Source organism: Bidens hawaiensis, unplaced genomic scaffold (assembly GCF_021521415.1).
Source record: "Bidens hawaiensis isolate Kalapana, Puna unplaced genomic scaffold, B.hawaiensis_p1.1 tig00016259_1, whole genome shotgun sequence".
NCBI lineage: Eukaryota > Viridiplantae > Streptophyta > Magnoliopsida > Asterales > Asteraceae > Bidens > Bidens hawaiensis.
In genome coordinates, this window is record NW_027492482.1 from 21,737 (window position 1) to 93,825 (window position 72,089).

The 72,089-nt window shown below is 35.8% G+C and overlaps 3 protein-coding genes and 3 pseudogenes across 4 annotated transcripts in view; 1 reads left to right on the plus strand and 5 right to left on the minus strand.

Moving 5' to 3' along the window:
* LOC143551046 (putative carboxylesterase 2) overlaps positions 1-1,045 on the minus strand; it is a 1,338-nt gene extending 293 nt beyond the window's left edge. Inside the window, exon 1 of the mRNA XM_077041574.1 lies at positions 1-1,045. This exon is cut by the window's left edge and continues 293 nt beyond it. Coding sequence (XP_076897689.1) covers positions 1-789 — 789 coding nt within the window. The 5' untranslated portion in view covers positions 790-1,045.
* Positions 1,046-3,090: 2,045 nt separating this feature from the next.
* On the minus strand, positions 3,091-4,441 carry LOC143551047 (putative carboxylesterase 2 pseudogene; annotated as a pseudogene).
* A 3,598-nt stretch (positions 4,442-8,039) lies between these two features.
* LOC143551057 (putative carboxylesterase 1 pseudogene) lies at positions 8,040-9,046 on the minus strand (annotated as a pseudogene).
* A 9,129-nt stretch (positions 9,047-18,175) lies between these two features.
* LOC143551066 (polyadenylate-binding protein RBP47-like) lies at positions 18,176-22,531 on the plus strand (annotated as a pseudogene). The gene is made up of 6 exons (XR_013138435.1): positions 18,176-18,589; positions 19,576-20,084; positions 21,084-21,166; positions 21,253-21,383; positions 21,466-21,562; positions 22,216-22,531. The product of XR_013138435.1 is annotated as a polyadenylate-binding protein RBP47-like (transcript).
* Positions 22,532-25,229: 2,698 nt separating this feature from the next.
* Positions 25,230-32,626, minus strand: LOC143551065 (glutamine--tRNA ligase-like). The gene is made up of 21 exons (XM_077041584.1): positions 32,274-32,626; positions 30,588-30,710; positions 30,404-30,503; positions 30,214-30,309; positions 30,064-30,125; positions 29,080-29,259; positions 28,849-29,001; positions 28,704-28,759; positions 28,048-28,138; positions 27,894-27,980; positions 27,611-27,808; positions 27,140-27,238; positions 26,932-27,063; positions 26,705-26,841; positions 26,523-26,622; positions 26,344-26,439; positions 26,162-26,262; positions 25,971-26,076; positions 25,795-25,884; positions 25,574-25,703; positions 25,230-25,478 (listed from the first exon to the last, which is right to left on the minus strand). Exons 1-21 carry the CDS (start codon positions 32,382-32,384, stop codon positions 25,384-25,386), a joined length of 2,343 nt encoding a protein of 780 aa, XP_076897699.1. The 5' UTR covers positions 32,385-32,626; the 3' UTR covers positions 25,230-25,383.
* A 15,074-nt stretch (positions 32,627-47,700) lies between these two features.
* Positions 47,701-48,314, minus strand: LOC143551058 (uncharacterized). The gene is made up of 2 exons (XM_077041580.1): positions 48,050-48,314; positions 47,701-47,957 (listed from the first exon to the last, which is right to left on the minus strand). The coding sequence occupies exons 1-2, from the start codon at positions 48,312-48,314 to the stop codon at positions 47,701-47,703; spliced, it is 522 nt and encodes a 173-aa protein (XP_076897695.1).
* Between the last annotated feature and the right edge of the window lie 23,775 nt (positions 48,315-72,089).

Consider the following 72,089-nt stretch of genomic DNA (forward strand, 5'->3'; position numbering starts at 1 on the left):
AACCGCTAAAAAGATTCTAGAGCAGCCCATACTCGAAAGATTCGGGTCCTTTTCAGGGTTAAACAATGGGTCATCCAGCCCGCTCCTTGACGGGTTTGCCAAATTCCAGAACTGATCAGTAAACACTTTTACTTTCTTATGTACCCCAAGTTCGGACCCAATTGGGTCCTTCCCTCCGAAATATGGGGCGAGTAGGATAATACCCGCTAGGGTTATTCCAACAATCGGGTTAATCCCGAACCAGAGTCCCATATTGTGGGCGATATTCGCTCCAGAACTATCTCCAGCGAAAAACACCTTGTTAAAATCAGCTATTTCATTTAACCAAGGGTCAGGACCAGTTCCTGTACTATGAGAAGCGACCCACTGGATCCCTTCCCATGAGTCATTGTACGCGGCTGGGACAGGGTGTTCTGGTCCCAGCCGGTACTCAATAGAAACAATGATTACATTTAACTCCTTTGTAAAAAGGTTAAGCATAGAGTGGTAGTGAACACTTGTGGTGGATTCAAACACGAATCCACCGCCATGAATGTAAATCAGAACAGGCAGTTTCTGACCCTGGGTGGCGGTTTTGGGAATGTAAAGCCTTGCGAACACGTTGGTTTCGGGTGAGATCATGACGTCTTTTGATTGGACTCCGGTTGAAGAATCGAGTCCCGCGGGTAACCTATCATTTCCTAGGAATCTTTCACACTTACCATCTTTGTGAACTCTTATGAAACCAATGATTTCATGAAGATATTCATCGGATTTTGATATATCTGCCGGCCCATAAAAAGTAGCCATTATTAAGTGATTGTATGAGATGATTAATAATTGGAAGAGTATTTAATGAAGATTAAAAGCATTATAAAAATTGACACGTTATGATAATGCAATATTTATATGTGACACATTGAAGGTTTGCATCCAGTATTTGACTTCATTAGGAATCTATTTGTATAAATAATTGGTTATGGGCGGATCACATGTAGTTTTAAGTAAATAAATTCGGAGTCCAACGAGTATACCTAAAACATGAAGCATTCGGGACGTGTATACCCAAAGCTCGACGGGTGTTGGGTTGAGTATAGGATTAACTTTAAATTTTTTTTCAGGTATGAAACGGGTATGAGATTATGTGATACCCTGTGTTTTACCCGAAACAACGTACCCGTTAACCCAAATCATATATATACCAAGATTTTTTTTATATTTATTTTTCTTTAATCCTTGTTTATTAATGCTTTATTTAGCAGGATCATATATGGAAAAAAAGTGAGATATTTATTTAGTAATATTATTATATTTTATATGTTACGAAGTATATACATCAAATTATACTTTAATTGAAAAAAATATTATTTATTTATTTATGACAACAATTATATATACGTAAAATATCATATTTTAATTTGTAATAATTGATATATAAATAAAAAGTATACAATAATCATAATAATACAAAAAAGACGTGTACCAAGAAATCGTAACACAGACTAACAAGTATACTTGATACATGCGGGCATGCCCAATACCCAGAGGGTAATTCACCGATAATTACATGACAGGTCTAGGACACTATTTTATGATAGGGTACCCCCCTCCCTCTTTGTCTCTTCTATCCTCTCAAATATGTTTTAACACTCTCTTATATACACATACTTATGCAAGACTTCAAACTTGAGATCTCTTCTAATACTTGATTCATGAGTTGACAACTCAAGACCGTGTTCAAGAAGACGTCGAACTACTCAAAACAGTCACCAAGAGCATCACATACACATGTTGCTCCTAATCTCACACTATTACTAAGTATAAAGCCTAATTAGGCGAATTTTGAAAGAAACAAGGAGCTCATCATATGATGAAGGTCTAAGATCTTATGTTGTGTACTGGATGTTGACAACGATGCTGGTCAAATAATCATCACAATAACAAAGACATTTAATATAGTGTTCGGAGTTGTCAGCCAGAGACAGAGCTATATAGAGTCGATCGAGGTCAAGTGAGACCGTTGATTTTTGAAATTTATATAGAACCCGCCTAATGACATTAATTTTGCACGACTCTAATCTTTTCCGAACGATGACTGACAAATTTTATTTATGTGATTGGACAAACAAACATCTTCCTGTCTTTTCTCTTTTTGAAGAGTGTTGTTGTTTCATAATCGTTTATCTCATTGTACTTTGTTTTAAAGATACTTGTTTGATAGTTTCACATAACCCGTTAAGTTTTTATACATCTTTTCATAAAAATAAATTTCATATTGAGTACAACAAACTACCATACAAGTGATATACTTTCCTAACATACGTATTTTCTCTCTACCGAATATTCGGATGTTACACATCCAACCTCCACAAAAGGGTTTCTCAAAACCGAATTATTATTAAGACATGACTCATGAGTTATTACTCAATTAGGGTCGAGAAACTATACAATAATGCCTTAACGTACGATAGGTCAACTCATGAGTTATTACTCAAAGGCAAAAATACTAAAATGCTCAGCCAAAAACCTAAAACGCTCAAAAACGGTTTTCGTGAATAAAAGTAAAAAATTGATTGATTAACGATCCAAAACTGTTTATTTCGGTGAACCAATGATTAATTGGATATATATATATTGACGATTTCGAGATGTTGTGATGTGATTTCATGGATCGATTTCATGAATTATAAGTATTCTTGTACGTTAAGCAATTATTGTATTGCATCTTTTCTCTACTCAATTATTAAGTGCATAAGATGTATGAGGATTTTACAAGTACGTCATTTACCAATTTCACCGGCTAGTTTTACTATGGACAATTCACCCATAAGAATGATTAAAATTTTGGTTTTCTTATACCCTCGGGTATACCTTAATGCACAAGGCATTATAGTTGATTTGGACAATTCACGAACCACCACCATCGCTAGTGCCACCTAACCACCACCTTCGTCGTCACCACCACCGCCATTGTCGCCACCACCACCGCCACTGAAACCCCCGATCCCCGTCACTACGACCATAGCCATTATTTATTTATTTTTTTGAAGCAAGATACGTTTGTTATTTGTATTTCATTTTTTCGTCTTATCATGTCTACCAACCATCACCATGTCATAATTCAAACATTTTCATAGTTTAAACAAACAAGATAATGAAAGTCTATGATTCATTTCATTTCAAACAATTTTAATGCACACGATTTGAAAAAGGTAATTTATTAATTTAGATTTTCTTATTCAAATAAAATTTAATGTCTTTCAATGGCCATACATGAAGAATTAATTGAACCGTAATCTTATTTCAATCAAACACAAGAATGTTTATCACTTGTGGTTGATGAAGGCACCAATTCTATTGTACAAAGTACAAGCTTCACTAGAATTAGGATCAAATAGAAAGAACACATGATCCATATCTTTGGCCTCCATAAACTCCAATTTTCCGGGCCATCCATTTTTCTCCATCAATTCTTTGTAATAGAAACCTCTATCTCGAAGCGGATCATTCTCCGCAACAGCTAAAAAGATCTTGGAGCAGCCCAAACCCGAAAGATTCGGGTCCTTTTCAGGGTTAATCAAAGGGTCATCTAGTCCACTCTCAGACACATTCACCAAATTCCAGAACTGATCAATAAACACTTTCAATTGCTTATGTTTCCCGAGTTCTGATCCAATTGAATCTTTCCCTCCAAAATACGGGTGGAGCAAAATAACACCCTTTAGGTTTATTCCAGCAATCCGGTCCAAACCAAACCGGATTGCCATGTTGTGGGCGATATTCGCCCCAGCACTGTCTCCTGCAAAAAACACATTACCAAAATCGGCAAATTCATTTAACCATGGGTCAAGACCATGTCCTGTACCATGGGAAGCGACCCACTGGATTGCTTCCCATGAGTCATCGTACGGGGCTGGAATCAGATACTCTGGTCCCAGCCTGTAGTCAACAGAGACGGAGATTACATTAGACTCCATTGTGAAACAGTTAAGTGCTGAGTGGTAGGTAGGACTGGTGGCGGATTCAATCAGGAAACCACCACCATGAAAGTAAATCAGAACAGGCAGTTTCTGACCCTGGGTGGCGGTTTTGGGAATGTAAACCCTTGCTGACACGTTGGTTTTCAATGAGATGTCAACGTCTTTTGATTGAACTCCGGTTGTAGAATCAATTCCAGCTGGTACCTTGTCATTTCCAAGTAATCTTTCACAATGGCCATCTTTGTGCACTCGTATGAAACCAATGATTTCGTGAAGAAACTCATCGGATGTCGAAATCTCTCCCGTCCCAAAAACCACAGACATTTTTCGATTTCGATTATTGTTGGGAGATCGAAGGCTATGGTCATGCTGTATTTAAGGACGAAATATAAGTACGTGACGTCTTGTATTTTACACATGCAATTAATTTTTTTTCATGAATGTTACATAAAGGTCTTTTTTGTTATGCACTTTGTTTGGTAAACCCCAAAACCTAATTATAGAAAAATATTAAATACACTTTTTTTAGACTTTATTTTTGACGTAATAGTATTTTTGTATTTGGACTACATGCTTGTGTATATGCTAAGGCATTAATTGTAATTATCATATTATTGAAAGTTTAATGCATCATACAAATGTAGTTTGTATATTATGAGGAAATATAATTAATATATGATAAGGCATTATTGGACGGAAAAAGGAAAAAACTTCAACATATGATAGGGCCTAAATGTTAAAGGGGTGAGGTTTTAAAGTGGTAAAGAGACTTTAAACCATAACAAAATATTAAAGGGATAAGGCTTTAACGTGACATGGCGTTTTACCTTAGCTTTAAAGTCTCTTTACGACAACCAACCTAAATAAAAAACACATGTTTATAATGAAAATATATATTAGAAAAAAACAAACAAAAGTTACGTGTTCTAATTACTTAATGAGTATATGATGTGACCAGACCTATCTGAATCGAACCAAATATGAAATGGTGTGATAAACATTCAGACGCCAAAAATTGCCGAAACTCATTAAATTTCTAGGTTGGGTACAATGTACATACATCAAAGAACTTCAAGTCGATAAATTTTAAAGCAACTTAGGTACTGTTTGTTTTTCCTCAGAAGGACTTCTTCACCTCTTTTGTCTGAACTGAGAAGAGGGCGCGCAGACGTTGGGCTCTGCAGTGTGTTTGTTTTTTCGAAAACGTTTCATTAAAAAACGTCTGCTCGCCCTCTTCTCCCAGAAGTGTTGGTATTATTACTTCTTTAACCTCTTCTACACATTTTATCGAGACCGATCATCATCCTCCTCCTAACCCTAACTCCACTCCTCCTCCTCTCCACTGCCGCCGGCCGCTCCACTCACCAAGCCGGCTACCTCCACACCGCCGGCCGCAACCCGCCGGCTACCTCCACACCGCCGACGCTCCACTCACACGCCGCCGCCGCTCCATTCACCACGCTGCCGCCGCTGCTCCGGCATCTTCTTGAAGGTAATGATTCATTTTAGGGTTATGCTTTCTTTCTATTCTTTTCATTTTAGGGTTTCTATATACGTGTTGTGAATTTGGTTGTTGAGTTGATATTGGATTGATTGTTGGTTGTTGAGTTGATTTTAGGGTTTCTTAGGTAAAATTTGGTTATTGAATTTGGTTGTTGAGTTGATATTGGATTGATATTGGATTGATTGTTGGTTATTGAATTTGGTTGTTGAGTTTCTATATACCTCTTCTGTCACAAACAATTCAACATGAATGAGATACTATAAACACAATTAAACAGTTTATTGATTAATTAAAGTAAATGAAATACTATAAACAGAGTGGAGGATGAAGGATTGATTAATTAAACAGAGAGGATGAAGGATTGGTTAAATACAATTCAACTGCATTTTCTCAAAAATGTTTAAAAAATGTTTGTGGTATTATGAATATTATTTCAGTGTTGTTGACTATTATTTAAATTTTGATGTTGAAGACCTTTTTTATTTATATTTCAGTTTATTTAAATTTCAGCTTATTTTAGCAGTCTACAGATGTTAAAAAACAAACAGTCTTCTTGTTGCAGACTGCAGAGTTTTGGTCCACCTCTTCTGCTACAGATGTTGGCAGATGTGGTTTCGCAGTCTTCTGACATTTTACCTCTGAAAAACAAACAGCACCTTATACATAACAATCATCGTCAAGTAAAGCATTCATTGAAATGTAAAAATCCTCAACTACCATAGCGGAATTTTAACTTTCCAATGAAATGTTAATCAATTACCAAAAATATCTATATTACCTTCTTCATCCTCTAATTCATCTATTTCCAATTATAAATTACCAACCAAACACAATCCTATTTTTTTAATTCAAATTAAATTCAATTCCATCAAATTCCAATTTCTTTCAAAATTTCATTTCTTTCCAATGCAATTTTACGAACCAAAGTACCAAACGGCCCCTAAGGTAAGCGGGTAATGCATCTACAAAGAACATGCATTTAGTATAATAAGTTTTGTTAAAAAACTAAACTAATTACACATATGTGTAAACTACAAACATGAGAAATAATAATGTTACCTTTGGTTAAATCACTTTTGATTGAAAACCTTATAAATACAATTTTAGTATGTGAACAACCCACCTTTTGGCATGATGCATATATCTCCACACAATTTGTGTTGTCCATAAGTATATCAAATATTGTCAGAGATTATATATACACAAAAAAAAAGTTTATTATATCAAAATCAACTACTCAATGCCTACAAATAAGAACAAAGTTGACAAATAAAAGATGACCACAATCTATTTTAGTACATTCATGTCTTGCAAAATTGTGGTTTGTTACGTAATCATGTAGATACATGCAACTAGTTATTGTTTAAATCTTTAATTCTAATATTGAATTAAGGATAAGAGTTTGGATGACATCTCGTTTTGATCTATCCATATGTTGTTTTGCCGGGTGATGAAAAATTAGCGATAGGTGATAGGTCGTTGATCCATCACAAATTTTGTCGATAATACTTCAAATAAGATTTTCCTTAAAATATTTACCCGTACTAGTTTTTCCTACTAACTTTTACTAACACATAGTTTCTGTTGATTGGAATTGAGTGCACAGAATGTTTGTTTGTTTGGAATAGAATGCACAGAGTGTTTATTGTTCATATATTGTTGTGAATACGAATGCATAGTTTCTGTGCATTCTATTCCAAACAAACACAAACATTATGTGCACTCAATTCTAGTACATCTGTGCATAGTTTTTGTTAACACATACAAACTCACCCAGAAAAGCAACATCTAAAAACAAAATATGATTAGAAAAGAGAAACGCACGAAGTATACAAAAGAAAAGGTCGAAAGGTAACGAGACAAGATCGAATTCCCATGGACTGATCCTAAAACCCGTTGCACTTTACCACAGACGCAAAGCGACCTAACTGTCATCCTGCAACTTCAAACTCTCGCATGATCCGTCGATACTAAAACCATTTACGTCACCCGTAAATGTAGCCCGCCCCTGTAAAGCATCGTTTAAAAGTATACTATTTTTTTTTCCTTTTCAGTTATTCTCCATATCTTTAAATCCATATGGAAGAATTCAATCCATTTACACAACATAGTTAGGGGACAAGGGCCTTGAATTTTCCCTCTAGGATCTTTGTATAATTGTATAGCCAATTATTCTCTAATTCCAAAACATTAAATTTCGATGAACCAACATAGTCTAGCCATGAAAAACTCGAGTCAGAATCAAGTGTACTACCTTTAGGAATCGTACCCGAGATAAAAATCTACTATAGTTCTTTAGTCCTATTGATTCGTGAATTTTTGGATCAACTTCGCATCACAGTTCACACCTAGCACAAACTATATGTGTACATGATCTTGGTTTCATAAGTTCTAGCATCTTGTTGGCCTTAGAGTTATCTCAAGTATCTTAATCTTATCACTCATATTTCTTTGAGTACACATAGTATTTCAAAAGCTCATTAGCACATTATTATAGACAAAAAAGAAAGTATAATTCTCTAAATGAGAATCACCTAATAAGACATACCATGAAATTACTCACATGATACATAATTAATTATTGTATTAAGTGGCACCAAACCCGAATCGAGATACATGTTCAAACTTTGCTACGAATCGAGTTGATAAACATACGAATCCTGTGACGTAACACTCGTGCATTTTCGCTTTCAGTATTCGACAAAAAGAACACATGACCCTCCCCTTCGCTCTCCATCACCTCCACTTTTCCTTTCCATCCGCTACTCTCCATCACCTTTTTATAATAAAGCCCACAGACCTTAAACCTATCCATCTCACCCACACAAACAAGTATCTTGGAACAACCCAAACACGACACACGCGGGTCCATGCCTGGATCAAGTGACGGGTCATCCAACCCAACTCCAGGCTTATTAGCCAACTTCCACAATCGCTCAAGCAATATTACCAATTCTTTTGGCACGGGTTCAATTAGGGTTTTTTCCACGAAAAATGGGTGGAGTAGAATGAGACCATTGAGGTTAATATCGCTAATTGGGTTTAACTCGAACCGGATAGCCATATGGTGTGCTATGTTGGCTCCCGAACTATCTCCGATAAAGAACATGTTATGAAGGTCAGCATGGTCATTTAACCATGACTCAGGACCATCTTTTTTTGCATGGGTAGCCACTCACTGGATTGCTTCCCATGCATCCTCGTATGCCGTTGGTAAAAGATATTCAGGTGCCAACCTGTAGTTAACTGACACGATAACTACATTGGATTCTTTTGTGATTAAGTTAAGTGTCGGGTGGTAGGTGGGAGAGGCGGGAGATTCTGTTAAGAATCCGCCACCGTGATAATAAATAAGAGTTGGGAGTTTGTGATTGGTGGATAGGATTTCAGGGATGTAGATTCTTATAAAAACTTTGGATTTGTGTGAGACGACGACGTCTTTATATATAACGTTGGTGACGGGGTCAGTTCCAGCAGGGACGGTGTTAGTTCCGACGAGTCTTTCACACCGGCCGTCTTTGTGCATTCGAACTACTAGCAACCAACCTACTTCATGGGAAATAACTTGTTGGAATTTTGACATTTTTGTGAGCCCAAAATGCTATGAGAATTCCTATTTACTCACTGGTTGGCTATATAACATGGCTACATGAGTTATGAGTAGTTGAAATTTTTGACTTTGTAATTTCGTATATAGTTATAAGGTTTGGGTTATAAATTGGTTGTCTTCACTTTAGCATGTTTAGTAAAGTGGTTCATGTGTGGGTTGACTTGTTCATCTATTTAAATAAAATAATTCAACGTGTACGTGAATATGTTTAATTAACATATGTAGGTCTGTTAACCCGTTTAACTCATGTTTTACAATCCATCAACTCGGATAAATTGTTATCAAGTCACAATATATATTGCTCATATTAACATAAAATAGATAGATAGATAGATAGATAGATAGATCCGAACACGACACAGTTTTAAATGAGTCTAACACAACACAAGTATGTATATGAGTTGCGATAGGATTGAATAATTCAGCATGCCAACTCAAATCTATCAACCCGTCAATCCAACCCGATTTACCTATTACAATTATAATGTTTTGTGTTAGTATCAATTGAAATTTATGATTTAGAAAAGCAAAACTAAAGTTGATATTTATGATGTGAATTAATATGCTAGCTTTCCTACCTCTCTACTTTATCTAGAGCTAGCTAGGGTGGTGATAAAATTATCGACTAATATTCAATTGAACAATTAAGGAAAAAATATAAGCTTAATTTCTAAAGAAAAAAAAATGGTACATGCTATTTAGAAAATTTTGTAATGTTACATTTCTAGTTTAACCAGTCATGAAAAATCGTTCATCGTATGTTTAGAGTTAAATTTCCGCGTTTAGGTGCGACGGCGCTGCTACTAGACGATAGAGGTGCATAAAATACATGGTTCCTAGTTCCTACCTGTACCGGACCACGGGTACGATCTGGTATTGGGTTTCCTCCCCATACTTGTACCTGGTCCCAACTATTGGGTCCGTTTCCAACTTTACCCGGTAAAAACCCGACCCAACCCTACCCGAAAAAACTCTGACAACTTGGTCAAAACCAGGTAAATACCTGACTATACCGAAGCCGGTTCCTACCTGCCTCGGTTTTAACTTTTGTTGGCCATGCATATTCAGGTTCTTACAAAATACTCGGTTTGTGCACCTCTACTTGACGAGCTTAGAGTTTGGGCTTGAATTTTTTTTCTAAACGGGCTTAGTGTATGGGCTTGGTCCAAACATTATTCTTTTTTCTCTTTTGTCAACAAATGGGCCATGTCCTCATTAATCCATTATGTTATGATGTTATATTGTGGGCTTCGTGTATGAGGTCCATGAGGATGTAACTCATGGAAGTTCCCACAAAATACCATTTTGTATTAAGAAAAATAAATAACTATACTATATGGCTTTTTCATTAAGTGGCTTTAATAAAACACACATAAAACTGTGGCGAAAAAAAAAAACCCAAGCCCAACGGGTATACCCGAAACCCGACGGGTATGTGATTAGATGATACCGGCTCAATTACCTGAAGCCACATACCCATTTACCCAAAACATACACCATAAAATTTTTAATTTTAATCTAAACCCATGTCTATGAATGCTTATTTTAGCAGGTTCATATATAAAAAAATAACATTTTTTTTCATATGGGATATGTAGTTATATTGATGTTCTATCTATTACAGTTAGAATAGAATTATATTTTTTCTAGACAAAGTCCAAACACACAGATGTAAAATTTAACACTATTGTATGTTTAATTTAAATAATAATAAATAGGTAAATTGGTTTTAAATATTCCCAACTATGTTTTATTGGCAAATAACAGTCCCAACTTAACATTTAGTTGGTGACGGTCCCAACTAATGGTGTATTTGTTTCTAATGGTCCACGACTAACGAATGATTAACTCCGTTAATCCGATGCTTACGTGGCATGCTTTGTTGTCACAACGTTGATTACGTGGCATATTACATGGCAACCAGGAATAATAATAATAATAATAATAATATAACATATATAATTAGGTTGCATATCCACATCGTCCACCGTCTTCTCCATCCCCACACCGTGTTCTCCGGCGACACCTTCGCTGCAACCCTCACCATCATCCAACGAGTCCTAATATGTCGCTATGTTTACAAAATCCTAATTCCGGCGGATTTAACATTAAAAAACAGTTTGCACTAACAAATTTATATCCATTTACCGAAACCCTATACCATGTTCACTTTAAATTCTTTCGATTGAACGCCACTGATGCTGCCGGCCTTTGAACTCAACCCCGCGGTGGTGGTGCTTTCATCTGACCGAAATTGCAATGCTAGCTCTGAACCTCCATTTGTCTCCGCCGCCATGGTGGTGGCGCTTCGTTCTTTAGTTCCTCCCGGCCCGGATCTGGTGTTGATAAGAGAAGAAAGAAACAGATCCGTAAGTGAAGACCCAGATGCGATTGATTACCCACATCATGTAATTGTAATTGAAGAAGAAGCTTGCAGATCTGGGTGTGGTTGAGTGTGTGTGTGTGTGTGTTATGAGTTTGGTTTTAATGGTGGAAACCTAGTGCTGCACCAAATTGGGGATCAGGAAAATGAGTGGAGATTGGCTATGATTATATTATTATTATTCATGGTTGCCATGTAAGATGCCACGTAATCAAGGTTGTGACAACAAAGCATGCCACGTAAGCATCAGACTAACGGAGTTAATCATCTTTTAGTCATGGACCATTAGAAACAAATACACCATTAGTTGGGATCGTCACCAGCCAAATGTTAATTTGGGACTGTTATTTGCCAATAAGACATAGTTAGGAATATTTAAAACCAATTTTCCTAATAAATATTGTTATAGCTTTCTCTATGATTTGAATGCGTGAAAACATGTCCCACAATATAAAACACGAGTTCGGTATTTAATATGTCACAAACATTTCTTTTGATCTAAATTGACAAAACATAAAGCATATATGAAAGGTTATTGAAAACTGTTTGATGTTGACAACGATCATGTTTTAACCTTGAAAGATTTAACAATGATGCGAATTAAAGTATCGCTTGTCAATATATAAGAAACCACAATGATGTCAATATATTTCTCTGAAAACAATATTCTTTTTTTCTCTCTAATGTTACAGGATTCATAATATAAACCAACCCGTAGACTCCCAAGATTGTTCGTATGGTTAAAAAAGTAGAGTTGGTTGTGGTTAACTTTGGTCGGTGCGAACTAAGATTCTGATGATCATTTCCCTATGGAACATTTGGCCAGTCGATCATTGTCTCCTTCAATCAAGAAGCACACCAAATATTAAACTTGATTGCCAAGTTCGTCGATCCGGGTCTTTGATCAGTTAATCGCCCAATCATTTTCTTGTTCTTGATCCTTCTTGACAGTAGCTACAACCGCCTAGTTCCAGTTGGTTTGATGCCCCAATCAAAATTGTCCCTCTGATCTTCTAGAGTCGTAGCTTTAATACCAATTGTTGGAAGAATTATTGGAAATCACACACACGAACATAGTATTTTGTGGTGGACAACCATGACGTCCTATTATTTATAAAAAGTTATAATAAGCAAATAGTACTTGTTGGTAATCTAATTTATTTAGATTAAATTATTTTATAAGAAAAAAAAAATTATTGTAAATTTTTAAAGAAATCAACACTAATTTATTTTTTTCACCCAAATACTAAAGTAAAAAAAAATGATGTAAGTCCTAAACCTAATTCACATAAAATTATGATGAGAGAAAAAAATATATAAACTACATATTTACACAAGGGCCCATTATATCTTATTTTTGTTCGTTTAAAAATTCAGAAATCATCATAAAAATCGAAAAGCCACTTCATGTGACATGTTCGTTGTTATACGTGGACCCGTTGAAAATCTAAATGATTTGAAAATGTTTAAAACATTCTGAATTATATACATCCGCGAGACTCGTATAACAACAGAATTAAATTGTTTTATGATCAATCTTGGTTTGACTTCCATTTGATACGGTCAACTCTATGTGTACCTTGACAACCTTGCAACTAGTAGTCAAGTAGGCTAGACATGGAGGACCATTACATCACATGGTTACATGCTCCAACTAGCCCTAAAGTTTGACCAAACTTATTCCTCATGTTCCCACTTTAAATCAATCCACACCATTCCTCAAGATGGCTTTAAGTTGCACTAATATCTTTTTATTTTATTTTACTTTTTTTTAACCACAAATGTCAGACAAATGGGTTAAACGGGTTACCATGACAAATGGATCATACAGGCCATCCCAGAAAATCATTAAAAAGTTTTAGTTCAAAAGCAATTAAAAAATAAGCCACAAAATGTGCTTATTAGATTGAGTAATTGAGTTAAATATTCATAATAAATATTTTTTTTATAATAGATAATTTCGGGCTAATGTGGTGATCAAACCGGAAACACCCCCCCCCCCCCCACAAACCACCATCACTTGAGCCGCCTTTGAACGCACCATTCTACCTAAAAAACCATAATGTGACGATCATGTCCACCCACAACTTCAAAAACTCACTCGCCCAACCCGAAACAAATTTCTTCATGTTAGAACTGAATCTACAACCTCCGATGACAAAAGTAATTGAGTCACCACTCTACCATTTGGCCTTTGGTTTGCACCCATATTATTATTTTTTTGGAACGACGATTTTCTTTTTATATTTAGACCACCGCACTCTCTAACTTGGAGAGCCACGTTGTCCCACTTTGGTCAGACTAGGTTTTCTTAACATGACCCACACTGACTTCAGAGTTTGGCTCAGGCGTTACCCCGGAAAACCATACCGCCGGCTGTCAATTGACAGTCGTTGTGGCGCCACAAGAGCATGTTTCTTTTGTGTAACACACAGTGGGATGAAAACTCGGGTGGGCTCGGGATCCGAACTCACAACCTCGCAAGGTCTAGCTTAAAATTTTCCACTGTCAATATCCACTCAAAGTGATATAAGTGAGGATCGAACTTGGGTCTCCATTGGATAACCTAAACCTTCCTAACACTAGGTCACAGTGGGATGAATACCCGGGTGGGTTCGGAATCATAACTGATAACCTCGCAAGGCCTAGCTTAAATCATTCATTATCAATATCCACCCAAAGTGATATAAGTAAATATCGAACTTGGGTCTCAATTGGATAACCTAAACCTTCCTAACACTAGGTCACACGTGGGGATACTGTTACGGTTTATTCGAGACAACCGTCAATCTCCCAATAACACAAGAGAAGAAGAGAAAATATACCCAAAATAATAATTCTTTCTTATTTCTTTTTCTCAAACAAAGATTACAATATATAGGAAAACCAACGACATAATAATTGAAAAAAATAAATAATAAGGAAACCTAATTATAATGCAATAAACTTAATAAAAGATAAACGTATTTAATATATTAATCTTAAATTATATTTATGATCATATCAGATACCCATGTAACCAATGTTATTATTATTATTTTGTTTATTATTATTATTATTTTGTTTATCTATTATATTTATTATTAGATTTTTGTCTCCTAGATTAACTTTGTAATCAAGATCTATTTTTTTTTTTTTTGAATGTTTAAGCTTGCCTCCTACTATTTACAATAAACCGCCATTGCCAGGGATCGAACCCTGGACCTCTCACCCAAAGGCCTAAGCCTTTGGTCCCCACTGAAAGTAGCTTTCAATAAGTACGGATGATCACCGGTTCATCCAACGGTTGTAAATATTCTTAGCCGGCAACACACCCGACGAAGGAGATTTGTCGAATCCAAATTTCCAAAACTACCCTTGGTTTTTGTTGACTTTTCATAAATTCCTCTTTATCATACATTGTTTAAGTTGCCAAACAAATTAAAGGGCAATATATAGTTTTTTTTATGCAATTTTTCGTTATTTTAAAGACTTGAATCCAAAACCTTTTAATTTATTAGTGTTTTAATAGTTTTGTTTTTGTTAATAAACTACCAAACCTTGTGTTTAACAATTAGTTTTATAAGAAAACACAATATATTATACAGTGGCGAAGTAGGCCCAGGGGCCGGGCCTTCCTGTTTTTTACGCAGTGATGTAAATTTACATATTTTTCACCCGAAATTTGTTAAAGAGTGTAAATTTAGCCGTTTCGGCATAAACTTTGAGTACTCCTCCCTTCCTCGTTCTTGGGTCTGATTTATCAGTTCGGGTCAACCCGAATAAGCTTTTTATTTTTAAAACCAAATATATTTGTAGATATAATAGGCTAAGTCTTTAACCACTAAAGTTATCAGAATATGACCATAATCGACTGTTGTCATTCTACTTATTATGGATCGACTGTTTATTGTTAACTTATGTTTTCCGCTTATGACTAATAGCAACACCAATCGAACCAAATCACGTCTGATTGAGGACGATTATGGTTGGAGTTTGTTTTACTCTTCTTTTGAAATGTTTTTTCATGTTATGTTGGTTTATTATTTGGTAATTTACGTTATAAGCAAAGAAAAGTATGTTGTTTAAATTTAGGATTATAGTTTTTTTTTTAGGATACTCAAAACACGATTAATCCAACTCGAATAACCCGTGAGAGATTTAGGTTGAGTTTCGAGTTAAGATTTAAAACTTTAAAACCCGAAGAACTCGGCCGAAAATAACCCCAAAGAACACACATAGTTGTGGATTTAAGTTTACTTTAATGGGAATTTTCTAGTTAAAAACATTTATAGTAGAAAAAGAACTCATTAAAATAACTTGTTTTGATTTTTATGATGTAAAATAAAAGCCTAAAAGTCATTAATTAGAAGTAATAATGTTTGACCAATATTTCAATCATGTAGTTCAAACTAATTTATTTCAAACGTTCATTTTTGTTATAATATTTATTTCTAGTTGACCAAGAAGTTAAGCGACCTAATGACCATAATTATTTTCCCAAATATGTCTTAAATATCCTAGGTTAAACATGAATATGAAAACACTTGATATTCAAATTATTTACAAACTATCATCCCAAATTTTAACCAAAAATAAAACCGTATTTCTTATTAGGTATAACCTTGTATGCTGACATATCTACCTCATCATTATCATTGACATAGCCTCCAACTTACACGTATGTGTCTTCTTGATAGGGCTGAGCACGGTTTGGTTCGGTTCGGTTTTTAGGTGAAACCGAAACTGAAAATTCGGTTTTTTCATATATACAAACCGTTCGGTTTCGGTTTTTTGGTTTTCGGTATTTCGGTTTCGGTTCGGTTATATTCGGTTTATTTTTTTATTTTTTTTTGTTTTGTTTTTTTTTTGTTCTATTAATTGTTTTATGCGACTAGTTCCTACGTACAAAAATACATATTAACATTTACTATTCCTTTCACAAACTCTAATTTCTCTTACAAATCTATTGAACCAACAAACTCCTAATTTGTTTCGGTTGTCGTATATGGCTTAGTATAAATATATTAACAATCATTTAAATTATTTATTTTAATATTTAAAGTTAATCGGTTCGGTTCGGTTTTTTTCGGTATTTTTGAAATGGGTAACCGAACCGAAACCGAAATTTCGGTTTTTCAGAAAAACCAAAAAAAAACCGTCGGTTAATGCTTCGGTTCGGTTTTTTCGGTTAATTCGGTTTCGATTCGGTATTTTCGGTTTTCTGCTCACCCCTACTTCTTGATAACCGACAATCTATTCCTTATAACATAACGGATTAAACTACAATTATTTTTACTTAGTTGCATATTCGAGTTTGTTTTCCTGATAAAATTTTCAACAAAGCTTTTTTTCCTTTTTTATGTAACTACTTTTGATTTTCATTATGAAAAATAAAACCTTAAAAGTCATTACTTACTAACAAAGCTTAATCACCATTTCAACCATATGAGCTCAAACAAATTGCTTTCACACCTTCAAATCACTTTCCTTTTAATCTCTCTTTACCATTGACTAATCTAAGCAACCTAACATAACCATGATCTTTTTATTTAAATCCCTTAAATTATTCTAAATTTAAACAAGAAAACAAAACAATTTTTTAACGACGAAGGCTACCCAGAATAACCCAATGACAAAGGCCTCATACGTCTGCAATCACAAATAGCATTGGGTAGCTCAAACCCACCATCTTCTATGTTAGAGAAAAACCCGCCACCCGCACGTTCACTATGGTAAAAAACGTTTATTATTATCTTGCCTATGAGCTTGTGGTAAGGAAGAGACTTGATGTTCCATGTGACCCGGGTTCGATTACTTCTCTAATCATTTTAGTTTCGGCGGCACCAGGTGACGATAGGAGACTAAACGAACATGTGATGTTGACTAGTTGGATCATTAAACTAAACGAGTTTTATCACCACAATGCCGTACCTTCGGCGGGTGTTCACAGGGGCTGAACTTAGGTGAGGGTTTTCCCCTGACCGAAAGACGTGTATATTCCGATGTAGTAAATTTAGTCATTAAATCCATCAAAATTAGTTAGCCATTAAAAAAAAGCTAAAAAACCTTAATCACTTTCCTTATAATATCCCTTCACCATTGACTAATCTAAGCTACCTAAAGTAACCACAATCTTTTCCTTAAATTATACCAAAATATTCAAAAATTAAACAAGAAAATAGAACTTTTAGTTTTTTTCCAAAACAACCAAGGAATAAAGCCCGTCTACCGAAAGTAATCTAATGGCAAAAGACAACCAAATACATCAACTAATAACTCAAACTCACCATCTCCTATTATGAGAAAAACCCACCACCCGCACGCTCACTACGATAAAACCCTTTATTATTATTATTATTATTATTATTATTATCATATAAAAAACCCTTACTAAATAGTTGTTTAAATATACTTTACACCATAATAACTGACTGAGCGAGATAGCTCAAGCCCATCATCTCATATTCTGATAAAAACCTGTCTCCCGAACACCCACAACCGTAAAACCCTTTTATTATTATTATTATTAAAAACTTTTACTAAAAAATTTGTTTAAATATAGTTTACACCCGTAATCACCGACATGCCGAGCTAACTCAAGCCCACCATCTTCTGTTCCAGAAAAACCCGTCACCCGACCACCCACTGCGGTAAAACCCTTTTTTTTAAATTATTATTATTATTAACAAATCTTTACAAAACAATTTGTTTAAATCTTGTTTACACCCCATCTTTAACCCCTCCTTTTTCTCCCTCACACCACCACCACCTCTCTCCTCAGCCGCCACCAATATGCAACAACCCACCACCACCACACCACCACCCACCACTGACTTAACCCAACAACAACAACAGTGGTTAGCTATGCAACAACAATAACAACACCAACAACAATGGTTAGCTATGCAACAACAACAATATCATCATCATCATCATCCTGCTATGATGTACCAACAGCCACCACCACCATACATGCCTTATCATTATCAACAACACTTTCAACAACAACAATATATTAATAATAATAATAATAACAATAGTAATAATAATAATAATAGTCAGGTTCAAGGTGGTGCAAGTGAAGATAATAAAACTGTGTGGGTTGGTGATCTGCATCATTGGATGGATGAGACTTATCTTCAATCTTGTTTTTTCCCAGATCGGAGTAATAGTTTTGAATTATAGTAATTATGTGAAATAATATAGTGTAATAATAATTACTTAGTTATTTGTACACTTTACGACAAGAGTCATTTGTATTTGATCCAGACCCTATTTATTATTATCATTATTGTTTTGTTAAGATTTTGATTATTTTTTTTTTTTTGCAATTTTACTGATTTAGGGTAAAAAAACAAGATTTAAATTTGGATTTTTATTTATTTGTTATTATTATTATTGTTTGGTCTTCTTTTTTTACTTTTATTCTTTTTACAATTTTACTGATTTAGGAAAAAACCAAGATTTAGGCAAGGGTAGAGTACATTGGATGGCAGTAATCAATTATTACTTCTAGTTACTTTGTGTAGGTCAAAGGATTTGTTACTGAAATTGAGGGGAAATATTTGGAGTATTTAATTTAATGATAAAAATTGAGGTTATTATTATTATTATTTGGTCAATTTTTTATTTTTTTTATTGTTTGGAATTTTACTGATTTAGGAAAAAACAAGATTTAGATAAGGGTAGTACATTGGATGCCAGTAATCAATTATTGCTACAAGTTTTTTTGTTTTCTTGTTTGGTTATAGACTCAGATATTTTATGAAGACTATTTCCAAATCAGTTTCAGTGAAATTGATGGAACATATTTGGAATAATATTTACTTTAATTTCAGATTTTCAGTCTTCATTTTTTGATGTTCTTATGTTTTATTCATTACTTTATAGCTCTGTTTTTAATTAATGAAAATTAGTTGCAAGTTATTTGAACATTGTTTTCTTTTCTTGTAAATAAAAATGTAATCTTTAGTGTTTACCAATCTAGAATACATTATTTATTGTATAATCGAAGCGAAAATTGATGTTTTGTTGTTTGATTTATTATCGTGTTTTGATTAATGGAAATTAACTGCAAATTCTTTAGACAGTTTTATCTTTTCTTGAAATGAAAAATATGATCTTTATTGTTAATACCTTATAATAACGTGCAGGTACAATCAATAAAGGTTATAAGGAATAAACAAACAGGTCAATCCGACCGTTACGGGTTCGTCGAATTTCAATCTCATTCAGCTGCAGAAAAAGTCATTCAAACCTACAATGGGACTATGATGCCGAACACTGATCAAGTTTTTAGATTAAACTGGGCTAGTTTTAGCACAGGGGAAAAGCGAGGTGACATCGGGTCAGATTTATCTATTTTTGTTGGTGATTTGGCTCCCGATGTAACCGACTCAATTTTGCTTGAAACGTTTGCTAGTCGGTATCCATCGGTTAAGGCTGCAAAAGTTGTTGTGGATACGAATACTATGTGTTCAAAAGGTTACGGGTTTGTTCGGTTTAGTGATGAAAGTGAGAGGTCGAAGGCTATGGATGAAATGAACGGTCAGTATTGTTCGAGCCGACCCATGCGTATCGGTGTTGCTACACCAAAGAAACCGTCGGGTCAACAGCAATATGGCCAACCGCAGTTTCCATCACAAGGTGTGTTTCTTATGGCCCCCTTTCTTGATATGTAAATTTTTTTCAATTTTAGTTTTTTTAAGTATAAAAATATTTATAACTTAAATTTTAACTATATAGAGAAACTTATCTTGGTAAAATGATATTTTTAAACACTTTTATAAAGTTCTTACAGTTTATTCAAAAAGTTCTTAATTGTTTAATTATATTATTCTGGTAAACTGTTATTTTTTCAACTTCTATAAATATTTTACTATTTTTTTGTAATTATAAAAAAAGTTCATAACAATTTAATTGTATAGAGAACCTTATTCAGGAGAAATGATATTTTTTTAACATTAATAAAATTTAAACAGTTTTTTTGTTGATAATAAAAATTTATAAAATAGTCTTGTAATCTTTTAAGTATAAAAAGTTTATAACTTAACTTTTAACTATATGGAGAACCTTATTTTGGTAAAATGATATTTTTAAACACTTTTATAAAGTTCTTACAGTTTATTCAAAAAAGTTAACTTTTTAATTATATAGAGAACCTTATTCTGGTAAAATGTTATTTTTTCAACTTTTATAAATATTTTATTATTTGTCTTGTAAATATATAAAAATATATAACAATGTAATTGTATAGATAACCTTAGTTAGGAGAAATGATATTATTTTAACATTAATAAAATTTAAACAGCTTTGGTGTTGTAGATATAAAAGTTTATAAAATTGTCTTGTAAATACAGTTACTTGATAAATCTTTTGTGAATTTATTGCATTGTATATAAAGTTTTTTTTTCTGATGTAATGTAATATGCTATTTTATTTTGATTGTAAATTTGTAACGTTCAAACTTCAAATAATGTAATATTTGCATTTCAATGTAACACGTTAAAAAGTTATGTATATCAAATTTCATTTTTCTACCGTATTTATTACGTTCTGTAAATATTCATAATATATAACATATACAGATTACTAATGTGTGTTTACATGAAATAAAATAAATTTCTTTCATAATATAATTTTTAGCTGTGATATTAGCGGGTGGAAACGGTTCATTTGGTGCCATATCTCAAAACTCTCAATCTGATGAAGATACTTCAAACACAACGGTGAGTTGTCGGTTTCTTTGTAAAACAAGTATCATCTATTTTAACTTCATTAACATTATATTATTTTTTTTTTTTATTTTTTATAGATCTTTGTCGGTGGACTTGACTCGGAAGTCAACGAAGAAGACTTGAGGCAAACTTTCATTCAATGTGGCGAGATTTTATCGATCAAAATACCCGTGGGAAAAGGTTGCAGTTTTGTCAGATTTGCAAACAGGTAAGCATAAGTTATAGAATAGTTTATAGCAAAAAATATAAAAGAAATATTAAAATTTATTTTTAAATTTTTTGTCGTTTAGGAGTAGCGCCGAGGATGCAATTCAAAACATGCATGGTACAGTAATCGGCAAACAAACCGTTCGTATATCGTGGGGTAAAACGCCTGCAAGCAGACAAGTAAGCATTCTATGTTGTTAGATAGTTTGTTATATATAAGGGCATTAGTGTCCTTTTTTTTTATCTTGTTTGTTAGTACACTATATTTTTACATACATTATCTCATCCTCTAATATATTTTTATTTTATTATTATTTTTTGGACAAAATTACAAATTTTGTTCTTTAAATATATGCAATTTATGGATTAGGTCCTTTAAAAAATTTATTTGCGGCGGTGTCTTTTATATGATAAGATACATTCGCTTTTTGTTCTTTACACTAACTGTCATCCAAAAACTCAGTTAAATCCAAACATGCCAAGACTTAACAGGGTTTTTGTTTAACATATTTTATTTAGTTTCTTTTTCAAATAATATATTTAATTTGTTTTTTAATTATAAATACTTAAATAGTATGCGTAAAAAGACTTAAATGCCCTCACATGCCAAGACTTAACGAGGATCCAGTTAGTCAAAAGAATGAAAATCAAACAAACATGTCATGTAAATGACACCACCTGCAAATAAACTTTTTAAAGGACCGGATTCATAAAATGCATATATTTAAAAGACAAAATTTGTAATTGTCTATTATATTTCTAGAGCGACGACTTTCTTTATGTGTTAACATACAAATTTGTTTTAAACTTTTCTCACTTGTGATGTTTGACAGCGAATGGATTCAAACGGGAACTATCAGGGGAAACAAGGGTATGGAGGTGGAGGGTACGGTTATGGATACGGGTATGGTATGGGGCAGAGTCAGGATTCAGGCGTGTACGGTGGTGAAGCGGGATCTGGATAAGTGTCAAATGGGTATGGAAATCATCAGCAGCCCGTAAGCTAATGCGATCGAGTGCGATACGGGTGTGTTTCTGTTAGTGGAGACTATGAAAGACTAGCATAATATTGTTTTTATGGGGTTATAAATGTGTAATTCAGGTCTTATTAAGACTTAAAGTTTTGAGGATAGTTTGTGATTCTGTTTTGAATTATTATTTGTTGCTTGTTTGTTTGTGTGTATGTTTGTGGTAACGCTCAAGCTCTAGCTCTTTTTCTAAAGTTGGAGCTTGGTTTTTGAGTTGTTCTTTCAAGCTCGGGCGCAGATCGTTTATTATTTAACAAATAATATACATTTTTTTATTATAATTATATTTATTAAAAAAACCGTTAAACAAGTCTAAACTTGGCTCGAGCTTGGCTGTCAAGTGTTAACTTAATACACAGAGCTTTTCATCGATCCGAGCTCAAGTACCAAACGAGCTTCTCACACAATACAGGTGCCCAAAAAATCCGAACCCGGAACCGGACTAAAAAAAAAAACAGAACCAGTTTTTCTTATGCCCGGGTATTTTATACCCGAACCCGTACCCGACCCCACCCGTAGGGTATGGATAGGGTATGCATTTCAATACCAAAACCCGTACCCGAATCGGACCGATTTGTACCCGGTAATACCCGAAAACCGGAACCGTTTCCATATCCAGAACCTGGTTTTTCCAATACCCGAAATCGGCCTTTTCAAAAACCCGATCTATATCCAAAATTTCCCGAAAAATACCTAAAAAATATTCGAAAAATACCCACTAAAAGTGCAAACTCTTAAAAAAAACCAACCTATACCCGAATAATACTCGAAAAAAAGCCAAAAAAAACCCAAAAATAGGGTTTTTTCAATACCCGAAAATAGGGTATTCAAATGCCCGGTTTTAGAATACCTGGTTCTACACCGATCCGAACCCGATACATAGGGTATGATTTTTAAAGGCAATACCCGGACCCGAACCCGATACATAAATGATTTTTAGAGAAAATACCCGGACCCGAACCCGACCCGGGACCCGGGTATTGCCAATACCCGATCATGCCCGAATCCAGTTCCTTACCCGAGCCCGGGTATTTGAAATACCCAATTTGTGCACCTCTACCACACAATGCTAAATGATCTCCCCATAGATCGAGCTTTGCTTGAGACTCGGGTTCGGCTCGAGTTTGAAAAGGCTCAAGCTCATTTTGAGCTTCTTATCAGTTTGAGCTCAAGTAGCTTGTGAGCAGAACCGAACTCAAAACTTTTAATATGTTTAAAGTTGGTTTATCATGCGCTTTAGAACTGTTTTGATCTCAAACCGGACCATGAACCGATTTCGAACGTTTAGTTTACATTATTAGTCTAGATTGTAAAGTTGGTCCGTAAAACTAATTACTGTAGAATCCCGAAATTTACCAAACAACTACATTAATATCAATTTAAATTGAAAGAAAATGAAAAATCTCCATGATGGGTCATCGTTCTTTTCAATCATCTCCACTCAACTGCTGCTTAGAAACGTTAACCTAGTTTTTTAGTCAGCTTTGTTTCTCAGGACATCTAGTGTGTGCGATGTCATATTGATTATATTAGTAGTTCAAAGTTATATTCATTCAAATACAAAAACGAGCACAAATGGAAGCCAAAACGCACATATAGAAACCAAACGAAAAAAATGGAAGCTAAAGGGCACAAATGGAAGTCAAAAGACACAAATGGAAGCTAAAAGGCACAAATGGAAGCCAAAACGCACAAATAGAAACCAAACGAAAAATGGAAGCTAAAAGGCACAATTGAGCTCAAAAGGCACAAATGGAAGCTAAAAGGCACAAACAGAGCCTAAAAGGCACAGATGAAAGCCAAAACGCACAAATGAAATTAAACGAAAAAATGGAAGGTAAAATGCACAAATAGGGCCTAAAAGGCACAAATGGAAGCCAAACTACGAAATGGAAGCTAAAAGGGACAAATAGAGCTTAAACGGCACAAATGGAAACCAAACTACGAAATGGAAGCTAAAAGGCACAAATAGAGCCTAAAAGGCACAAATGAAACCAAAACGCATAAATGGAAACCAAACTACGAAATGGAAGCTAAAAGGCACAAATAGAGCCTAAAAGGCACAAATGAAAGCTAAAACGCACAAATAGAAACCAAACTACGAAATGGAAGCTAAAAGAGACAAATAGAGCCTAAAAGGCACAAGTGAAAGCCAAAATGCACAAATGAAAAACCAAACTACGAAATGAAAGCTAAAAGGCACATATAGAGCCCAAATGGCACAAATAGAGCATAAAAGAGAAAGGATTGAAATAAAATAAAGAAATGGTTGCCAAAAGGCACAAATGAAGCCAAACGAATAATCATTCGGAAGAAATGACCCCTTGATTGAAAAATCCTGGTTCCGTCAATGTGGACGAAGATCACTCAAAATGAAACCAGGATAAACCGACTTGTACATCCCGAAGTCCATGAAAAATCATCAGGAAGAACCAAAAGATGGTGCTCCCTTTTTATTCCGTCACTTCATATAGCCCACTCCGCATGGTCTAAGAGGGAAGATTGATGAAACAATAATGTAAAAACCGGCATGGTTAAATGTATTCCATGAACGAACAAGAGTTAAAAGTAAAGGGTAGTTATTACAAACGCTAGCCCTATTTAATTATCGTAAATTACCTATTGAACGACGATTTGAGTTTCTCGATGGTTTCGCTCTAGAAGCGATGATCCGCAATCAAAAACCATCCAAATTTCGCCAAATAAAAATTAGGTAATTCATTTCATTTCAAGGGAAAATAAAAGTTTTTATAAAAATATTTGATGGAAAATATACCCATTTAAGTTTTTTAAAATATTGACTAATTTACCCTTTTAAATAACAAACTTATTCTTTTAACCATCTACACACAAGACATTAACTCCCTATCAAAATAATTTAATAAAAACAACCAATTTTATAATTTTTACTTTCATTTTCAAACAAAAAAAGTACGAATAACGTAAGTAAACAAACGAAGTCATACGATTCATCTACTTCCCAGTTTTCCCATAGTTGTCTCGTAACGTAACCGTCCTGTTGAAGATAAGCTTTTCGGGTGTCGAATCCTTATCAGCCACAAAATATCCTAGCATAAACAAACACATATTTCAAAAACATTCAAAAACAAAATTCCGAAATAATTAGTGAATTATGCGACAACGAGAAGGTTCTAAAACTTACCAAGCCTTTCAAACTGGAACTTATCGTCGACTTCTGCAAACTTGAGTGGCGGTACAGCATACGCACACGGTATTATCTCTTTCGACCCGGGATTTAAATCATCAAGCCAGTTATCAAGTTCTCCAGGATTCTAATTCCAATATAAACATAATCATTACTTTATTACTTTAACTAATGCTGTTTTAAAATTATATGCCCGGTAATTAATATAAATCGCTAACCTCTGAAAGAAAGAGTTTATCGAACAGCCTGACTTCCACCTTCAACGGGTCAACCCCGGGAGACGGCTCGGCAACCCAATGAAGAACTCCCTGTGCACACGCAGAGTATTTTTATTTAATAATAATAATAATACATATAAACCAACTAAATGTTAAAAAATGGTCAAAAAATATACCTTTGGTTTTGTTTTCTTGAAAGAATCATACTCAGCGTGGATCTCAATAACCGTCTTTTTGTCATCAGAAAGCACCACTTCAGTACACTTTATAGGAAATGCATATCTGCATTGATATTATTATCATTAATATATATAAATAATTTAATTAATAATTTAAAACATTAATTATATCGTAATTAATATTGCACCTGAGCAGGACAGTTTTTCCAGGAGCAAGTCCATAGTAGTCTTTTGAATCTTTCATCCTAAAGTCGGATTGCTCTATATAAACAACATTCGAAAACGGAACCTGAATATGAAAAAAAAAACTTATTAAAATTATAATTATAGTTTTACATCATAATACAAATAATGGGAAGAAAAACTCAACCTTGTAATAAGATGAGGCATCATCGTTCGGGGCATCGGGCCATTTCTTAGCATCAAGGTCTATTACTGAATTCGGTTCAAGATTAGTTATAACAACCTACAACCACCACAACAAAACCTAAATATTAGAATAACTGCATAATCATAATTATTAAATTTATTATATTAAAATCTGCATACCTTTAATGGATGTAGCACGACCATCGCACGAGAAGCGGTTTTATTGAGTTCTTCACGCACATGATATTCAAGGCGTTCCAAACGGATCATACTACCATCACTGCAGACCAAAGTGAAGCACTATTAAATAATTGCAAATAAATTAAAAGTCATGAATTAAAAATTAAATTTATTAGTATTACCTTCTAGTAATTCCGATTCCTCTAACAAAAGCGTTTATTGCGGTTGATGTAACACCCCTACGCCTCAATCCCGCTAACGTCATCAAACGCGGATCATCCCATCCGTCCACATAATTCTCGGTCACAAGCCGATTCAACTACAAGGTAATTTTTTTAATATAACTTTTATAGAACTTTTAACTGTTTATACAACAGTTTTTTTTTAATTTAAAAAATATATAACTTACCTTACGCTTTGACATCACGGTATTGGTGATATTTAAGCGAGAGTATTCCCACACGTAAGGCTGGTAAAGACTTAGTGCATCCAGTAACCAGTAATACGACGCACGTCTTGTTTCAAATTCAAGTGTGCAAAGCTACAAAAAGTCAAAAACACATTAAAATATAATAGTGAATAAAAAACAAGTGAAAAGTGGGTCCCAGGTAACTTACCGAATGTGTGATGTTTTCAAGAGAATCGACAATGCAATGTGCATAATCGTAGCTCGGGTAGATACACCATTTGTCTCCAGCATGTGGATGAGGAGTGAACTGAACAAATATAAGTCAGTCAAAATATTATTAATATTATCAAGTCAAACTAAAATAATATATATTTTGTCGGGATGATAATACTCCCTCCGTCCCATTAAAAGTGTCCATATTTTCTTTTTTGTTTGTCCCATTACAAATGTCCACTTTTAAAATTTATTAGCCAATTTCCAAATTTACCCTTAAACACACACAACTAACATTAATAAACAATATTGATGGACCCAATTTCCAAGGGCATTATTGTCATTTAGTAAGAAAAAAAAAGTAATAATTCAATCTACCTTGAACTTTGTGTTTTTCAAACCTGGACACTTATAATGGGACGGATGGAGTAATATATATTTTGTCGGAATGATAATACTATTGTACCTTGATTCGATATGCAATGAGGTCATACATATTGAAATTATCGCTTTGCATATCTTGTTTCATTCTAAGTGTAGCTTTTCCTTCTTCAATCAAGCCATTTTTCATATCATTGAACAATTTAAGTGATTCTGAAATTGGCCGATCTCTCCATGGACTGTTCATCTTTTTCTCTCTGTATTCTTTTATTTCATCACCAGTCTACACCAAAAAAATATAAATAAACAATTAAATTATCAGATCATGAGTTTGTTGTACACGAAGACAAAATGTGGTAACTAGAAACCTGGTGATCAACATAAGCATGACCCCTGCGTATAAGCTCGACTGCTAAATCATATAGTTCTTGAAAATAGTCACTGGTGTATGTGATCTACAAATTTATAGCTTAATTAGAATAAATATTTTTCTTGATTTTGTAAATTAATAATTTTTTATACCTTAAAAGGTTTCCATCCCATCCAACTCACGATTTCTTCAATATGATCAATATATTCTTTTTTCTCTGCTTCAGGGTTAGTATCATCATACCTACAAAATATTAGATCTCAACTGTATAAGCTAAACTAAATTTTAAAGATAAATCATGTGAGAACCATTTTGAACTGAGAACTTTGAGAACCATTTTGGACCATAAAAAAAATTCTTTTTAAAAAAATAAAAAATATATATATATAACTAAAAAACGCGAAAATAAAAAAAGTACAAAAACCAAAAAATTTTATTTTTCATCCCGATTTCATAAAAAAATACAAATAAAAAATCGGTTTTAGCAAAATTATACATATATATGTATAATACGTATTTTATAATTTTATATAAGTTATTCTTTATACACATATGTACAATTAAGATAGATAATAATGTACATATGTGTACAATATGTAACTCGAGACTAAATAAAAATATACATGTGTATAATTAGGGTTTTTTTAATGAAACCGGGATGAAAAATTAAATTTTATTTTTTGTAAACTTTTCGTTTTTTTTGTTTTATAAATTTTTTAATGGGTTTTTTTTTTGCCCAAAAAGTTCTCTTAGGATCCTCACCCTATTTCATACTACATAGTATATAAAAATTGAAAAACAGTCTTACCGCAAATAACAGCCACCACCTCTTTCTTTTGCAAGACCAAAGTCAACAAACATTGCCTATTAATATGAAACACAGTATCCATTTAATAAATGACATTCTAATAATAACATGTACATAATTAAATTATGAAATAATAGAAATTTACCTTTGCATGACCTATATGCAGATATCCATTCGGTTCTGGTGGAAAACGGGTCAAAACTTTTCCACCTGTTTCCTTCAAATGTTTTTCCAATATTTCTTTTGTATTACAAGCTCTAAGCACAGGTCTATCACTGAAATATACTTCTGTATGAACCTGTAAAACAACGATAAACAAGTCAAAACATGATACAAATACTTAAAATGGCGAGAAATTAAATAATGTTAATACAACCTTATAATTCTCCTCTGGTGCAGGGAATATTAAATAAGGGTTGATTTCTTCTTCAATGGGAGTTTTTTCTTCTTCAACTTTTTCTTTAACAACTTTTTCTTTCTTCTTTTTCACAGGCTTCTCGTTATCAGCTTCGGTTTTTTCACCGAGTAATTCATATAACTTTGAATCTATCAGTTTCTGTTGAAAGACACATGAATAAATATTCATTATATGTTAACAAAAGGCTTTTATGCATAAACTATGAAGATACAAAGCCCCTCATTAGATTAACTTTAACCGAACAAACGATCGAACATGAACAACTAACAAACAAGGTTTTCTTGTTCGTGTTCGTTCGTTGAAAAAATGAACTTTTTTGTGTACGTTCATTCGTTAATAGTATAAACGAACAATATATGAACTAACGTAACTTTACATAGATGAACGAATATAACTGATCTATAACGAATTAAAGTAAACGTAAACAACAATGTGTTGGGCTTAAAAAGTTATACGAGCTAGACTATAATGTAATGAGCCTAAAAATTTTAAATGAACATATTAATGGAAAAAAACAAACGTAAACTAATGAACATATATGAACACCCGAGACATGTGTTCATGTTCGTTAGTTAAACTAAATGAACAAAAAGCTTTGTTCGTCTATGTTAATTTACTAAATAACTGAACATAAGCAAACTTCCCGCCGAACGGCTCACTGAACATTCAGGTTCGTTTACAAGCCTAAAGAAAGTTATACTAGCTAGACTATAATGTAATTAGCCTAAAAATTTTAAATAAATATATTTACGAAAAAAAACAATCGTAAACTAATGAACACGCGAGACATGTGTTCATGTTCGTTAGTTAAACTAAATGAACAAAAAGCTCTGTTCGTCTATGTTAATTTACTAAATAACTGAACATAAACAAACTTCCCGCCGAACGGCTCACTGAACATTCAGGTTCGGTTACAAGCCTAAAGAAAGGTGAGTGATTTACCTTAACAATCTTTGGGTCGGCCCACGGCTGCTTCTTCCGTACATGAGCAAACAAATCACCAACTTTAAGCAAATGATCAAATACATGTCAGCTTTATACTTCCACAGAAACTATTATTAGCTTCATAGATATAATGAAATTAGAACTCACCGTTTGTTCGGTAACGTTGCTCTAAAATAGCACTCTTTTTTCCTTCAAACATTTCATCAACAGTGCGTTCTATGTCTTCAGGGGACACCTCAATCCCTATTGCCAGATAAACGATTGTATACTAAGTTTATAATACTTACAATAATTAACATCAAAAATACATAAAGTCAATAATAAAGTTCAAATATACCAACACCACAAGCTTCTTCAAATTTACTGATATCAAGACCATCTGAGCTAGTGACGGTAAGAAATGCAAATGCAGCTTCTACCTGAGCTGGAGCTTTTATCTGCCATAAAGTATAAGTATTTTAATTATGCAAATAGATTTTAACATTAAACACTACTACTTAAAGAATCAAATAAAGTGAAACCTTAGACGAAACAATGTATTCCAGCAACTTGGGACGATGTACAAGAGCATTAGAAGGGAACTTTGTAGCAACCGTGTAAAGAAGATTGCCAGTAGACCGTTCACATCCATCAGTGACATTTGCCTGCATATGTGTTATTAATTACATAAAGATGAGTGTGTCCTCTTTATGAATAGTTAACTATAACAATATATTTGTATTCCAAGGGTTGTAGTTGTTCACTTGTTTGTGTTATATTACATATCGATTGTCAAGAAATGAAAAATTAATTAATGTTCGATGCGGTTTAAGGCTAAAACCAAACCAAAAACCAAAACTTCGGTTTTTAGATTTTTTGAAACCGTTCGGTTTCGGTTATTTTGGTTTCGGTTCGGTTTCGGTTTTGTCATTTGAGCTTGAAAATTTGTGGCCGAAAAAAAAAGTTAGCAAAAAATGTAATTAATTTAATAATAAATAAAGTTAACTAATAGACAATTATATATTGGACCAAAAATATATGAGTTAAATATTTATTAAATTCTTATAAATTACTTAAAATAATAAATAAATAAATAATTAGGAATTCGGTTCGGTTTTTCCGGTTTTTAACTTTTTATTACATGGAAAACCAAAACCTAACCATTAGTTCGGTTTTTATAAAAACATAAAACCAAACCGTCAGTTTTTGTTTTGGTTCGGTTTTTTCGGTTTGGATTTTTCGGTTTTTTGGGTTTCGGAATGGTTTTTTCGGTTTCTTGCACACCCCTAACTATGATAGTTATACTGGTTATAAACTTAAGTTCTGTTTCATAAAAATTAGGGTTCTTGATTCTACGCTAAGTTTATCAAATATAGGAAAAAAATATATTTTTAATATATTACTAGTAAACAGATTATTCTAACTCTAAATGTTATGCCATTTGTATATCAATTCCCAAGTTACATGTAATCCAATGACAGTACTTTTAACTACTCCAGATTCACTGATTCCTAAACATTATTTTCACAAATTAAGCTCACACACAGGGCTGTAAACAAACCGAACCATTCTTGAACCGTTCAGCGGGAAGCTCGTTTATGTTCGTCTGTTTGATAATTGAACTAACATGAACAAAGAATTTCTTTCGGTAAGCCGTTAGCTTAACAAACGAACACGAATACAGGCCATGTCCGTTCAAGTGTGTTTGTGAATGTTCGGTTATCTGTTCGATTAGGTTCGAAAGTTACGCTCGTTTACATATATATGTTCGTTTATTAGAGCTTTACTATTGTTATTTTTATTTATATTTTGATATAATTACGCTTATGATTACTATGCTAAGTTTTTTTGGATATTAGGTGGTGTACTTCTGGACTTTGGTGATTTTGTGTTCATTTAGTGATTATTATAATTCTCAAACTAATATATGTTCGTTTATGTTTGTTTATGTTTTGTGTTCGTTAGTGTCCTTTAGTGTTCGATACCGTTCGTCTGCATCAGTTTACAAAATTAACGAACGAAACGGACAAACACGAACAAGCTCAATTGCTTAACGAACGAACACGAACACAAAACTCCATTCGGTAAACAAAGGCTTAACGGACGAACATGAACAAGGTCTCATCCAAACCAGTTCGGCTCGTTTACCGCCCTACGCACACATACGCAATGATGAACTAGAGTTCAGAATCAACTGCATGCAATCATACTACTAGCATGAAATTTACCTCCTTAATCACTGCAATAAGATTGGAAGTGACTTTATTATTGGCAATAGTGTTTTCCGCCGTGCGTTTATCCAATCCAATCTTCAAAAACAAATCTAGAGCTTCCACCATCTTTTCACACCAAAATTACTCCAAAATCTGTACAATCATGATTCAGCTTGTGCTTAAATTTCCGTAATCAAATAATATCAACGTGCCAGTAACAAAATTAAACTCTCATTAACACTAGCGGTGTAAACGAGCCAAGCCGCTCGCGAGCTATTCAAACTTGCTTCTCAAAAAGCTCGAATCAAACGGAGCTTAAACGAGCTCGAACCTAACAATAAGCTAGTTTAACAAACAAATCCGAGCCTGAGCTTCAATTATCGGGATCAAGCCTAAACGAACCTATTATTTATATAGATTATATTTATATTTATTATATATAGTGTATATTTATTCAATCACTACTGTTATATATAAACTAATAAAAGTATGACAAATAAAACTAAATAATATATATTATGTTTTATACTAAATTATTATTAAAAAATATATTTACATAAATTTGAATATAGATAATTTAATTAACAAATAATATAAGAGCGGACTCGAAATATAGAGATAAAGCTCGAAACGAGCCGAGATCGAGCTCTCTGTGATTTAATCAATTATTCACATAGTTTTAATTCAATATATCTAATATATAGTTATTCAATCACTGTTGTTATATACATAAACTAACAAAAGTATGAAAAATATAACAAAATAATATATATCATGTTCTATATTAAACCATTACTAAAAATACATACATATAACTTAATCAACAGATAATATATGAGCCGAACTCGAGCTCGAGCTCTCTGTAAGTTAAACGAGCCGAGCTCGAGCTAAAATGACATGACATCACAAACGCCACTAAAATAACATAATAATAATAATAATAATAATAATAATAATAATAATAAACTGCAATTAACTGATTGAATTCAAGTTTAATCAGCTAACATGTTCTATATTAAATTACTACTAAAAATACATATATATATATATATAACTTAATCAACAAATAATATACGAGCCGAACTCGAGCTCTGTGTAATTTAAACGAGCGGATAATAACCTAAGATATGAGATGACGTCATCAACGCCTCAAAAATATCATAATAACATTTCAGTTGAGTAATTAACTGATTGAATTGAAGTTTAATCAGCTATAATATTAAACCTAAATCTAAATAAGTTTATACATTTGAACTGAATATATCAGTCTATAAATTATATATTAACAAAATTAAGCTATAAATTACCGGAATCAAACGCTGACTCCGCAGGCGTTAGCGTTAAATCTGAGAAATGCGGTTGAGAGAATAATTCGGGTTTTGTGAGTGGTAAAGGGTTTTTATTTGGGTTTAGGATTCTGTGGGCTTACGGGCATCGTTTTGTCTATGGGCCAACCCATATATATTCGTTTAAGGTAGAGACTAAAAAAAACCTGAATCCGGAACCAGTTTTTAATACCATAACCCATGCCGTTTCATACCTGGAACCGGGTTTCTCTAATACTCAAAACCGGGTTTTTCAAATACCTAATTTATACCCGAAAATCCCCCTAAAAATGCAACCCCTTAAAAAATCAAATCTATACTCGAAAATACATGTAAAATAGCCTAAAAAACCCAAAAATAGAGTTTTTTCAATACCTGGAAATAGGGTATTCAAATACTCAGTTTTGAATATTCGTTTATATACCTGACCCGAACCTAATGCATAGGGTATGGTTTTTAGAGACAATACCCGAACCCGACCAGGGTATTGCCAATACCCGATTTTCCAATACCCGGTCATACCCGAAACCGGATATTTAGAAAACCCGATTTGTGCACCTCTAGTTTATGTGTCTGTAAATGAACAGACGTTTCATGAACTGCTTGAAGATAAGTTCGTTCATTAATGTTCGTGAACGTTTGTCTATGTTCGCTCATTTATTTTTGTTTATGTATTAATAGAATATAGTTAAATGTTATCTTAAAAGGTTATCTACTCAATAGTTTGTATTTGTTCATTTTAAATGTGTCAATTTATGTTTGTGTGTGTTCATTTACATATGTTCGTTTATGTTTGGTTCATTTAAAGGCCTGCTTGTTTACTTATAACCTGTGAAAGAGCCGAGCGGATCGTGAGATATTCAAGCTCGGCTCGTAAAAAACACAAACTAAGCTGAGTAAATGAGGTCGAAATTTTATTGAGGTTCGTTTATTAAGCGAGCCCGAGACCGAGCGTCATATATCGATCTTGAGCTGGCTCAATATACTAAACGAGCTTTTTACTTGTATGTTTTTATTTAATGTATGTTCGCAATAACTATTATATAAAAAAAGTAAGCTATATTATATCATGTATGAAAAGGTTTGGTAGGATTTATTTTGCTATTCAAAAGAGGATATCGATGGATCTTTTGCTTGATTATATGACACTTTATTGTCATCGTTTGAATAGTTATAAATTAATAATATGACTATTAACTGAGGTTTTATATATAAATAAAAATTATAACCGTAAATATGTGTGTAAATATATAAACTAAATAATTAAAAAATAATAAACAAGCCAAGCTTGTAAAAATACTCATGAGCCAAACTCAAGCATTAGAAATAAAGCTTTAATCTATTTGATCTCGAGCTCCAACCCTATTAAGTTAGAATGAGTTGTTCTTGACAAGCTCGTTATCAACTCGGTTCGTTTACACCTTACTTTCTGCCCTTCACATTTTATCATTCTCCTTCTAATTTCTCATTTTCTATTGGTTTTAATGAATTGTTTAAAATAAATAACAAAGTTGAGGTGATGTATTAAGTTATTATAACATGGTAACATTTCACTTTGTAGAGTGGTGACATATAGGCTCAGATTCGGTACAAACTCGTTTTTCTTTTATGTTGTCTAATTTTAAGCAAAAACATATAAAGCCCGAATATAAAATCAAACACTATTTATAATCAAACCAGACTCATAAAAGCAAAGAAAAAAAAAACACAAAATTGAAAACGTGGGTTTTTCAATGGATACCCAAGTTCAATCCCCACTAACAATACTTTGGGGGAAATAGGTGGCTCAATAAAGAAAGACTGTGATCTTTGTGATCTCCAGTTCGATCATGAGGGCGTCCGAGTTTTACCACCAGTGGGCCTTCGATCACATGAGTTTTCTCCAGAACTGAACTTGGAAGTGCTTAAGGGCTCCATACAACTATGTTGGATCAACTGACAGTGGCCTTTTGTCATTGAGTCACCTCGTACGAAATACCTAAACATTTATCTGTTGACTGTTAAAAAAAACAAATCATTCTAAAACTGAAGAAGTTTAGTTTAAGTTTAAAACATGTAAAGCCCTTGTTTGACTTATAGCCTTATAGGGTGGCAACATTCCTTTCCTATTTTCCTTGTTACTTTAAACCACATGTTTATATGATGCTGGAATTAACTTGCCGATATATAGTATGAACACTTTGTAAATTGTTGTCACGAAACTATTCATTTTATAATAATATTCCTATAAAGTTACATTTTATGAAACGAATTTAGAATAACATCACTCGAGTATTATATCGTCTATTATATTTTTATTGAAGAGGGTAACTGGGTAAGTCATGCACCTCTAAACACATTTCTATTATTTTATACCTACGTAATTTTTTTCATTATAAGACTAGAACTCATAACTATTTAAACAAATATTTTTTTTCACACATTATAAGTAAAGATTCATGTAAATAATCATTTAATATTTTATTTTTTTTCACACATTATAAGTAAAGATTCATGTAAATAATCATTTAGTATCCTATTTAATTTAATAATATAATAAACTTTTTAGCAATTTTTTTAATACACACCGTTTGTTACACGTCCAAATAAAGACACATCATATTTATTCAATGGTTGTCGTATAACGTAACTTTAGAACATGTTTACAAACAATTGGTGTGATTTTGTCAAACCAGAGCAGCATGTGTCAAGTTCATGTTTCATAGCATTTATTAGTATGTCATCATTACTATGCTTTTATTTATTCGAAAGAAAAAAAAACAACTTTTTTAAATTTATTTGAATTTAACATTTTTTCTCTCTAAAATACAACAAAAGCTAACATGAAAAACTGAATATTATTTAGCTTATATAGATTCAGTCTCAAGCTGAACATTTTAACTAAAGATATTGTGTTGGGCTCATGTAATAGGCTCACGGATTTATCTGTTTATGTTTTAAATGTAGTTACAATTCGCGTGTTTAACGTGGTTTTAAGTTCACGTCGGGCTAGGGTTCGTGTGAAAATATCAAATTTATGTATGAGCGACGTTTCTACATTCGTTTATTTATTCAAAGAAACAAGACAACTTTTTGTCTTTCGAACACAACAAAAATCAAATATGAAATTTGTAAATAAACCCAATAGAAACCGTTACGAGTCAAATATTGTGTTTGGATAGATTAATAAGCTCATAGATAGATCCATTTATGATTTAAACGTGATTATAACTATATTAGACTATAAAACTCGTATCTGTCACACGATTCACATTTTTAACATGGTTTGAAGTTCACGACTTCACGTAGGGCTAAGTTTGTGTGATATTTTCAAATGTGTGTATAAGTTCGATTTATCTACGACTCTTTTAACACACTTAAACATACCGACCCCACCCGACCCCCTACCCTCATATCTTTATTACTATAAGAATACAACTATTTCAAAATTCAAATTGCTACTTTTCATCATCAAATGGAGATACCATTACTAGCACTCTCACCAACAATTAGCACCACCACCACCCCTCACCACTACAACAATTTCTACTATAGTGCACCCACCACCCCAATCCACACCACCTTCCAACCCGACAATGATGACGATTTCGCATTCGATTTTAGCGGGCCGCTAGACCCGCTTTTAATCTCTTATGCCGACGAACTTTTTCATTGTGGTCGAATCAAGACCACATCATTTTCTCATAAAAAGAATTCTTATTATTTTATTGAGGCATTTCATCAAACACTTGCCGATCAAACCCAACCCACCCAACTAAAACACAACTCATTCACTAAGACATTTTATCAAACACGTGACGATAAAACCCAACTCACCCAAAACCCACCCAAACGAGGAACAGAAACACCCAGAGAAAAAGATACTGATTGTCTCATTGAGACATTTTATCAAACACCCGACAGTCAAACCCAACCCACCCAAAAGAAGTCTGATTATTTCACCAAGGCATTTTATCAAACACGTGGCGATAAAACCCAACTCACCCAAAACCCACGTGAACAGAAAAGGGTAACAACCAAAGAAAAAAACTCTGATTATTTCATTGAGGCATTTCATCGAACGCCAGACGATCAAAGCCAACCCACTCAAAACCCAACCAGAGAAAAAGATTCTCAATATCTCATTGAGGCATTTTATCACACACGTGGTGATAAAACCCAAGTCACCCAAAATCCAACAACCCGAGAAAAAAATACTAATTGTTTCATTGAGACATTTTATCGAACACATGGTGTGCGAACACAAAACCCACCAAAACGAACCCAAAACAAAGCATCAAGATCCTCATCACCGTTCCGGGTATCCGATATTCTCGCCGGAGAAGATAACAATCATAAAACTTGGTATAATAAGTGGAGCCTTAAGAACTTGTTATTGTTTCAAAGCACATCTCAGGGGAGTGCGGTTAATAAATACTCGAGAATAAGGCGTGCGGATGGTTGTCGAAGGAAGGTATCGGCGCACGAAATGCATTACACGACGAATAGAGCGGTGGCGGAGGAGATGCGGCGGAAAACATACTTGCCGTATAAATCCGGGTTGTTGGGTTGTTTGGTTACGAGATAACCAGCTTAACGGGTTGTGTTCGGATTAACATAACATGTTTAATGTTTTAGTTAAACATATAAACCCGCCAACTTGTTATACATTTATTTTTAGGAGTCATTTATTTAGATACTATAAATATTGTTTATAATTAAAGTGTTTTGTTTGTATATGTATTTTAAAACTTTTGGTGTAGACCGGTAAATGAATATATTGTTTATTTAAACTTGTTTATGTTCGTTTACGTTCATTAATGTTTGTTAGTTTATATTTACTTACACTATGGGAGGAGTTTGACCGGGGATTGACCATGTGACGACCCGTTGGTGACTCGTTCAGACATTAATATTTTTTCCAAGTTTCAAATTGACTTTTTTGGGCCTTTGATCGGAAAGAAGATATGAGTCGATCGATGTAAAACTTATCTTGAAACGATGCTACAAACGGTTTGATTAGTGTTAAATCGAGTGTTTGAACTTTTGAATTAACAAAAATTAAGACGTTTGTAGCATCGTTTCGAGTTAAGTTTTACTCAACCGACTCGTATCATCTAACTAATCAAAAGCCCAAAAAAATCAGTTTGAAATTCGGAAAAATGTTAACGTCTTTAAGTTTTTTTTAACGGGCAACCACTAAGAGCCGATTTTTTTTAAATTAGAACCACCAATGTCGATAAACTCAGTTGAGACTATTATCAGTCAATAGCTTATAATTGATATTGTTAAAATATGAGAAGCCTTTAATTTTCTAGGCCTTGAATATTTTCTATTGAACAATTCGATTAAGCTTTTGACTTTCTAATCCTTTGTTTCAGCTTTAGCATTTTCTTTAGGGGAGATTAGGGTTGTGTTTCGGTTATAGGTTTCAGTTTTGCTATCCAAGAAACCTGAGACCCGAAAGTACAACAAAAAAAACACTCCTAACTATAAGTGGGCATATAAGTTATAGCGTGCATTTAAGTTGAAATTAGCACGAAGAAAGGTACACATAAGAAAAATGATACATGATCATAATTAGATTTGTGATGGTGACACCTTCTTTTGTCACACTTTACACCATTCATGGCTTTTTGGTTTTGCTTTACTAATATTGCAAGTCAAGTAATGGAAAAAATTTGAAAGTTGTAATATTTGGAGATGTTATCAAAATAGTATTTTGCTCATTATTTGTCTATAAAGTGCGATCTAAAAGATTTTTCTAAGCATAATAGTAAATGAGTATTTATAAGGTGATTTATATCTTATAGGTTTAGAGTTCGAGTCCTAATATTTATTAGTATTATTAGAATTAGAAGTGGGCTAAATTGTTAAAAAAAATAAAAAAAATCAAGTATTAGTATTTGATTAAAAAGATGCCACAAAAGGAAGAAAGTCGAGGCCAAGTTACCAGATTGAAAACAAAGCTAGCATCAATCCACACAAAATACAGGATCGTGGTTAAGTCAGAGGTACACGTAAAAGTCATGAAATATATTTTTTTAAAATAAGTTGCTTTTAACAACTTTTATTTGCAAAATGAGTTGATGTATACGTAATGAGTCAGAGTTGGTCAGTTTTATAATACTTGTTAACTTAGAACAAGTTGAAATAGACTAACTCCACCCAATGCAATTGTCTACCACCACCAACTATGAACTATCCTAGAACGAGCCAATATAGACCAGCGTCACATAATGCAAATGTATGTTGCCGCAGCCTATCGATTGTCCAAACACGACCATCATCTATTGACCAAGCGCCTACATAATCACAAGTGTCACTACCTATTCCTACCCTACAATCATCGTTGCCAACATCTACCCCCATCCCCCAATGCAATCGTGCCATCATTCATTGCAACCATTGTCTCACCATCTATAGAGTAGTGTCACCACCACGACCACCACCTATGTTCATCGTGTCGATGCTGCCAAAACTACTATAGTTGATAGTTCGTCGCCATTTCTTTTGACGCCAACTGCTATAATAGTATCACAAGGAAAATTTTTTCGTTGTATTTTACATGAATAAAATAACTTATAAAATCATATATAAAAATATCACTTTAGTTTGTTATTTAGTGAGTTATAAGTTTTAAGCATTATGCTTTATTACAAGTCACATCAAAATGTTATGTGACATAATTTTTTTATGTGAGAATTCTCAAAATAGTCCTTAAGATGGGAGATAAATTCTAAACAGTCCAAAACTTTTTTAAATTTTCAAAATAGTCTCTGGAAACCTATCTGCAGCGTGACATTGATATTCGTGATGTGAGATTTGAGTAGCCAATCACAATCTGACACGTGTAAAGATAACGTGAAAGTTACAATGAAATCTGTCTGCACTGATAGTTTTCAACCCAAAATCATTTTCTCATAAATTTATCTCTTCCGATGCATTTCAGGTGAATTTCGTCTTTTTTTTGCATAATATGAAGAGTTGTCAGAAAAGATGAATTTTGTTACAAATTATTTAAATTCAATGGTTTTTAGATGAAAGTTATTTTTGTTTGCATAAAAAGAATATTATCCACCACCACCATTCACCACCACCGCCCACCGCCATCATCAACCACCACCACCAACCGCCATTATCCACAGCCATCATCCACCACCACCCACCGCCATCATCCACCACCACCACCATCCACCACATTCTTAACACTTGCCATTTAACCCTCGCATCAGATTTTTAATACCTTTATGAAAATCATCTAAGAAGATTAAATTCATTGGGAAATTATCGGTTTTTTTTTTTTACTTTTTTTTAAAATCATCTAACAAGACTAAATTCATTGGAAAAGTATCGTTTTTTTTTTACAACTTTTTGAAATTTCTCATCGGAGACGAAATTCACCTGAAATGCGTCGTCGGAGATGAATTTATGAGAAAATGATTTTTGCTTGAAAACTATCGGCGCATACAGATTTTTTGTAACTTTCACGTTAACTTTACACGTGTCAATTTGTGAGTGGTTAACCAAATCTCACGTCACAAATACAAATGTCACGTTATAGATAGGTTTCCAGGGACTATTTTGAGAATTTAAAAAGTTTTGAACTATTTATGATTTCTCTCTCATCTTGAGACTATTTTGGGAATTCTCCCTTATTAGTATTACCCCCACAGGCCACCACTCCCCCCCACCCCTAACAAAACCACACCCACAAAAAAATAAAACGTTTATCACTAATTTCACAAACTACCTGAACGATGGTATGTCTATTGACGGTTGGTTTGGTATATGTATGTATGTGTATGTTTTTGTTTGGAAGGTGGAGAGTATAAATGTAGTTTTATGACACTTATTAAAATGGTCCCGGTTAGTATGAGTTTGGTTGATGACCAAAAGGCAAAAAGCCATGGCTAGCCACACTAAAGTAAAAGGTGTTTTTCATGTAACAACGAACCATCATCCTGGTTTAATTTAGCAAAGAACTGTTTCGAAACTGTTAGTCATTGTCTGTTCGAAAAACATTTTTCAGCGGCTAGGGTTTTTGAAGTTCCAGCACCAACCAATTTATCCATTTACCATTCCCATTGCCAAACTCCTACTAGTTTGTAACACTATTCAATAATTAAAAAAAAAAGAAAAATCAATTAAATGGAGGTGAACAACTCGTGAGGGCAACCTTCATGGCAAACAACTTGACTCCACATGTCACTCTATCTATGGTTCCCTTTTTCAATTTTTTTTTTCTTTTTTGTTTCTTCTTTCAAACTAATTTATTTTAACATCAATATTGTTTTTTTCTAATTACTTTTATTAATTAAGTTTTTTAAAAATTCTAAAAACACATTATTGTTCAGTTTTTTTTAACACATCGATTAAATTTTTTGAAGTTTGTAAAAAGAAAAAATTTTTAGTCATTACCGACTTATATTATCCGCCACTTGTCAACTTTCTATTGGTTCATAAGATTCTTTTAACAGAACTTATTATTTAGAAAATCTAACATTATCTGATTATATAATTCATCATCCGACGATCGTAACTTTGTTATCTACTTTATTAAGTGTGTTTGATGAATATAAATATTTTTTAAAATAATTTTATATTAAATATATATTGTTTATTTTTAAATAAAGAAATTATTTTTTATATTTTTAAACACTTTTAATAAAAAAAACACAACAATTATTAATAAAAAAAATTATAAATTATATTTATTTAATAAAAAGTACTGAAGTTTGGTTTGCTAATGAGGATGAAAAGTTTGGTTTAGTTGAATTGGGTTAGTGGAAGAGAGAGAAATTAATTTTATAATTGAAGATTGGTTTGGGTTGGTTTTGTGAATGGGTAATGGTCTAAAGGGTTAAAACTAATAGATTAGTGTTTCTGGATAATTTAGTGAAGAGATAAGACCCAAATCCATGGGCAAACCTGAATCTCGCACAATTAAATTCGACAAGTGACATGGTATACGTGGACCACAAGAGGACAAAATGAATATTTTCCCTCAACCGATAAGAATACACTATGTCACTCTTATTATTTTGTCTGTTGCTTCGACTTATTTACACTTTACTTTCTACCCTTTTCATTTTCTCATTCTATGAATTTACCCTTCACAATTCTCATTTTCTATTGGTTTTTATGATAAATATAAAACCTTAATTTGAGTCATAGGTTGGTAGTAACTGGTAACATAGGCAACATTCCTATCCTAATTTCTTGTTACATACACTTTATACCACATGTTTATATGATGTTGGAATTAACTTGCTGAGACATGTGTCTTGATATATAGTATGAACACTTTGTAAAGTTGTCACGAAACAATTACTTTTATAAATATAATTGTACCGAGTTACATTTTATGAAACGAAATTTAGAATATCATCACTCGAGTATTATATCGTCTGTTATATTTTTATTGAAACGGTTAAGACATGCACCTCTAATTCTCTAAACACGTTTCTATGTCTACCTATTTCGTCATCATAAGACTAGAATCCCAACCATCTAACAAGGAATATATTTTCACAAACATTGATATCGCTAGTTCGTTGTTTGGTAACTAAATACTCATGTAAAATAATCATTTATTTATCTATTTATTTAATACGAAGTAATACAATAAACATTTTATAAATTTTCTCTAATATGTATGAATTATAATACCCTACACACCTTTTATTACACGTCCATATAAAGGCACATCATATTTAAATTTTTATTAAATGGTTGTCATATAAAGTAACTTTAGAACACGTTTTCAAACATTTTGTGTGATTTTGTCAAACCAGAGCAGCATCTGTCAAGTTCATGTTTCATTGCATTTATAAGTATACCATCATTACTACCCTAAGAGAACTTATTTCAAAAGAAATAAAACATCTTTTAAATAACTTTCTTTTCTTAAAAACATTATAAATCTAACACGAAATTTACATATTACATATATTAAGTCCAATTACAATATGAACTTACACGTTTAACTAAAGATGTTGTGTTCGGGTTGGTCAATACTCAATAGGCTACTAGACTGATCATTCTGCTTCTTAAACGTAATTATTATATACCATGTGTTGTTTCCATGTTAACTTACAGAACTTGTGACGATATGTCACACGATTCACATGTTTAACATGGTTTTAAGTTCATATAGGCCTAGTGTTTGTGTAAAATTTTCAAGTTTGGGATACGAGTTTGACCGAAATTCATGGAGTATTCACTGAATTCCGTGGAAAATGATGAAAAGCAATTAGAAAATTGCGGAGTTCGGGAAAGTAGGGGAGAAAATGGGGACATGACGACTCCGTGCCGTCTAACATTCATTACAATAAAAGAAAAATATAGAGCATAATTATGGATGGATGACAAGAGCAACAAGACGTCAAAATCTTTTAATATAAACTTAGATGCACAAGGTTGTAGTAACACATGAATTTGTGTTTCTGTATTACCAATATTACTATGATGAAGTTTTCACTGATTGTAAAGCAAATGCACGACTTATACGTGGCAGATGACATCCATATAAGTTGAAATTAAAGACAACAAAGTCGAACACATAAGAAAAGTGATACATGATCATAATTAGATTTGTGATGAAGACACCTTGTTTAGTCACTCTTAACACCATTTATGGCTTTTTGGTTTTACTTTAGTAAAATTTCGAGTATTGTGTGGATTAATGGATAAAAGTTGAAAGTTTTATTAGTTTGAGATATGATTAAAATATAATTTTTATTAATTATTTGTCACCATCTCTATTGTCGTTAAGTCGTCAACTATTAGAATAGCACCATGAGAAAAATGTTTCACTTGTAATTTACATGGGAATAAAATACTTACAAAAAATTATATATTAAAAATGACACTTTATTATGATTCAGACCATCCGTAGTGGGTCGTTCTGGGCTCCGAAATATCCTCAAAATGTCCCAACACCACCCCAACGGTTGATGAAGAGGAAGGCATGACCAAAACATGAATCAACCAATAAAAAAAGGTCTACACATGGAAGCTATTATAGGTTTTTAACATTATGTTTTATTACAAGTCACATCAAATTGTTATGTGACAATAAGTTTTTTTTTTATAAAGTCAACAAACATCATTACATATTACCCCATAGGCCATAACAAACCAATCCTCTCACCCCCACGGCCCCACCCCATCCCACTCACCAAAAAAAAGAAAAGAAACATGTTTATCACTAATTTCACAAACAAATTGAAAGATGGTCAATCTATTGACACTTGGCTTGTTTTTTGTTTTGGGACGGTGGGGAGTATACCTGTAGTTTTATAACATTAAAATGGTCCCAATGAGTACGAGGTTGAAGAACAAAAGGCAAAAGTTATGTCTAGCCACATATTTTTCATTTGATTTTCTTGGTTTAACATTGATCTTCTGGTGGTAATTAAAATTTTGATGGAGTTTCTTGATGGTACGAGGATTAACGCTAAGAAGAAAAAGTTTATTGAGGCAGTCGTTTTCTCGACATGGTGAGCGCTTTGGGGTTTTAGGAACACGTCTAACTTTCAACCATCCAAACTAAGGAACGAAAAGATTTTTGATTCTATTTTACATTATTCGTATTTATGGTATGTTCATAGGAACCGTAAAGTTTTATTTTCTTGGGACGAGTGGTGAAAAAACCATCTCCTCTTGATGTAATTTGTTTGCTTTGTTGTCGGCTTCATGCCGAATTCTTCGATTGTTTTTTAATATATCCATCTTTCGTCCAAAAAAATAAATTTTCATTTAACAACGAATCATCACCGATGGTATGATGTAATAAAGAAATGTTTCGAAACTGTTTTTAACCATTGTCTGTTCAAACGATGGTTTATAGTGGCTAGGGTTTTCGAAGCTTCGGTGCTAATCAATTTATCCATTTAAAACAGTTGAAATTAACAAGCAATTGTTTCTAGATAATGTAGTGAAGAGATAAGATTCATGGGCAATTTCGAACCGGCACAAATCTTATTCACACAATTAAATTCGAAAAATGACAAGGCATACATGGACCATAAGGGGAGAAAATGAATATTTCATCTCAACCGACAAGAATACGGGATGTCACTTTCACATTCTGTTAGGCCGTTCACCAGGTGGGGACCGATGACGTAAATTGTGACATCATTTATACACTCATGCTTATTTTCTCACTTATCTTTACGCCGGAAGATGATCGCTGTTATAACTCTTCATCCCGGTAAAACTGACGGTGCCTGCTTTGTTACTTTTGTAGGATTACCTTGACAATCATAGAAAGAATCATTAAAGAGGTTAGACCATAGAATGATTTCGACCGTAGGATCACCTTAATCAGAAAAACCTTCATTTAGACACCATAAACAACATTCTTCATAAATAAAGCATGATTGTGCTAATTATCTCTTTGAAAGATATAAAAAGTTAAAAGGAGAAAAATAAAGGAAATTTTTTGTTGTTTTGTATTCATTCAAATGGGCCAACTTAACCTATTACAAAACTCAATTTTCAATTGGTCCATTTAACACAAAAAAGTAAATAAAAAATTAAGCCCAATAAGTTAATGTTGGATTTAGGATTTGATGGTGGTTCTAGAAAAGATTAACCAATAATATTTCCACATAAATAGAGCTTATAATATACTTATAGATAAATCATACGTGGGTCACATCGAAATCAACTTGAGTCAATGTCAACGGGCATTGTCACATAATGCAAAATACACTTAATTTGAGAATAACATGGTCAAAGAAGGTAGGGTGATTTATTTTTATTGATCAAGGGGATTTCAATTGCTACACCTGAAGAATGTATTAGTTGGTTTTTGCCTTTTTGAATCGAGTCGAGTGGGATGATGACTTTATTTCTTCCCCTCTTTTATTTTTATTTTCTTCCACTTAGCCTGTTTTTCTTGCAGTTATTGAGAATAGTGGGATGATGTGGTAATGTCTAACGTATAAATGATGTAATTAAGTGGAGTTGACCAATGCCAAAACTGATGTTTCAGGCTTTGTTTTGTTGCATGTTATTGACATGATGTAAATGACATGATATCTTTCGGTTTGTTGGTCGAATCGTTGAACCCAACCGACGGATATATCTGTTTTTGTCAAGACATCAACCTTATCTTGTACACATTATAAACAAGGGCGGACGGGGCCAGAGAGGACGATCACCTGGTAGGCCCGATTTTTTTTTAAATAAATTATATATAAACTGTATTTTAATAAAAGAAACAACACCGGTCCATATACTTTAATCTTTTATATTTTACGTAAAGCTCAAATTTTTCCTCACCTTTGATCCAAAACTTTATAACGATTCTCAGAGACAGTCCGGTCTATTTATAAATCATATAACTTGAACACACATCTAATTAACCTACATGTTTAGACTTTAGACATCCTGACAATTTGTAAATGTATATTAAGTGGGTTAGTGGATTGTGATAACTTAAATAAACATGTTGGCAACTACATGGGTGTTAGTTAAATATGTTAAAGAGAACATGTAGTTTATTAAAGGCTTTGTCCATTCAACATCCTTTTTACTATTCAACACCCTTTTTATATATAATTTCTTTTTTGCACACATTTTCTCTAAAATCCTTGTGGGTGTACGAATAGCCGTTTCCTTATTAAAACAGTTGCCAGACTGAGGGTTGTATTTGTAGTACTTTGATCACAAATAACTGAATAAGAATATTAGATCTTGTAGATGATAAGAAATAAAGTTAACAAGTAAAAAATAGTAAAAAAAAAAAAGTGAATATTTTAAAATTTTAATATAACATGGGTAACTTTTAAGTTCATAGATATTTACACAATTACAACATACTAAAAATAAAATTTGGTTATTTTAACATATCAAAATTTTAATTGTGTGTTTGTTACAACAAACTAAAAATAAAGGTTATTTTAACATATCAAAATTAAAAGATATAAAAATGACTATAAAACATAAGACATTCATTACAACTCCCATGGCTTATAACTACATGTAGAATCGTTAAAATAACACACAAAAACAATCCATATATATTTTTATTATTTTTATAAATCTTAAACCCAAAACAAAAACAATTATTCATTACTGATATATAGACTAGATCAAAGTTTCAAACTGAACAATAAGAGGTCTACTTAGAACCAACGAAACGATGGCATCACGAAAAATTTCATTCCAGACTGACAGTGAAAACCGTTGCTTTCTCCACAAGCAAAGTAATACGGCTTCCATTTGTTGAGAACAAACTCAAACCCATCTCCTCCACCTTGTGACGTGTTAGCAATGCGTTTCGCCCATCTTAAGTCACATCTCAAAAACGTCCATAGATTTGGAAACAAGTACACACTATGTGGATGTATATTTGTATCGCTAGGTGGGTCGAATTTGAACACTACATGATCATAAAATATAGCGTTAAATCACGAATAATAACATGTATATTTTAGCAATTATAAGTATCAATAAAACCATAGAGATACATACCAAGTGTGTCATTGAAAAAGAAAGGAGCATTTGTCCTAGCCCATTCGGTATAATTGAAACCAAAACGCCAATTATCAGATCCACCGATAATAATCCGTCTGGAACCCTGAATCGGTTTTGGGTGTCTAAATGGCTCATTAGTGTAGTTAAAATCGAATTTCCAATTCTGTGGGCCCTTTGGGAAGTTCGGGTTGCTTGTCCCCAATGCGAATAGGGTAACAATTACGGCTATCAAAATTAGCGATTTCTTGCATATCAAAGCCATTTTAATTCGCTTTGAGCTTTCTCAAATGGAAGAAAAGGGCTTGAATACAATGAGAATTAGCTTGGTTGGTGATTTTTGAAGTTTAGAAATATGTGTTTATATAGAGGTTAATCAAGAGAAGACTTAAACTAACAAATGGAAATTAGCCTAATACTTGCTTAGTTGGTTGGTGTATTGTTGAAAACTTGTGGACCTTTTATATTTCTTGTGTTCTTATTTGTTGCAGCAAATACACAATATATCATAGTGGAAGTATATTGACTTATTGAGTATCTCTATATTTGTATTTGAGTAACTAAAAAGTTTTAAGGGTGTTTTTTATATTATGATAAAATTTATAAAAAGTTTCAAGAATTTATCTTGTATATATACTCGAATTTGTTTTTATTGTATTTGTGCTTAAAATATAAGTATATGAAAAATATTGTTCTTGTGTTTTCTAATGCCGTTATAACTATATATATTAGCTTTAGGATACGTGCGTTGTGGCGAAACTGTGCGTTATAATGGGGGCGGTTAACCCAACAGAAATATATGTAAAAACGTTAAACCACACATGCGCGTTGTGGTGTGTTAATTAGCTAAATATAGGCCAAACCATAAAAGATTATCGCAGTAAAAGAATAACCAAGTCGAAATAGTATATTGCGGTGGAGTTGTGGTGGAACTGGATGTTGCGGCAGGCATTAAACCTAAAATAATATAGACGTAAAACGTTGAAGTGTACACTCTTGTTGCATTGTGTTAACTCGTGAAATTTAGAACAAAATGTAAATCATTATCATAGAAAAGAATAACCAAGTCGAAAGAATGAAAAACATTATTCAGTATTCATTGTTAAATAAATTTATAAATATAGGGTTTATTAAAAGTGAATGAAAGTAAACCATAACGGGGTTATGTTGTATGTTTATTAATACTTTTTAAACCTAAAATATATACATGCAATAAAAACTTCTATATTAAGCTTTAATACTAAAAACATAGATGACATCCACCAACTCCTTTACAAAATTGGATAGTGTATTTTTATGTCTTTTGAACATTTTTTGTTAAACAAAGGTATATGAATTCGGGATGGGTAGTGAAACTCGAATTTGATGGAAAAACTTGAAACTCAACGGGTAATTACCTGATAAAAACCCGACGATAAGTTTGGTAGGGGCTATAATAATCAGGTATGGGTTTAGAAATCTCTAAACCCGTATCAAACCCAACTCATTGTCATCCCTAATATGAATATGTCAAATTAGTTAAGCGAGTATGGAGGTGAGGTCAAGGTCAACGGACCACTATCACATAATGCAACATACACTTAATTTGTGAATAATTAATTAATTAATTATAACATGGTCAAAGAAAGTACGTGAATATTTTATTTTCCATTAAGGGCCGTTTTTTCTTGCACTATATTGGAATGATGTGGTAATCTCTAACGTACAAATGATGCAATTAATTAAATTTCACCTAAGCCAAAAATATTGATTCTGGTTTGATTTTGTTGAATGTTATAAGTCATTGTTGAAAAAGTAAGAATAGCGGTTGAAACATTAGCCTTGTCTAACTTATATACTTATTCGTGCCAAAGATATAACATTAGCCCGACTAGGGGTGTGCATGAGTTGGTTTTGAGTCAAACTCATAACCATAACCGATATGACGGTTAATAGATAACCATAACCATAACCGACTCGTTATGACGGCTATGGTTAAATCGGTTTTTTAGGTTATAGTGAGTCAGTTAACCGTAACCAAAAAAATGTAACTGGGCTTAAAAGTTTGGTACCAATTATTACAAAAAAACATAACATCATCTAACAAAGTATATGGTCGTTAATATTAATACCAGATATTCAGAAAAAGAATGATATTATATAATCCAACAATGAAATTCATATTAATTTGATACCAAACGTTGAACCAAAAACATCAAAATGATATAATCTAGCAACATGCTTGGTGGAAGTTAATCTCAAACATATTGTTGGTTAAATAAATGGGTCGGTTCGATTATGACGGTTTTGGACTTATCTTTAACCAAACCGACCCGTATTTGACGTTTTTTAAAAATTCATGAATTTAGGTATAAATAATTTTGTTAATTGTAAAATTATAGACTATTATACATTTGACTAAAAATATTTGAGGTACCTGTTTATTAAATTCTTATAAATTACTTAATATAAAATAAAATTACAAACAATTAGGAATTCGGTTCGGTTTTTACAATAACATAAACCAAACCGTCGATTTTTGTTTGGGTTCGGTTTTTTTCGGTTTGGAATCAGTTTTTTGGTTTTCTTGCACACCCTATGAGTGGCGGAATTTGTTGATGTATGGGAGGTTTGGAATGAAGTATGGAAATGAGGCTTGTATATACAAACTTGTTGCATACTTCTTTGCTTCGGCGCCTCACTCACACACACATTTTAATATTTCTAATTGGGTTTGTGGATGTCTCTTATTGTGAAAGAAAATGGTTGTTTTTATGGAAAGTTTATAATTTGATTTGAAGATTATCTGACAGTTTGTATAGGTTTGTTGTTTTAGATGCTCAGAGGTCAACTACTATTTTAGGAACTCCACATATCATGATTTCCATTTTCAGAGGTCAACTACTATTTTAGGAACTCCACATATCATGATTTCCATTTTCAGGTCGACCTCAAATGAATCGAGGGACATTGGTTAGAAACTAAAAAAAAATTGTGAGAGAAAAGAAAACACTTTTATAGGTAATTAAGGATGTACCTAAAAACGAAAACTGAAAGTCAGCCAAGATCAGCTTAATCAGCGAATCAAGTTTTTTTCTTCTTCATTTTTTACAATAAACACAAAATACAATTGATTATTTTGATAATTGTTGCTACAACAATGATAAGACCAATGATAGTGAATGGACTGGTTAGGCTAACAGGCTTCAAGGGTTCCGGTTAACCTAACGCAGGTCGTGGTGTTCTTCTACGTTTGCAAAGCGTAGAAGGAGGTTCACTAGTTTATTGTTAGTTGTTATGGTTCACCAAGGATCCGGGACCGTGATGTTTGGAATCGGTTTTAGGATGATGTTCTTGGTGAAGCTATGAAGTTATTGGAGTAAGAAAGAAATAAGCAAGAAGCATATTTCTCAAGGAAGAAGAGAAGATAAGGGAGAGTATGTTATCTACCCAGATCTTATTGTGTTTATGTTTGTGGCTAAGTCTTTCTTATATAGGAGAATAGACTTAAGCCTTTCATCCAGTTGTAACTAAACTAGTCCTCCAGTTTACCTAGAGAGTTGACCTTTGTGGGCGGGAAGGTTTGGACCGCTGGTCCATAATTAAAATAATAATACTTTGTCTGAGCATGTCCTTTGGTCAGAGGGGACAAGAATGTGAACAGTGATTTGACATCGTACTGTAGCACATGGGTACTTGTTTACATAAGTTTGGGCGGGAAATGAAGCTTTTAACCTTTTAACCCTTTTAGCGTTAATGTGTTCCAGCCATTTTATTATTTCCTTGGGCTACCCCCGTCATCAGCCCCCCAAGTCAGAGGGATTTGAGAGGTAAGCTCAAGGGCTTCTGACTTTTGCGCACATTTTATTTTATTGCTTAAAGGCTTGTAGGCTTCGAGGCTTTGTTCAGTTTTGATTGTTTTTTGAATTACTGACGTGACAGTTGATGTGATGGTAACTGCCATATTGCGGTTCCCAATAACTGCTTTTTCATTAATAGTTATCAATGAGATAACTATTCATTTTCTTCCAGATTTCTTTTAAAGTTATCATCATAAACACACATTCAAGTTCCTTTCAATCCTCTATCAGGTTAGTTTCGATCCTTCATTTTTCTTCAAAATTATGGTTGCCAAAAAGGATCTTTCGATCAGTTTTTCTCGATTAACCCAAGAAGAGGTTGAATCGTTTTGTATTGAGTGGGGAATAGGGTTAAAGTATAAGCCGATTGCTCCGCCGGTCGATTCTTCAATCGATCGTTATCCGGTGGGTTTTATTGCTCTATATTGTCGTCATTTTGAATTTTCCAATCTCCGACACCCTTTTTCGGTTTTTGTTTTGAATGTTTTGGAATATTACCGTATATCGTTCGGTCAAATCCATCCTTTAGGGCTTGCTAGGGTTTTGCATTTTGAGGTTTTGTGTAGAGCCCTAGGTTATGATCCTTCGTTGTTGAATTTTCGCCGTTTCTTTCGCTTAGCGAAAAACGGTGATTGGTATACATTTGAACATACTAAGGTTGATACGTGTTTGGTCTCCTCGGCGGTTACAACTCTCGGTTCTTGGAAGGACCGTTTTTTCTTTGTTTCTGATTCTATCCTTCCATTTAAACCCGTTTGGAGATAACCCGAGGTTGTTCTAAATGAACCAGAGCCGGCCGAATCTGAGTTAAACGAAGCTTTTTTGAAATCGATTAGAAAATGTCCGTCACGTCTTCGCTGTGTTGTTAGGAATAAGCATATTGTGGGATAAGCCTAATCGGGATCCCGTGCTTTTGAGGGATAATAAGGGTATACATTTGTTTGTCCCGTATTTGCTTTGTTTTGTTGATATGTTTGCTAATGATTTTCCTTTGTGTTTTGTAGTTATGTCTGCCTTAGACTTTTTGAAAAGTGGTGACACCTCGGATGTTGGGTTCACTGATGTTGTGGCTGTTGATGGGGAAGATTCGGTTGTTCGAGGGAAGGAGGGTCTTTTTGAAAGTGGTGATTATGTGGGAGTGCCAGACGTTAGAGGGTTCACCAAAACCGTTGTTCCAAAGTCTTCTACTCGTCGTTCCACACGACGTTTGCTGAAGTCTGTTGGCACCTAATCTTCTCATGAACCAGTTGAGGTTAGTGATGACATTCAGGTTTCTGAAGACCAAGGTCCAACTATGGAGGTTGAGAAGGAGCAGGGGTTGGTGGTTTCCAAGAAGGGAAAATCGGTTGGGAAGAAAGTTGCGATGTCTTTGGTTCAAGGGTTGGATAGGGATGCAGTTTATGTGCCAGAGTGGAGTGTCAAGGTTGGGGATAGCTTCAAAGATCCCAAAGTTTGTGCTGATGTGTTAGCCAATTTCGCTCCTCCAGGGGTTCGTGATACTATTTCCAAGATGGAGGGTGATTCCCTGTTGTCCAGGCTGATCTTGAATTCTTGTAACGTTTCTGCCCTTTTGGCAGAGGGTGTCACTCGCTTTCGAAAGGGGATGGAGGAGTATGAGGAGTTTATGAAGACGAAGGAGAAGATGAAGGCCTCTATGGCAGCCATGAAGAAACAGGTTGAAGGTTTTTCTGAGAAGGAGAAGGTGTATGTGAAGCGGATTGACGAGTTGTCTCGTGGCCATGAGATTGAGATGGCAGGTTTGAAGAAAGCTATGGAAGCTGACAGAGCTAGGTTGGATGCTGACCGGGAAGCCTTTGAGGTGCAAAGGAAAGCCTTCGAGATGGAGAAAGAAGGCTTAAAGGCTTCAGTCACCCAGACCTCTGATGACAACAAATGGCTAATTGAGCATGGGTTTCAACAGGTTGTGGCTTATTTGCTTTATTTTAGCGAATTCAACTCGGTGTTGGGCGGTGTGTATACGAAGCTGTTGGCCCATGGTAAGCATTTGGGTTTCGTTGCTGGCTGCAGCTATCACGAGTCTGGCTAACCTATGGAGAAGTCACCTATAACACCCCGTAACCGCAGCGGAAACGTAAACGGGATGCAACAGACACATCTGATATCAACAGCATTGCTTATAAAGAAAACACCACTACATTAATTTACATCATATTACATTGTTCCGAGTTTAGTTCCCGTCTAGGCGATAGCACATAAGTTTTACCAACATTACATTATCATATTTAATACAAAACGATCACTAAACTTCCACAAATAGCAGCATCATCAAGCATGTAGCACTTACTCCAGTTTGGGAGTACCTAGAAAGCATGTAAAGAAAACGGGTCAACTACGAATAGTTGGTGAGTTTCACTAATTTAAATAAACAGTGATAAATCATTATGATAATCATATATTAGAGACATCTGGGGACACTGTTAACCCAGTACTGTACCCATTCCGGGGGCAATGTTAACCCAGAAACACTTCTAGATGCATCTGGGGACACTGTTAACCCAGTACTGTACCCATTCCGGGGGCAATGTGTAACACCCCAACCAAAGGCGGATTATACATCGGGGCGCCACATATTGTTTCATTACTCGTGACACTATTGGGTGTCAATATTTAATAAATACATTCATTCGCGCACGCGCAAAGTAAACACAAGATAACATAAATCAATATATTATAAGGCAAAATGTTAGAACAAATAACTTGTCTTGATACATTTTAATCTAGGTCCAAAATAAAGAAAACTTCCTATGTGTCCACAAGCTCCAAAACAGCTACTGCAAACCTGAACATGTGTTAAAATAAACGTCAAACACTTGCGTGTTGGTGAGAAATCAAGTTTAATACAATACATAGATAACAATAAATCTGCGCGCAACACGTGTATGTCTGGTGTTTAACAAGGGTGCAATCAGATTGTGATCAAGCCTAGATAGATCATAGCTCATAGTTCATAGTTCAATCCGTGCTCCCAATTGAGCACAAAAACGAGAAAACATCTGTGCAAGTGTAAACAAAGAAAACCGTAAACGATAGGTCTCCCGTGTTCATCTAATGGATCCATGAAAACTGCGGAATAGGCCGAACAAAGCGGTTAATGATACACACATACAAATAAACAGCCAAGTAAACGTCCTCAACACATGGGATACTGCGCGACTAAAGCTCATAAACAAGTTTAAGACTCTAAGTTTGTATGAACACATGAACATCCCAAAACATTAAAAGCAAAAAGGGATTAGGTACGAGATTACTCACTTGATAAACGATGCGGTGTAAGATAAAGCAAGAACCAACTTTAAACAAGCACAAGTTAACCTATAATTAAAGATTATTGTTTTAACGATCTGTTTTAAGTCTTGATTATAAGTTAGCATAATTAAAAAGTAAATTATTATATATAATATATATATATTACCGGAAGAGCAGGACATAACAGGGAGGAAGACGGAGGCAGAGAGGGAGGCGGCAGAGAGAGCAAGGAGAACAGGAGAGATTAAGTGTTTTGTGTGTGTAGTGTTAGGAAAAATAATACTATTATTTATAGAGAAACCCTAGGGAACACAATCCCTAGAAAAGGGGGAAATATCTCAAAAAGTAAAAGATTCCAAAAGCAAAAGATATCAAAAGATATGGCAGCAGGGAAAAAGAGAAAAAGCTGACAGGGAACAGTAAAAAGGCATGGGCAGGTCAGTTAAAGGTACTGGTCAAGCATGGCAAAAGCAGATCTCAAAAGATAATGTCAGTCACTTTTTCTGCCAACCAATGGGGTTGGTGCGCATGCTGCGCCGAAAGTAACTTTTCAGACATAAAGCAGATTAGGTCAACAGCACAAAAGATAAGACAACACAAAAGCAAACGGCTAGATTAAACAGAAGAAAACTCAAAGGGTTTAGCGCGAGAAGGCTCGAGCGCGAAGGCAGACACAGAAGGTCAAGAGAGCGCGAGCGCGAAGGCAGACGGAACCAACCTTAACGCGTCGCGGAAAGAACTACATTTCTAAGCGCGCCGCGGGAAGAATCACATTTCTTAGCGCGCCGCGGGAGGAACTAAAATTCCTAGCGCGCCGCGGGAAGAACTATAATTCTTCGCGCGTTGAGGGATGAACTACGATTCTTAGCGCGCTGCGAGAAGAACTACAAATCCTTAGCGCGTTGCGGGAAGAACTACCGTTCTTAGCGCGCTGCGAGAAGAATTACAATTCTTAGCGCGCTGCGAGAAGAGTTCGTCTCGCGTATCGCTGTAACAGGTGGTCTTCACGCAGGCTTCCTTGTAAGGAGTCTGGCGCGTGGAGCTGCGCAGACAACCTTAGGCGGGAAGGAACAAAGGACAAGCAAAGAGTTAGAGGGAAACAAGGCGTAAGGGCGGGACGGCGACAAGAGGGGAAAAGAAGGCGGAAAGAGAGAAGAGGGACGGGACGGCGGAAAGAAAGAGAGAGAAAGAGGCGGGAAGGAAAATATATTATTATTATTAAAAATAAAGTATAAGTATAAATAAATATTAAATCATAAAAGAAAGAGATCGGGTCAGAGAAACGGGTACCTGGGTCGGGTCGGATCGGGGCAGATGTCACAGTCTCCCCTACTTTAAGAAATTTCGTCCCGAAATTTATCTCGAAGTAGGTTGCGCAGAGAACAGGTGCGGGTACTTGATCTTCATTTGATATTCCCTTTCCCATGTAAACTCGGCTCCGCGCTTGGACTCCCAGCGAACTTTCACGATAGGGATACGACTGCGCTTGGTTTGCTTAACCTCGCGATCCATAATCTCAACAGGCTTCTCAACGAAATGCATAGATTCATCAACTTGAACTTCATCAAGTGGAATGTGAAGGTTCTCGTCAGCTAAACACTTCTTGAGATTGGATACATGGAACGTTGGATGCACATTACTGAGCGCGGGCGGCAGGTCTAGTCTGTAGGCAACTTTTCCTACGCGCGCGAGAATCTTAAATGGTCCAACATATCGAGGAGCAAGCTTTCCTTTCTTCCCAAAGCGGACAACACCCTTCCAGGGCGACACTTTGAGGAGAACAAGATCACCAACTTGAAATTCGAGAGGCTTCCGCCTACGATCTGCGTAACTCTTCTGTCGGCTTCTGGCAGTCAGCAGATGATCACGGATCTTGGCGATTTTATCGGTTTTCTCTTGAACAAGTTCGGGTCCTGTGATTTGAGCTTCTCCCACTTCGCTCCAACAAATCGGGGAGCGGCACTTACGACCGTAAAGTGCTTCAAATGGGGCCATACCAATACTGGAATGATAGCTGTTATTATAAGAGAACTCAATCAAAGGCAGGTGTGAATCCCAATTACCTCCAAAATCAAGAACACAAGATCGGAGCATATCCTCAAGAGTTTGAATAGTTCGCTCAGACTGACCGTCAGTCTGAGGATGATATGCCGTACTCATGTCCAAGCGAGTTCCTAGCGCAGATTGGAGAGATTTCCAAAAGCGAGATATAAAACGGCCATCGCGATCGGATATGATGCTCAAAGGAGTACCATGGCGGCAGACAATTTCCTTGACATAAAGCTGCGCGAGATGCTCAACACGGTAGTTTTCACGAATGGGCAGAAAGTGAGCAGACTTAGTCAAACGATCCACTATTACCCAAATGCTATCATGTTTGCTTGCTGTCAAAGGTAACTTGGTAATAAAGTCCATCGCTACACATTCCCATTTCCACGTAGGAATTTCTGGTTGTTCGAGCAAACCAGATGGGCGTTGGTGTTCAGCTTTCACTTTAGAACAAGTCAGACATCTAGCTACGAACACAGCAATATCCTTTTTCATACCGGGCCACCAATAAGTAATGCGCAAATCCTTGTACATCTTATCAGCGCCAGGATGAATAGAATACCGAGATTTGTGCGCTTCACTCAGGATATCAGCGCGAAGATTCTCATCAAAGGGAATCCAGATGCGATTAAGATAGCAGAGAATTCCACTCAGATTAGGGACAAAATGCGCTTCCGCGCCACACGCTAACTCGGCGCGAAGGTTACCATTACTGATGGATGCGCGCTGCGCGTCACGAATACGCGATTCAAGGTTGCTTTGAATCGGCGCAAAGTGAAGATGCGTGCGCGGCAAGATACAGTTAAGCTGGCAGGGTTTTCGGCTGAGCGCATCGGCTACCACATTAGCCTTACCAGGATGATACCGGATCTCACAATCGTAATCGCTGATGAGTTCGTTCCATCGGCGTTGCCTCATGTTAAGTTCCTTCTGATCAAAGATATGCTGAAGGCTTTTATGGTCAGTGTAGAGGATACACTTAGTACCATAAAGGTAGTGTCTCCAGATTTTCAAGGCAAAAACAACTGCACCAAGTTCGAGGTCGTGAGTTGTATAATTCTTTTCATGAACCTTAAGTTGCCTTGATGCGTAAGCGATAACCTTGCCTCGTTGCATAAGAACACAACCGAGACCTTGGTTGGAGGCATCGCAGTACACGACAAAATCATCATTACCCTCAGGTAGCGCAAGAACAGGAGCTTCACACAACAAACGCTTGAGCGTTAGAAAGGCTTCTTCTTGCTTCGAGCCCCAAATATATGGTTTACCTTTGTGCGTTAGAGCTGTTAAAGGCAAAGCGATCTTTGAGAAGTTCGAAATAAATCGCCGGTAGTAACCAGCTAAGCCCAGAAAGGAACGGATCTCAGAAGGAGTGGTCGGCGTAATCCAGTTCTTGATTGCTTCAATCTTGGATGGGTCGACATGAATACCCACCTTGTTTACAACATGGCCAAGAAACTGTACTTCATCAGACCAGAATTCACACTTGGAAAGCTTAGCATAGAGTTGCTCAGCTCTAAGCTTCTGCAACACCAACCGAAGATGTTGCTCATGCTCGGCCTTGGTCTTAGAATACACCAGAACATCATCGATAAACACGATCACGAATTTATCCAAGAAAGGCCTACACACCCGATTCATTAGATCCATGAAAACGGCGGGTGCGTTGGTTAAACCGAAGGACATGACCAAGAATTCAAAATGGCCATAACGAGTTCGAAAAGCAGTCTTCGGAACATCTTCATCGCGGATGCGCAACTGGTGATAGCCAGAGCGGAGATCAATCTTGGAGAAACAAGAGGCACCTTGGAGTTGATCAAAGAGGTCGTCAATACGCGGTAAGGGATACCGGTTTTTAATGGTGAGTTTGTTCAACTCGCGGTAATCGATACACATGCGAAACGATCCATCTTTCTTTTTAACGAACAACACCGGAGCACCCCAGGGCGAAGAGCTAGGGCGGATGAATCCTTTAGCAGTCAACTCTTGAAGTTGGCTTGCCAATTCTTGCATCTCAGCGGGCGCAAGACGGTAAGGAGATTTAGCTACGGGGGAAGCACCAGGGACAAGATCAATAAGGAACTCGACTTCACGAGCGGGAGGGATACCAGGAAGATCATCAGGAAAAACTTCAGGGAAATCACGCACAACGGGGATATCGCGAAGCTTCTTTTCTTCAGCAGGTTTGACCACATGGGCTAAAAATGCAATACGCTTCTTCCGCATGAGTCTTTGGGCTTCGGCGCAAGACATAAGCTTAAGACCACTGGAGGGTTTTTCGCCGTAGATGTGAAGATCACCATTTTCTCGAGGAATGCGAATCAACTTCTTGGCGCAAATAACTTCGGCGCGATTATGCGAAAGCCAATCCATACCAATGATAACATCAAAACTTCCAAGAGGCATGGGGATGAGGTCGATTAGAAAATCGTTTTCGTTAAGGTTAAGCGTGCAATCTTTAATCACCGAGTTAATTAAAACAGTTTCGCCATTAGCCAATTCAACTGAAAAATCTTCTTTTAAGTCGCTGCGCGGTCGCGCAAGCTTCTGCTCGAAGGCGCGAGAGATAAAACTTCGATCGGCGCCAGTATCAAAAAGTACAGAAGCATAAAATCCGTTAAGCAAAAATGTACCATTAACTACGTCATTATTCGCTTGCGCTTGGTGCGCGGTTATGTTAAAAGCTCGTCCACGCGTCACTTGGATCGAAATCTGGTTCACCGGATTCGCTTGTGTAATCTGAACTTGTAGTCTTGGGCACGCGTTCCGGAAATGACTGGGATCACCGCAGTTAAAGCACGATCTGGGTCGTGGGTTTTGGTAGGTTGGTTGTGGATTCTGCGGGTAGACTGGTGGTGTTGGCGCAATTGGGTTGGCGAGAGGGACTCTACAGTATTCAGCAGAGTGACCAACGCGGCCACATCGGTTACATTGTCGACACGGGGTTTGGGTTGGGTGGTGAAGTCTACAGGTTGGGCAAAAGGGTTGATTTCCTGTGTAAGGTTTCTTAGTTGGCGGGGCAGGGAGTGCTGGATTGGTTAAGGCATAGTTGTGGGCTACAGGAGGTGTTGGGTAGGCTGACAGTGGGTTAGGCGCGTAAACTGGAGGTTGGTAGATGGGTTGCTGGACAATGGGCGGGTTGGTAAGCGCATAGGCTTTGCGCCTGCGCTTGAGGTTGTTAAGGTTTGAGGGTTCTGGTTTGGTTTCTGTTGGTTCAGGGGCAGTTTTGGTGGGTTTGGTCTTCTCAGCTCCCCGCAGGAACAGGGTTCCTGCTCTGACATGGTTGTCGCTGAGCACAGCGGCCAATTCGATGGCGTCAGAGAGGGTAACTGGGTTTCTGGCCCATACAGAATCTTGAATTTCCATGGGGAGACCCCCAAGGAATTTCTCGATTGCTCGACGTGAAGGGGTAACAAGGTGAGGGACCAGTAAGCTTAGCTCGTGGAAGCGCGTCGCGTACTCGCGCGCTTCTCCACTGTATTGCTTCAGGTTCCAAAATTCTTCCTCCAGGCGCTTTACTTCGTTGGGAGGGCAGAATTCTCGCGTCAAGAGATCCTTAAATTCCTCCCAGAGTATGCTGGAAGCAGCTTCTGCGCCACGCGCATGAGCTACTCCATTCCACCATGTAAGCGCTCTAGATTCCAGGACACTGGAAGCATATAGGGTTCGTCTGTCTGAGGGGCATTGGGTGTGGAGGAAAGTGTTTTCTATTTTCTCAAGCCACTGGAGCATCACGGTGGCTCCTTCAAGACCTGTGAACTTTGGAGGGTTACCCGCGTTAAAGGACTTAATGTTGTAACCAGAGGTGTTGGTATTGTTTTGGCTCAAAGCTTGGGCTATCGCGGTGGCCATTTCCTGGGAACGTTGCTGCGAGCGTCTGCGCGAGGCTTCTCTTCTCTGAAATCGGCGAGATAGCGGAGGCATTCTATAAAAGTTTAAATTTTAGTTAATATCTTGGTTTTAGCGCAAAGTATAACCTCGAAAAGCTTGGTTTCACGGAGTCAGTTACTGTCAAAAGTTAAAGTAAAATAAATGACCCTAAATGCAGACTTAATAAAGGTAACGAATTCGAATCAAGAATCGACAATTCATGTATCACCATGACTTTCCGAATTCCCAATTTAAAATATACGAGCAAACGAGTATTGGGGATTGACGATTCATGTATCACCATGACTTTTCAATCTTCAATACAAAACATACAAGAAAATGAGTATTGGAGGTTGACAATTCATGTATCACCATGACTTTTCAATCTTCAATACTAAACATACAAGAAAATGAGTATTGGAGGTTGACAATTCATGTATCACCATGACTTTTCAAGTCTCCAACCTCAGAACATAATCGTAGATGGAAATTGAAAATCAACTATTCATGTATCACCATGACTTTTCGGATTTTCAAACCCCAACAAACGAATATGCAAGAAAAATCAATAAAAATCGAAATTCAGCAAAAGTCGAAATATCGCGAAATAAATCATAAAATCATATACTGCGCAAGCGCGAGCATATTCATAAATAACGAGTAATTAACAATAAGCGCGCAAACATGAGATTTCTCTCATGCGCGAGAAGGGACTCTTAGGTATTCTAGGCCGTTACGTCTAACCACCTATCCTAAAGTCAACGAGCTCTGATACCAATCTGTAACACCCCAACCAAAGGCGGATTATACATCGGGGCGCCACATATTGTTTCATTACTCGTGACACTATTGGGTGTCAATATTTAATAAATACATTCATTCGCGCACGCGCAAAGTAAACACAAGATAACATAAATCAATATATTATAAGGCAAAATGTTAGAACAAATAACTTGTCTTGATACATTTTAATCTAGGTCCAAAATAAAGAAAACTTCCTATGTGTCCACAAGCTCCAAAACAGCTACTGCAAACCTGAACATGTGTTAAAATAAACGTCAAACACTTGCGTGTTGGTGAGAAATCAAGTTTAATACAATACATAGATAACAATAAATCTGCGCGCAACACGTGTATGTCTGGTGTTTAACAAGGGTGCAATCAGATTGTGATCAAGCCTAGATAGATCATAGCTCATAGTTCATAGTTCAATCCGTGCTCCCAATTGAGCACAAAAACGAGAAAACATCTGTGCAAGTGTAAACAAAGAAAACCGTAAACGATAGGTCTCCCGTGTTCATCTAATGGATCCATGAAAACTGCGGAATAGGCCGAACAAAGCGGTTAATGATAACACATACAAATAAACAGCCAAGTAAACGTCCTCAACACATGGGATACTGCGCGACTAAAGCTCATAAACAAGTTTAAGACTCTAAGTTTGTATGAACACATGAACATCCCAAAACATTAAAAGCAAAAAGGGATTAGGTACGAGATTACTCACTTGATAAACGATGCGGTGTAAGATAAAGCAAGAACCAACTTTAAACAAGCACAAGTTAACCTATAATTAAAGATTATTGTTTTAACGATCTGTTTTAAGTCTTGATTGTAAGTTAGCATAATTAATAAGTAAATTATTATATATAATATATATATATTACCGGAAGAGCAGGACAGAACAGGGAGGAAGACGGAGGCAGAGAGAGCAAGGAGAACATGAGAGATTAAGTGTTTTGTGTGTGTAGTGTTAGGAAAAATAATACTATTATTTATAGAGAAACCCTAGGGAACACAATCCCTAGAAAAAGGGGAAAAGATCTCAAAAAGTAAAAGATTCCAAAAGCAAAAGATATCAAAAGATATGGCAGCAGGGAAAAAGAGAAAAAGCTGACAGGGAACAGTAAAAAGGCATGGGCAGGTCAGTTAAAGGTACTGGTCAAGCATGGCAAAAGCAGATCTCAAAAGATAATGTCAGTCACTTTTTCTGCCAACCAATGGGGTTGGTGCGCATGCTGCGCCGAAAGTAACTTTTCAGACATAAAGCAGATTAGGTCAACAGCACAAAAGATAAGACAACACAAAAGCAAACGGCTAGATTAAACAGAAGAAAACTCAAAGGGTTTAGCGCGAGAAGGCTCGAGCGCGAAGGCAGACACAGAAGGTCAAGAGAGCGCGAGCGCGAAGGCAGACGGAACCAACCTTAACGCGTCGCGGAAAGAACTACATTTCTAAGCGCGCCGCGGGAAGAATCACATTTCTTAGCGCGCCGCGGGAGGAACTAAAATTCCTAGCGCGCCGCGGGAAGAACTATAATTCTTCGCGCGTCGAGGGATGAACTACGATTCTTAGCGCGCTGCGAGAAGAACTACAAATCCTTAGCGCGTTGCGGGAAGAACTACCGTTCTTAGCGCGCTGCGAGAAGAATTACAATTCTTAGCGCGCTGCGAGAAGAGTTCGTCTCGCGTATCGCTGTAACAGGTGGTCTTCACGCAGGCTTCCTTGTAAGGAGTCTGGCGCGTGGAGCTGCGCAGACAACCTTAGGCGGGAAGGAACAAAGGACAAGCAAAGAGTTAGAGGGAAACAAGGCGTAAGGGCGGGACGGCGACAAGAGGGGAAAAGAAGGCGGAAAGAGAGAAGAGGGACGGGACGGCGGAAAGAAAGAGAGAGAAAGAGGCGGGAAGGAAAATATATTATTATTATTAAAAATAAAGTATAAGTATAAATAAATATTAAATCATAAAAGAAAGAGATCGGGTCAGAGAAACGGGTACCTGGGTCGGGTCGGATCGGGGCAGATGTCACACAATGTTAACCCAGAAACACTTCCAGGGACATCTGGGGACACTGTTAACCCAGCAATGTACCCATTCTATACGATTCTCGTACAATCAAATATTTATAAATACACGCAAATCCATGCGTTCAGTATGTACTTAAACATTTTATTAGCAACATGCTTCCCCTGGGAAAATATTTGAAAACAATTCAGAAAAAGGGGCTCGTGAAACTCACCTTATCGTAGGCAAATTAGTAATACAACACTCCAGCTACTAGTCCAAATCTGTAATACGATCCCTAAGTTCGTTACTATACAATCACTATTAACATAACTTTAACCGTGTTAACCGGTACATCTGGGGACACAGTTAACCCAGTACTGTACCCGTTCTGGAGGCAATGTTAACCCAGAAACACTTCACCGGACTCAGATTGTGATATCGTTTAGAGTTCACTAGTCAGATTTACTATTAGTCATTTTTCTCGTTTTGCGTGCCTAGCACGGTTATCCATTTTTATGTTTCAAAAATGAGTTTGGTCACACACGACCCGAAAATAGTTGTTAATTGATAATTTAACTAATTTGTGAAATTAGGGCTCGGTTTAGATGTCCCGATTGGCCGCGGGACCCGTTTCCGTCATTATCATACCGGAAACTGTTAAATAGGTTAAAAACACTCAAATCATCCAACTTATTTTCGAATGATTCATTTTTACTTGTTTAACTCAATTATATGAAAATAGTTCATTTTTAGGGTTTTTATACACCAGTCAGCTCGCTTATGCGAACTTTACCGATTTACGCGTTTTAAGCTTTAAAAGTTTGTTTTAGCACAAATAATTATCCTTTTAGTCTCGGATCTTGAAATTTTGCACAAATCACTTTTTGACAGTGGGGAATTTTATAAAAATATTTCCAGAATTAATTTTTATATTTAACATTTATTTATCTATTTTTAAACACCATTTAAACACTAAATATGCCGTAAATACCAAACAATCTTAGAAAAATCCCAAATTTTTCCTGGATGACCCCTGCCATCTCCATAGTCCCCTGTAATTTTTCCAGAACCAAAATCCCTTTTTAAATGCCATTTTCACTAAAACCGAGCTAGAAAACCCTAGAACTCGTTTAACCGAAAAGCCTACTTAGACTTCTCCAAATGACCTCAAATTTTGTGTGTGACTTATGCATGTTATAAAAAGCTTATCTGAAATTTTCCAGAATTTTTCATGATATTTAACTATTTGTCACCATTTTTGGCCAAAACCGAGCATTAAATTCACCAAATATTCATCCTTTATCCAAAAATTACCAAAAATTCACAGAACTCATATTTTCATGTATAGATCATCCCTATAAAATTTCATGACCTAACTCAACACGAAACACAATCTGTCCAAATCACAACCCTTATACAAAAACCGAACTACCTTGAGTTTCTAGCTTCAAACCGCAAGAATCTCGCTTTCTAGCCCTTGCTAGCAACTAGATACAACACCTACAAGCACAATAACACCACACCAAGCAAGTTACACCCACAATCAAGCCATTTCTTTCATGGTTTCGGTTATGATATAAAAACAACGACTTAACCGTAAAAATTCGTTTTTGGTTCGTTTAACTCCTTTCTTGGACCAAGATCCCTTGTATAACCCGTATACATCACTTGATCATGCAAGAATCGGTTCCATCTCGGGTTTTCACCCTTTTTTCACTTGGAAACCTCATTTCCTTGCAAGAACACTCAAGAAACGAACTTAAACACGTACATAACAAGATTTTACCTCGGTTTTTCTTGTTAAAAAGCTCGGTTTTTGGTTCTTGATCTTGAGAGAATATGAATATTGTTGAAGTGTGTTGTGAAAAAAGAAAATGAATGTTGTTTGGGTGAGGGGGGGTCCGATCGGACCTAATGGATGGGTGGGGGGGACCCACAACTTCATTTGTGGCCACATGTTCAGATTCTCGTAATCTGGATAATGTTTTGGATAATCTGGTTCAGTTCGTTTTTCGGTTAAACGTTTAATTCGGCTTAAAACGAGGCTAAAACGGTCGTTTTTCGGCTTAAAAATGAAATTTATATAAAACCGATTTAAAACTTAAACCATGACATTTATTAACTTAAAACATCATAGTATTAATAATTGTGCATCTTTTTCGGCTTGATCGATCGTCTCTTGCTCGGTTTGGTATTAAAGGTTTCGTTTAACGTACCGACGTACCATTAAATCGAAATCCTTTTCCTGTGCTTTAATTTACTTATCCCGAAGCTTTAATACTTCGCAAACATCACTAAATAATATATATTTCGTCTATAATGCAATCCCCGATCGTTCGGGCTTCAATAACCGTTAATCGTTTAATTGTATTTCCAATACGATTAACTGTAAAATCGAGTATAATTCGTACTATGAATCATACATACTTGTATAAATGCATCATAATTCACATATTCATTATTAAATAACACATAAATAGTATATACCGGTTAGGGTATACCTGATTTTGCCGGAATCGTTACATCACCCCTGTTCAACCGTGAAGCTTACAAGCTTTTTATGGACTCAGTTCGTGCCATGGAGAGGCTCACTTACCCTTATGTGGGTGAAGTATCAACATGCTTTGGTAAGCCTCTTTATGTGTGTAGGGTTTGAAACTAGCCGACCTTGATGAGAAAGTTGCTAAAGAGGTGCTCGAGTCCTTGTCGAAGAAACGCTCCCGTTCTGGTGACAGTGAAGAAACTTTATCCGGGGGCAGCGAGGGGTCTCATGTTGCAAGCCTCGAAGGCTCGGCTGTTGCTGATGTTGGCCCACAAGTCAAGAAGTCCAAGAAGGATAAGGGTGGTAAGGCTAGTACCTCAAAGCATGTTTCTGATGTTTAAACACTTGATTCGTAGCTTTCTTAGCACTTTAAAACAATGTTATGTGACCTTAAACAATGTAGGTTTGGCATGGAACTCTTAAAGTTTCTGCCTTGTGGTTGTGTTTGGCCTTTTTGGCCCTTCGAACATTTTCTTGGGAATACTTGTGATTTCCTTGTTTAGCCTTAATTGGCTTATTATGTATGAATGCTGTTAGCTATGGCCTTGGAATGGCCTTGTTTATGAACTATGATGTTCTTTGTATTTGTGTGTTGGCTGCTTGTCTTGTTAGTTTGATGTGATTTTAGCTAACTTTCCTTAAGAAGTTTTAGTGTTGCAGTCACTTTAGCTTCAAAGCTTCATTAGGTAAAAAGCACATGTTGGTTATCCTTTATATCACTACTTAGTGTATGTTTTTTGTTTTCGTAAGCTTTTTGAAGCTTAAGGAACGAATTGGTGTAGGCTGTTCATACCTGTCTATGAGACAAGTTTTAAAAAATTCTCTAAGTCTCATGGAGTTGGATTGATATAGGAACTCACCCCTTATATAGGTCCATTTAACCCTTGAACCTATTGAGCGATGTGGCATGGGAGCTCATCCCCTTACATGGCCCTTGCCATGGAGTTTCTTGCTAGGTTCTCAACCTGATTATAGGATAGTAAAGACAAGTTATGACAAAAAATTTATCATTCATTCAAGAAGTTGTTGTTTCACAAAAAAGAAAATTATACATCTCTTGAAATACATATTTAGATCTTGACTAGGCATGAAACCTTTTTAGGGTTTTGCCGTTCTAGTGTCTTGGAAGCCTTTTGCCTTCTGCGTCGGCCAGCTTGTAGGATCCACCCTTGTGAGCCTCAAGGATCGTGTATGGTTCTTCCCACTTTGGGCCAAGTTTTCCTTGATTTTCTTTCTTGTTGGCGTCATTGTTTCGGAGTACAAGGTCTCCAGGCTTGAAACGTTCATGTTTCACTCTTGCATTGTAATAAGCTTCCATTTTTTGCTTGTATTTATCCTCTTGAATTGCGGCTTGATCACGAATTTCTTCAAGGAGTTGCAAATTCAACATGGTCTCATTGTTGTTTGATTCGAGGTCCATGTTGAGTGTTTTTTGAGTCACAACTCCGACTTCGGCTGGGATTACAACTTCCGATCCGAACACTAGGCTGTAAGGCGTTCGTTTGTGGCTTGTCTTCTCGGTTGTTCTTATTGCCCATAGAACGTTTGGGAGTTCTTCAAGCCAATTGTTGTTGTGCCTTCCCAACCTTGTTTTGATTCCTTCAACGATGGTTCTATTTGTTCTTTCAACTTGGGCGTTGGATTGTGGGTAGGCGACTGAGCTGAACACTTGAGTGATTCTGAATTCTTTGCACCATGTGCTAAAAGGCTTCTCAGCAAATTGCTTCCCATTATCCGTGACCAACACTCCTGGTAACCCATAGCGACAAATGATGCTTTCCCACACAAAGTCAATGACTTGTTTGCCCGTTATTTTTGCAAGTGGTTTGACTTCAGGCCACTTGGTAAAGTAGTCCACGGCTACTAACAAAAATTTTACCCCACCCTTGGCTGGTGGGAATGGACCAACAATGTCCATTCCCCACTTGTGAAAGGGCCAAGCCGAGGAGATAGGGACTAGATCGTGTTTAGGGCTTTTGGGAACCGGTGCATGAATTTGACAAGCTTCACATTTCTTGAGTTGTTCTGTTGCATCTCGGTGCATTGTGGGCCAGAAGTATCCGAGGTTCATCAATTTTGCAACCACCGTTCTTGGCACAAAATGAGCTCCACATTCCCCTCGTGAACCTCTTTGATCAGATATTGACTTTGTTCGGGGCCCACACATCTCAGTAGTGGTGCAAGGTAGGCCTTTTTATAAAGGATTTCTCCTTGCAACACATACTGTCTGGATTTGATTCGAACCCTTTCAGCCTCTGTCTGGTCCAAAGGTAACTCACCATTTTTGAGGAACTTTTCTATGGGAGTCATCCAATTGGGACCTTCTTCAGTGATTACGTCTTGAACCTCCAATTCTTGAATTGAAGGATTTTTCAACACTTCCACCAATACTTTCTTGGTGAGGTGTGCAAATGTGAGAGATGCTAGTTTGCTCAGGGCATCGGCTCTCTTGTTTTGTGATCTTGGGACTTGTTTAATGGTGCATTCTTGAAACGTGGTCATCAACCCTTTTGCCTTTTCACGGTACTTCTTCATGTTGGGCTCTTTGGCTATATAGCTGTCATTGACTTGACTTGAAACAAGCAACGAGTCTGTGAAGACTTGTAGCTTTTGGATCTTCATCTCGTTGGCAATCTTCAAACCAGCGATCAATGCTTCGCATTCAGCTTCCTTGTTGGTGGTCTGAAATTCAAGTCGAAGAGCATATGTGAATTCTAACCCTTCAGGTTTGATTAAAACGAGCCCAGCTCCTGACCCTTCGATGCTGGAAGCTCCATCGGTAAAAAGCTTCTAGGCTTCAGGGTCAGAAGGTTCAGTGGCAGTTGTGTGTATTTCAGGAATGACTTGTTTTGGGATTTCTACAATGAAGTCCGCAAAGACTTGGGCTTTGATAGATTTTCTTGGGACATAGGTGATGTTATGTTCACCTAGTTCCACAGCCCATTTGGCCAATCGGCCTGAATTTTCTGGCTTTTCAAGCACACTCTTGATGGGTTGTCACGTTCGATGATTAGAACCGCGCTTAATGCTTCTTCAGCAACTGAGAGATAGACAGAGATCAATTCTCCCGTTTCAGGGGCTGCAATAGCTGGAAGTGAAGCCAAGTGTTTCTTCATTTGGTTGAAGGCTTCTTCTGCTTCTTCTGTCCACCTGAAATCTTTCTTGTTGGAGCAACCCTTTAGTGTTTTGAAAAAGGGTAAGGATTTCTCAGCAAGCTTGGAGGTAAAACGCTTCAAGGCTGCAAGCCTTCCATTAAGACTCTCAACTTCTTTTTTGCTTTGTGGGGATTTGGTTTCGAGAATTGCCCTGACTTTGTCGGGATTAGCTTTTATGCTTTGTTTCCCCACAATGTGCCCCAAAAACTTGCCTTCTTCGAACCCGAATGAGCATTTTCCAGGGTTAAGCTTCATCTTGATCTTTCTTAAGTTTTGGAAGGTTTCTTGTATGTCTTCATGCATTTGATGCTCGGTTTTGCTGTTGACTACCAGATCATCAACATAAGCTTCCAGGTTTCTGCTGATTTGGCTAGCAAATGCTTTGTCGATCAAACGTTGATAGGTTGCACCGGCATTTCGTAAGCCAAAGGGCATCTTTTGGTAACAGAAAATACCCTTGTCCGTGTGGAAAGCGGTTTTTTCTTCATCTTCCACTTTCATGAGAATTTGATGGTAACCCTTGTAAGCGTCAAGAAAGCACTTCAAGGGATGGCCGGTTATAGAGTCAACCTTGAGGTCCATCTCGGGTAAGGGATAGCAATCCTTTGGACATGCTTTGTTTAAGTCTTTGAAGTCGATGCACATCCTCCAAGACTTGTCAGGCTTTCGAACCATGACTGGATTAGCCACCCAAGATTGATACTTGACCTCACGTAGGATCCCAGCTTGTACAAGCTTTTCAACCTCTTGACATGCGGCCAAACTTCTTTCAAGAGCTAGGCTCCGTTTCTTTTGGACAACAGGCTTAACATCAGGAGGTATTTTGAGTTCATGCTCTGCAATGCTTCGAGGGATGCCTGTCATGTCTTCCAGGCACCAAACAAAGACATCGTTGTAGTTTATCAACAGCTTTTCAAGTGGTGAAAGTGTTTCTTTGAAGAGGCTTGTGTTTTCCCGTACCTTTTGTTCGGGGTAAATGGGGTTCATGATTAAGCCTTGTTCTTCGTCTTTGCTTTTTGAGCTTTCCCCTTCAACCGTGTAAACCTCTTGGGTAGGTTGAAGGGTTGCAATTCCCATGTCGGTGAGAAACTTTACAGCACCTTGACCAACCGAGACAGCCATGTTGAATACACATTGTCCAGGCCTTCCTATGATTACATCATAGCTGGAAGGTGTATCGATAACCACAAAAGTGAGTGGTTTGGTTTTCTTCATCTTGCCTTTACTAAAACAGACATCAAGGGTTAGTTGGCCTAAAGGTTTCAAGGGTACATCGGCGATACCTTTTATAAATGACTCGGAGGTTTGAAGCCTTGAACGCTCTTCCTTGCTCAGCCGGTTGAAGAATCTTTTATACATGATCTCTGTGGCCGCCCCTGTGTCAATGTAGGCTTTGTTTGTTTGGAGTGTTCCCACGTTCGGTTCCACCGTTAGAGGTTTTGAGAGTAAGTTATCTTGAGGCGGTGGGAAGCAGATGCATTGAAGCTCTCAAGCCTCCAAGCGTTGTCGTTTGTAGGGAACCACCTTGGTCTATATTCACCATATTCACTTCTTTGTTTTTTCTTTCAGCCATCTTGTCTTTGACCCCTTTCACCAAATGAGCCAATTCTCCAGACTTGACAGCTTCCTCAATTCTTCTCTTGAGTTGAAAGCAATCGTTTGTGTGGTGACCCTTTTCTTCGTGAAACTCACAGAACTGGGTGGAGTTTTCGTTCTTCTTGCTTTTGGGCAAGGGTCGAGGAGGTCGGAAGTTGTATTTTACTTCTTCGGTGGCGAGGATCTCCTGAGGGGTTTTGGTTAAGACTGTGAAGTTCACAGTCTTTTCTCTGCTTGGAGGGTTCCGACCTTCAGGCCTTCGTTGATCTGAGCTCCTTGGATATTTATCATAGGGATTGTAGTTTCCTCTCTTTCGGTTGGGGCTGTTGCCTCGCCAACCAGGAGCTCTTTTTCGTTGTTCTTTGAAATCAACGGCCTCTTCGCCTCGGATATGGGCCTCAGCTCGCTCAAGAGCTTCCTCAAGGGTTTTAGGCAGGCACTTGTTAAAGTCCCTTGTGAGGTGTTTGGAGGAGATGGCGTTCATGATGTCTGCCACCCTCATTTTTTCATCAGCCCCCACATACCTTCTTTCTTGTACCTTTCGATGAAATCTCAAAGGCTCTCGTCATCTTTTTGTTTTATCTGAAAAATGACCGTGGCATCCTTGACATACGTTCTCTGCTGTGAAAAATTGGCTAGGAAGCCTTTGCTCAGATCGTCGAAGTTTCGAACGCTTTGAGCAGGAAGGTCATTGAACCATATCCTGGCTGATCCGACCAACGTTTGCATGAACATTAAACAACATTCAGCATGGGACCATTTTTCGATTCTGGCCGCCCCAATGAAGACCTGGAGGTGATCTTCGGGATCTTCAGTCCCATCATACGTTTTTATATGGGGTGGCATCTTGATTTTTGTTTGAAAGTCATAATCGGCGATTCGTTGGGAGAAACATGATAGGTTACCGGGCTTGTAAGGTTTTGCCAGATCGTCGTC

Bases quoted from the DNA above. Each gene is read 5' to 3' on its own strand.
- LOC143551058 (XM_077041580.1), bottom strand. From the start codon at position 48,314: ATGGCTTTGATATGCAAGAAATCGCTAATTTTGATAGCCGTAATTGTT. The intron at 47,958-48,049 runs GTATGTATCTCT...ATGATCATGTAG, and splicing joins CTTTTTCAATGACACACTTG to TGTTCAAATTCGACCCACCT.
- LOC143551065 (XM_077041584.1), bottom strand. From the start codon at position 32,384: ATGGTGGAAGCTCTAGATTTGTTTTTGAAGATTGGATTGGATAAACGC. The intron at 30,310-30,403 runs GTATATTTGAAC...ATCTGGCAATAG, and splicing joins TGAAGAAGCTTGTGGTGTTG to GGATTGAGGTGTCCCCTGAA. The intron at 26,263-26,343 runs GTTGAGTTTTTC...TTTCATATTCAG, and splicing joins ATGCCTCATCTTATTACAAG to GTTCCGTTTTCGAATGTTGT.